At 40.0% G+C, this 72,089-nt stretch overlaps 6 protein-coding genes across 7 annotated transcripts in view; 5 read left to right on the forward strand and 1 right to left on the reverse strand.

Moving 5' to 3' along the window:
- Nucleotides 1-1,930: 1,930 nt before the first annotated feature.
- LOC119913013 (endonuclease domain-containing 1 protein-like) lies at nt 1,931-6,786 on the forward strand. Its single transcript, XM_038732323.1, has 3 exons — nt 1,931-2,037; nt 4,524-4,862; nt 5,761-6,786. The coding sequence occupies exons 2-3, from the start codon at nt 4,539-4,541 to the stop codon at nt 6,364-6,366; spliced, it is 930 nt and encodes a 309-aa protein (XP_038588251.1). The 5' UTR covers nt 1,931-2,037; nt 4,524-4,538; the 3' UTR covers nt 6,367-6,786.
- A 4,508-nt stretch (nt 6,787-11,294) lies between these two features.
- On the forward strand, nt 11,295-17,946 carry LOC119913014 (endonuclease domain-containing 1 protein-like). Its single transcript, XM_038732324.1, has 3 exons — nt 11,295-11,550; nt 14,306-14,646; nt 15,939-17,946. The coding sequence occupies exons 2-3, from the start codon at nt 14,332-14,334 to the stop codon at nt 16,548-16,550; spliced, it is 927 nt and encodes a 308-aa protein (XP_038588252.1). The 5' UTR covers nt 11,295-11,550; nt 14,306-14,331; the 3' UTR covers nt 16,551-17,946.
- Nucleotides 17,947-22,683: 4,737 nt separating this feature from the next.
- Nucleotides 22,684-28,257, forward strand: LOC119912990 (mucin-5AC-like). The gene is made up of 3 exons (XM_038732292.1): nt 22,684-22,930; nt 24,915-25,268; nt 25,587-28,257. Exons 2-3 carry the CDS (start codon nt 24,921-24,923, stop codon nt 27,609-27,611), a joined length of 2,373 nt encoding a protein of 790 aa, XP_038588220.1. The 5' UTR covers nt 22,684-22,930; nt 24,915-24,920; the 3' UTR covers nt 27,612-28,257.
- Nucleotides 28,258-48,238: 19,981 nt separating this feature from the next.
- On the reverse strand, nt 48,239-52,067 carry LOC119913019 (leukotriene B4 receptor 1-like). Its single transcript, XM_038732329.1, has 2 exons — nt 50,094-52,067; nt 48,239-49,551 (listed from the first exon to the last, which is right to left on the reverse strand). The coding sequence occupies exon 2, from the start codon at nt 49,540-49,542 to the stop codon at nt 48,646-48,648; it is 897 nt and encodes a 298-aa protein (XP_038588257.1). The 5' UTR covers nt 49,543-49,551; nt 50,094-52,067; the 3' UTR covers nt 48,239-48,645.
- Nucleotides 52,068-58,920: 6,853 nt separating this feature from the next.
- Nucleotides 58,921-64,386, forward strand: LOC119913010 (endonuclease domain-containing 1 protein-like). The gene is made up of 3 exons (XM_038732319.1): nt 58,921-59,181; nt 61,787-62,127; nt 63,275-64,386. The coding sequence occupies exons 2-3, from the start codon at nt 61,804-61,806 to the stop codon at nt 63,896-63,898; spliced, it is 948 nt and encodes a 315-aa protein (XP_038588247.1). The 5' UTR covers nt 58,921-59,181; nt 61,787-61,803; the 3' UTR covers nt 63,899-64,386.
- Nucleotides 64,387-70,330: 5,944 nt separating this feature from the next.
- The window catches only part of LOC119913017 (endonuclease domain-containing 1 protein-like), a 4,130-nt gene continuing 2,371 nt past the window's right edge, over nt 70,331-72,089 (forward strand). The window contains exons 1-2 of one of the 2 annotated variants that reach the window (XM_038732328.1): nt 70,331-70,614; nt 72,089. The exon at nt 72,089 is cut by the window's right edge and continues 338 nt beyond it. Coding sequence is in view for 1 of the 2 variants with exons in the window: in XM_038732327.1 (XP_038588255.1) it covers nt 72,059-72,089 (31 nt within the window). In the remaining variant the exon portion in view is untranslated. Of the gene's footprint in view, nt 70,615-71,726 lie in introns of those variants that run through there. The other variant, XM_038732327.1, reaches the window with a different exon arrangement.

Consider the following 72,089-nt stretch of genomic DNA (forward strand, 5'->3'; position numbering starts at 1 on the left):
CCAATACCTACTGTTCGATTCCCACCACCCACTGGAGCACAAGCTAGGGGCCTGGCATGTCCATTTCAGTCTGTGCAGGGGTCCTTACATAAACACCAAGGCGGTGTCCTTACTTTGCATGTCAAAGCCCAATTCTTAGGAATGAGGCCTCTTGTGGTAAATCTGATCTCACCTCCTCTTGAGGTGAAAGACTGTGTTCACTGGTTGATTCACTACACTTCAAAAAACTAGACTACAACACTGAACTACATTACATGGTGTACCTTGCCTGTAAAGATGGTACCGGTCAAGGTTGGCGGAGTGATGTGAGGAGGAAGCAATCTTTTACGGTTGTGGTGAGTGTTCTGCGGTCGTGGGCTTGTGATGGAACATTAAACAAGTGGACACAGTTATCTTGAAGAAGTTGTCCCCGTGCTCTTATTTTACCCACGTCTAACCAGCACTACAGATTTAGTTAACGCTTTGAGGAACCAGCGTTACACTAGTTAAAGAAACTAATTTGGAATATCACCATAATCCAATTATTTCTTATCTTTCCTGAGATTCAGACCAACAAACACGTCCAGTTCATTTTAGAATATCTTTATAGAATGAGAAATAATTCATCTCTTTTCACAGCTCCTTTGCTTTGTTCTATGACATATCAAAGTATACATGATGAAAATGCTTTTAATTTCATTTTTAATGCCAAGTTTGCACACTCTTTGCCTTTTTAAAAAAGATCTACCTGAGTTGACTGTTCATCTACCTTGGGTCTATACAGCAAACCAAAACATACCTTACTGGACATTTTTAATGCCAACGTTATTTTTGCATGACGGTAAGGAGGGTAGCCTACTACTATGAGCTGTGTTTACATCACGTTAACCTAAACACAGTAGCTTTCAGCGTATAGCCATTGACCAACATCATATGGAACATAGTTGGCTAAGTGACACAGCAATCTCAAACAAATGTAATTGTACCAGGTATTTCAGAAGAAAGATATGACAAGGATAATGCTTTGGATACATTGTTAATATAATGTGAATTGAAACTCACTCAATGTGTCTGAGGTGTTTCTCTAAGTAGAAAGTGTTTTTAGTCCTTTAGTCTAAAAAGTTGATGGCACGTTTGCATAATGTTTTTGGTGAATATATTATTCTTCCCTTTCTTTTTGACGAGATGAGGCGGAGCTGTTGCTGCAGCTGCACTTGTTTCCCTCTTTCACCTGTTTGATCCCCAGAACCTTCTGTACTTAACAAACTAGTACCATCATGTTTTCAGAACTTTGGTATTGATTTTCTACCAAACTGGTTCTCGTGACATCGCTTGTATGAACTTCCACAAGCAGCAATGCACCAATCACAGTAGAGTTTTCTCAGTTTTAAAAGCTGTTCGAATTAAAAAAGAAAATCTGTGCGAATATTTTGAAAAACTTTGACAACATTGTTATGAGCCTCACTTCTTCTTCTACCAAAGGAATTTATTACCAAATTAAAGACAGTAATCAAACATTGACAACAACAAAAACAGAATGAAAATTAAAAATGAACTTTGTTTGTGATTCTGTTTGAATGTCTGGAAAAATGACATGAACTCTGTGGTTGGCAAGGCTTTCTGACTGCTGTGCTGCTGCAGAGAAAAGCAACACTTGTAACCACAGCTGCTGACCAAACCGAGACCAAATTCTCCCACTTCTGAATTTCCCATGTAAATGTCACCACAATTAGCTGTTTACACCAGTCTTATTTATGTTTTAAAAATAACAAATGCTTATTTAGAAAAGCAGGTAGTTCTTGTAGCTGATCACATGTTGTAAGTTTGACGTAGAAGAATTGAGCTTTGACCAATGTCTGAATTGTATTTCATGTTTTACCATATTTAGAAGATAGCTTGAGTTCTTCCTGATCTCCACCTGTATAAGAGAGGTAAACGAAAAAGGTTCTCTGACATTTGCATTCTTAGCAGCTAAAACAGATTGTTAATTCTACAATAAAAGACAGTTCCTGTAAGACTCTTCTCTCAACGCCAACTGCCACAGCCTGTCATCTAAAGGTATGGGATAACGCTCTTTGGGATAGGTGGACAATCAGTTTTAGGTACTATCATAACTATATGATCTGTTGCTGATTTCTTTTAATTAAAATTGGTTGGTGGGGAATATTATTGAACTGTATTTGATGTGTACAGAAGCCCCAAGAGGCCATACATTTATTAATTTTATTTACTCTGTTTTCACGTGATAACGACTTAATTTTATTTGTTTTCTTGAGATCTCAATTTATTTATTATCTCAAAATAAAAAAAAAATTCTCCGAGATAACAGGATCATTTTCTCAAGGTCTCAAAACTTTGTTTTCCCAAGATAATGACATAATTAATTTGAGTTTAGGAGAAAACAAAAAGATAGTCTAGTACAGGGCACTAGTTGTCAGTGTCCCTGGTTAGGTCAGTTGGTTGAGCAAGGCACTCTCAATGTAAGGTATGTGTGTTTGATTCCCACAGTGGGTGAATATTTTATTTTTATCCTCTTCAACAAATTAATAATGAAGAAACTGTTTACATGCTCACAATAAAGCACGTGTTCGAGTGTGCATCTCGGCGATTGGTATGCATTCATCAGCCTCTTACATTTCCCGACGGCTATTTCAAAAGATGTATCATGCAAGCTACAGACTCTTTTGAATTTCCTTCAGAACCTTTCAGAAGATTCAAAAGAGTTTGTGGCTTTAATGAAACACCTCTGAAATAGCCATCGGGAAATGTGACATTAGCTTCCCCTGAATGAGAAGCACAGGAATTTACTGGGAAAATGAAAATAAGCAGGTTAATGCATGTGGAACGCCCAAATGCATACGCTCCAGCACATGCTTTATTGTTAGCAGGTGAAACAGTCTCTTCAGAATTAAGTTGTTGAAGAGTGAGAGAAAAGTTATTCACCTATTGTCAAACACACAACTCTTAGATTGAGAGTTGTTTTATACTGATTTACCTAACCCGGCACACTGACAACCTTTCTTAACTTGTCCTAAAAGATTGGTTCAATGCCAAATTTACTTGCTGACCCCTGTACTAGACTTTCATGTTCTGTATATCTATATGTAATTATTTCAGGAAAACAAAGTTTTGTTATGATGGGAAAATGGAGCAGGCTTTAAGTTAATGATTAACTGTGTTTAGATTGTAGAGACCAATCTGATACTTAGGTCATAGGGCATCAGTCAGTCGTCTTCAAGTAAGATATCCTTGCTTTGAGGGGCTACCAGCTAACTACATTATTTAAAGGCCCATGTCGAGTGTACAGGTTCTTCACTTTCAAAGTACTGCAATCGTCTTCAAATAATAATTGCACACAAAAAGAAGTCGAGCTTATACATGTAGTATATGTAGGCTATATAAGCAATTGTTTGTTTTAAAACTCTGTTACCTGAACATATTTCACTGTACTCTGAAATTTCTTTGTGTTCAAGATCATGTGCTCCTTGGGAAATCAGTTTAGCATACAGAGCCCTGTAAAGTACTATTTAGTTTGTCCCCTGGGATGGAGTTACAGCAGCAGAGGGAGAAGGAAATTGTTTTTTTTTGGGCTTACAAAGTGCGCCCTGCTTTATATCTGGTTATAAAACACCAACAGAACATATGTATGCAGTCAAATTTGGGTGGGGTGTATGGGGATCCTCCCCCCTAAACTTGTATGTTTTCCAAAAAAAACCATGCTATTTCACATTTTGGACCATTTTCTTTTATCTGTGTACATAAATTGGAAAAGCTAGAGCAGATTATAATTTAACAATACTCAAAAAGCAAAACTTGCTTAATCTAAGCAGGGAAAATCCTGTAAATATGAACTCATAATCATCATAGATAGAATTGTTCATGTTTACCTTTTGTGTCTTAATTTACTTTATTTATAGCTCTTAACATTTATTTATAGAAAATAACGTTAAAAAATAGACAGTATGAGAACCAGCTCCATTATGTTTCATTTGTACATTAATATCCAATAGAAATGTCTCCTCATTTGTTTAATAGACCAGTTTTAATCACTAATTTGCTTTACTATCATCAGCTCACCCATAGTCACCACCTAACAACCAGTTTTTCAGAATCATCTGAAAACACAAGTATAATTTAACTATACGGATATACACTTAAGTGTGAAGAACAGAGTTTAGTCTAAGCTTGTGTTTTCAACACTGAACAAGAATGTAGAATGTTAGTCCTAGTATTACAAGTATGACAGGGAAAACCAATTTATAACCCAGTTAGGCTGTTTTACATACTTATTTGCTACATTATATGTTATAAAAGAAAAGACTTTTAGGATGATAAGGTTCGTGTAAATTTTCTCAAACTTTAATAAGAGCAAAATAGAACTGCTAAAGTCACTCTACAGCTCCATGCAGAAATATACAGGTTGACAAGATAAATGTTCACCTCTACTACTTGTGATAATTTATTGTAAGTTTGTTGCTGTGGTTCAAACTGAAGAAAACAAACTGTAATATTTGATGATTGATTTTCTCTCCTCTGACCTAAAGACACACAGTTTGACGATGACGTCCATGAAGATGTGGTATCTCTTGCTCCTCGCTACCGTCCTGCCCATTGTTCCCACAGTGGCTGAAGTTGTTAAGTCAGTGTCCGACTGTGACCAGTTTCTCCTTGAAGCGAAGCCTCCAGCAATCCCAGGCATCTTGGAGGGCGGGAACAATCTGAACCAGAACCAATACAAATTCATATGTCAGACTTTTTACAATGAGAAAAGGTTTCTGACATTCTACGACACCAAGAACAAGATTCCAGTGTATTCTGCTTTGAAGTACAGAGGGGAAAAAGAGACGGGAAGACCCAAGACACATTGGAAGATAGAGCCACAGGTGTGTTTTTCTTATTGACTTATGAAAACTAAATAAACAGCAATGTACTGTTACTAAGATTTATAATCATTAAATACTGCAAACAATTGTACACCACAACTACTTTCACTTTCCTTTATTTAAGAGATTCATGTAGGATGTTGGTCTACCAAATGCTCATTTAACCTGGGTTAAGCTCTTTCATATTAAAATAACTGTCAACAGTAGGGGTGTGACGAGACACTTAACCCATGAGATGAGACAAGATTCGAGATTTGGTTCACGTGATCGAGATGAGATTAAAGCACTATTAAGAAATCTATGATGCTGAATTATATGCAAATTAAGACTGATTTTCTTTTTAAGACTTCAGGCTGAAGTGTAGCCCCATAAACTTCACTGCGATATTATAGAATTACACCGAATTACATTGTATGCTTATTAATAAAAATTAAAGGATAAGGCAGGTGATATATTATGATGATATATATATATATATATATATATATATATGATGATATATTTTTGTTATTGTGAGAAAAACACCGACTAGCTTCTCTACTCTGGTCTAGTCACTGCTACCACTAACTGCCACAGCTAACACAACTGTGGTAGTTTTTATTATATTTATGAATTAAGACTTATTTTAAACTGTGGCATATCTTTAAAATCAGACTTCCGCAGCTATATCATCACTGACATTATTATTATTATTATTATTATTATTATTTATTTTTCACACATCTTGGGTTAATTAAACTAGTTGGCATGATCACTTAATCATGACTAAAATAGTCACTTGACGCATGCAGCTGGAAGACAATGTTGATGGTGTAACTAAAGGACATTTTTACTGTTCACTTATTTAACTTTACTACTACCCTGCCTGCATCAGTAACTTAAAACTTAACTCTTACAGCTTGAGAAAGAGGACGAGAACAAGAACATGTTGGATGTATACGGAGACAGGACCTACAACAACCAGGCTGGGAACAATGATTACAAAGGCCAAACGAGGTATAACAGGGGCCATTTAATTCCAAGCGCTTATGGCTTCCAGAATTCTGACAAAAAGTCCACCTTTACCCTGACCAACATCGTTCCACAAGAACAAACATTCAATGAGGGAAGCTGGGACACAATGGAGAAGTTCATCAAATGTATTATGGACCGGCACTGCACCAACAAGACTGATACTGAAGCCTATGTGGTAACTGGAGCACAACCCAGTACCACAAACACTCTCATTAAGACGGTTAATGTTCCCTCCATGCTCTGGTCAGCATTCTGCTGCTACAACCCAAAACAGAAGAAATGGATCGCAAACGCACACTGGGGCGGCAATGTTCCAGAAAAGTTATCTGAAAAGAAAACTCTGCCCACTAAGACTCTGGGAGAACTCAAACAAGAACTGGGGATAACTGTGTTTCCTGAAACAAAGTGTCCTGATACTGTTTTCTTCACTGACTTCAATGACTGCCCATGCCCCCACTCTACTTCAACCATTTCTTCCCGTCCCACTTAACTGCCCCATTCACACCCACATCTGGCCATCCCACCATGACATCTGCCCCTCTATCTACAACATCAAGTCCATCTTATCTAGTCCCGCCACGTCTACATCTGCCTCTCTCTTTACCACATCTGAGTACAGATGTTTCTTTGAGGTTCTTCCTGTTTGAGGAACATATACAACATTTTACTTTTTGTTTGATTTCATTTGTTACGATGACAGGAATACTGGATAAGAGAAAGTGTCCTTTGCATGGCTTCAGATGGAAGACAAATACATGATTTGTAGGATGTGAATGAAATAAACCGCAGACGCCTCATACTGTGTGTGTGTAGTGATGATTTTATCTTTATTGTCAGCTCATCATACAGAAGATACATTATATTATCTTATTAAAATTCTTTTCTAAACATGTCCTTATTGGTCTTCAGATAGTTTTGTTGCTGAACCAGACACCGAATGCCAAACTGTGCAGTTCATCTATCCTTCATTGATCTCTTGTGAATAAAATATATTAAGATTCTGTCATAAGCCCTTCATTTCCTGTGGTCCCAGGGCACCACCCAGTGTCCTTTTTGTGTTTTTCTAATGTAAAGCAGTAAACTAAGTGATGACTGGAGCAGAGATTAGAACAAGAAGCCCACAAATCAGCACACTACTGATTTGGTGGTGTTTTGGTCATTTTTGCTTGGGAACAATGTCTTTTGTTCTAAACAGACTGTATCCAAGTTTAGTATAAACCAAAGTTGGTGTTGGACAACGTGCACTGAGAAGCTGGACATGGTTGTCAGGTTTGGTTAAGTGTGGAGCAGGTTGAGGACATAAATACAGGACACAGGAGTAGAGGTTCAGTTCTTAAAATGCATTAACACTTACTAGGAGGTGTACTACAGGAAGACGTGTTGGATTCTTGTTCAGCTGATGCTTATTTGCATGTCCGCTCTGTATTAATCTTTTCAGACACGCCAACTATAACTGCAGACAGGCGGCTGGCAGATATATTTAGAATACACCAGAACCTATAGTTTAATGGCTAATTACGGCGTTAGCGCTCCTCCACTGATAAACACGGCATTAGCTTTGTGCCAAATTTAGCAACAGGCAGCTGCTGTAACATTATGTGATTTTAGAGAATATTTAGAAGTGATGAACTAGGGACAAATGTGGACTGTTCGCTAGAACTGATTGCCAAGTAGTGTTTTGTTATATTAAGTAATTTGCTTTGGTGATAAGGTGCTACACACAGACAGACATACAACTGACATAAATAGATGTAGAAATATATAATTATGTAATACACAAAAGCGAGTTATATAAGAATAACAGAAGAATAGAGAAAAATAATACAACTGACAATATAAAAATATAAAAATAAAAATAACAATGGAACAACAATGATTTACAGTTACCAACAAATATGTGCCAGGTTCGTGGATGATATGACATGAAGTGATATTTACATGTGCAGAGAAGACTGTATTATTTGAAGGGGGGGGGGGCTGCAATCTTTCCTGCTTGTCTCAGAGTCCTGGAGGCGTGCAGGTCCTGAAGAGAAGGAAGATTGCAGCCAATCACCTTCTCTGCAGAGCGAATGATACGCTGCAGCCTGCCCTTGTCCCTGGCAGTGGCAGCAGCTTACCAGATGGTGATGGAGGAGGTGAGGATGGACTCAATTATGGCGGTGTAGAAGTGCGCCATCATTGTCTTTGGCTGAACTTCTTCAGCTGCCGCAAGTACATCCTCTGCTGGGCCTTCTTGGTGAGGGAGGTGATGTTCAGCTCCCACTTGTCCTGGGAGATGATGGTGCCCAGGAAGTGGAAGGAGTGGCGACGGGGTAGTCACAGGGATGATGGGGGAGGGTGGGGCTGGACTCCTCCTGAAGTCCACAACATTCTCCACTGTCTTCAGAGTGTTGAGCTCCAGACTGTTCTGGCCGCACCAGGACACCAGATGGTCGATCTCCCACCTGTAGACGGACTCATTCCTACCAGAGATGAGACAATGAGGGTGGTGTCAGATGGGAGAGCTTGTCCTGCAGCAGGGCCGGGATGACAGTGTTGAAAGCAGAGCTAAAATCTACAAACAAGATCCTGGTGTAGGTTCCTGGGGAGTCCAGGTGCTGGAGGATGACGTGAAGGGCCATGTTAACTGCATCATCTACAGACCTGTTGGCTCTGTAGGCGAACTGTAGGGGATCCAGGAGAGGGTTTATGATGGATTTAAGGTGGGAAAACACAAGGTGCTCAAAAGACGATGGGTCTCTAGTCCCGTGGTCCTTTTTTGGGGGACAGGGATGATGGTGGAGGCTTTGAAGCAGGCATGACTCTAGTGAGGTGTTAAAAATGTCTGTGAACCCCGGAGACAGTGCTTCAGGGTGGATGAGGAGACAGTGTCCGGCTCAGTAGCTTTGCGAGGTTTCTGCCTCCTGAACAGTCTGTTGACTTCCCAGGATGGTAAGAGAGGGGGAGGAGGTAGGGAATGAGATGGTTAACTGTAACCAGTCAGTGGTGTGACTGGGAATGGTGTCAGGTCTGTCCCATTGTCTTTTAAAGCGACAGTAAAACTGTTTCATCTCGTTGGCGAGGCGTGAGTCGTTCATGGAGTGGGGGGATTTAGGTTTGTAGCTGGTGATCTGACTGAATCCTCTCCAGACAGAAGCAGAGTCATTCCTTGAGAACTGGTGTTGTAGTCTCTCTGCATACAGCTGTTTAGCATCTTGCACCGCCTTGCTAAACCTGTACTTTGTCTCCTTAAACCTGGCCCGGTCGCCACTCCGAAATGCCTCTTTCTTTTCCCACCTCAGCGGTCTGAGCTTAGCTGTGAACAAGGGTTTGTCATTGTTATAACTCATCCTGGTGCGTGTTGGAATGCAGCTGTCTTCACAGAAGCTGATGTAGGAAGTCACAGCCTCTGTAAACTCATCCAGATTGTTGGTAGCAGTCCTGAAAACATCCCAGCCAGTGCAGTCCAAGCATGCCTGAAGATCCTCTACAGCTTCACTGGTCCATTTCTTTGATGTCCTCACTAAGCAGGAATCAGGTGGACCATGACATGATCAGAGTGTCCCAGTAGAGCAAGTGTAACGGCATGATAGACACTGCTAACTGTGGTGTAACAATGATCCAAAGTGTTCCCCTCTCTGGTTGGACACAAACTATCTATATTTGGGGAGTACTTGGCAGTCACCAAGAACAATAATAAAGGAGTGCGGGTTTGTGCTCCACACACAGTATTTGGTCGGCCAGCATGGCATGTGTCGCCTGCACATTGGCACGCCCTCTGGTCAACACCCATGACATGAGTGAAGGATCTGACTCTATGCCGATTAAATGCAATTAGTTCATATCGGCCGGCCAATAAATCGGTCGGGCTCTGTGTTCTCTGATTTTTCCAGTAACTAGTAGTGTAACTAATTACTTTTCTAAAACAGTAATATGCAAGTAACGCTGCAGGTTCAATCCCCCACTGTGACCCATCCACCATTGTGTCCCTGAGCAAGACACTTATCCCCTCATTGCTCCAGAGGCGTGCGACCTCTGACATGTATAGCAATTGTAAGTCACTTTGGATAAAAGCGTCAGCTAAATGAATAATCCATCATTTGGCTGATTACCATCTACAGCGTCTCACACCAGTGGCCCATCCAGTGATCAACTCACTCAGTGAACTTAACCAGCCCATTATCCACTCCTCGGTATATACAGCAAACCCTAACATAGCTTAGTGGAATTTTTTAACCCCAATGTTATGTTTTCGTAACGGTAAGGATGGTAGCCTACTACGAGCTATTTTTACATCATGTTAGCCTAAAAGCATTAGCCTTTAGCCATTGAAAACATCATACGGATCATAGCTGGCTAAGCGACACAGTAATGCCACCTGTCTGAAACAAAAATAATAGTACCAGATGTTTCAGAATAAGGATATGACAAGGATAATGCTTTGGGTACATTGCTAATATAACCTGATTTGAAATTCACTCAATCAAAATGTCAGATGCTTCGCTAATTAAAACGTATCTGAAAAGTTGATGGCACAATTTGCATACTTTTTTGGCCTAATTTATTATTATTATTATTATAATTTATGACTTTCTTTTCAACAAGTTGTGGAGGAGCTGTTGCTGTAGCCGCCCTTTTTGAGCTGTTGGATCCCCAGTACCTGTTGTATCTAAGAAACGAGTACAGTCGTGTTTTCAGAACTTTGGTATAGACTTGGTACCTAACTATTGGCTCTCGTGCCCATTCCCATCCACAAGCAGCAATGCACTAATCACATTAGTTTTCTGTGATGAGTGTTTTAAAAGCTGTTTTCAGTGTGTCAAATTTTCAAAAAATCTGTTTTATAAAATATTTTGAAAAGCTTTGACAATATTGTCAAGGAGTCCGGCTTTATGAGTTATGGCTGAGCCTCACTTCTTGGCATCCCCTCCCCACCCCAAAGTAATTTTTATACCATGTTAAGCACAGCAATTAAACATTGACAACAACACAAAAAGAATGAAAATTAAAAATGAACTTTGGTTGTGATTCAGTCTGTACAAATGACAAACTATGTGGTTGGCTATGCTTTCTGACTGCTCTGCAGCTGCAGAGAAAAGCAACACTTGTAACCACAGACATCCTGCTGACCAGACCGAGACAAAAGTCTCTCGCGTGTGAATTTCCTGTGTAAATGCAACCACAATTAGCTTTCTATTTATACCAGTCTTATGCATGTTTTTAAAATAACAATGGCTTGCTTACAAAAGCAGCTAGTTCGACATTGTTTGTAACTGATCACATGTTGTAAGTTTGACGTAGAAGAATTGAGCTTTGACCAATGTCTGAATTGTATTTCATGTTTTACCATATTTAGAAGATCTCTTGAGTTCTTCCTGATCTCCACCTGTATAAGAGAGGTAAACGAAAAAGGTTCTCTGACTCTTGGGTATGGCTCTTGTTGCTGTTCTGATGTCCATAGATTAAACTTTTTATATTTGATCTTTATTTCTTGATAGAAATTTTCTAAGAAGACCTAGAGAAGGAAGTTTTTGTTACCAGCATTCGTAGCAGCTAATGGCTGACTGTCAAATTTTGTTAATTCATTTTAGATTTGTTCTGCTTTAAATTGAAACCGATTGTTATTCTGCAATCAAAAGACAGTTCCTGTAAGACTCTTCTCCAAACGCCGGCTGCCACAGCCTCTCATCTAAAGGTATGGGATCTTCCGGATGAGCGGACAGTCAGTTATAAGTCAACTATATGATCTGTTGCTGATATGATTTATTTAAATTTGGTTGGTGGAAAATATTAATAAATGGTATATGATCTGTTCCGAAGATACATTTTATTTCCTCTGTCTTACCGTGATTACAAGTGAATTTAATTTGTGTTCTCGAGATCTCATGTTGTTTATTTCATTATCTCGAAATAACAAATGTTGGTTTCCCGAGATAACGGAACTTTGTTTTCCTGGGATAATGACATAATTAATTCGAGTTTGGGAGAAAACAAAAGAAGGGCAAGGAGTGTGTGTTTGATTCTGGACAGTGGGTGAATATCTTCTTTTTATCCTCTTCAACAAATTATAATGAAGAGACTGTTTTACATACGCACAATAAAGCATGTGCTCGAGTGTATGCATCTCGGCGATTGGTTCACATCCATCAGCCTCTTACATTTCCCAATGGCTATTTCAAAAAGTTTTTTCATGCAAGCCACTTACTCTTTTGAATTTCCTTCATAACTTTTCAGAACATTCAAAAGAGTTTGCGGCTTTAATGAAATAGCTGTCAGGAAATGTGACTTTGGCTTCCCCTGAATGAGAAGCACAGGACTTTCCTCTGCCTGAGGATACTGGGGAAATGAAAATAAGCATCCATAGGTTGATGGATGTGGAACGCCTGAACACATACCCTCCAGCAGATGCTTTATTGTGAGCATGTGAAGCAGTCTCTTCTTAATTAATTTGTTGAAGAGGGAGCGAAGATCCTATTGTAGGGATCAAACACACAACTCTTACATTGAGAATTGTTTTATACCAATTGACTGAACCCGGTACACTCACAACCTTTCTTTAATTATCCTAAAAAATTGGTCCAATGCCAGATTTTCAAATCTTGCCACCCCCTATACTACACTATCACTTTGTGCATATGTAATTATCTCAGGAAAACAAAGTTTCGTTATGATAGGAAAATGGAGTAAATACAATGTATAAATGTATGACCGCTTAGGGCTTCCGTTCATCTGCTAATTTTACAAAACAAAATTTGATTTGATCAATTGCTAATAGTATTAAAGCATTGGAAGATGTTATACATCCAAGCTGGTTATCGACAGTTCATTTAGTTCTCTTAAGAAGGCTTTAAGTTAATGTTTAACTGTGTTTAGACTGTAGAGACCAGTCAGATACTTAGGTCATAGGGCATCAGTCAGTCGTCTTCAAGTTAAATATCCTTTCTTTGAGGGGGTACCGGCTAAGAACTACTACATTATTTAAAGGAACAGATAGCATGCACTTCCAAATTACTTCAATGGTGTTCACATCACACACACAAGGAGTACACACATGTAGTGTAAATATGTATATAATAAATAGTTTGGTAATAAACTCTGTATTTCTTTTACATTTTTCACTGTGCTCCTAAATTTCTTTGTGTTCAAATCATTTGCTCCTTTGGAAAAAAAGTACTATTTAGTGTTCTACATAGTGTTTTTTTTTTTGGCGTTCGCAAACACATCTGGTAAAACACCAACAGAACATATGTATGGAAACAAATTTGGGTGAAGAAGAAATGCAATTTTGCAACATTTTGGACCATTTTTTTGTTATCTGTGTACAAATATTAGAAATGCAAGAGCAGATTATAATTAAACAATACTCAAAAAGCTAATCTTGCTAAAAAAAGTCCACTGGGGAACAGTCATTTAGTTAGTTTTGATGCTATCCACAATGATTTACATTCATGACACAGCACTCAAACTATTTGGGCATCACCACCTAAGCAGTGAAATCCTGTTAATATGAACTCATAATCATTATAGATAGAATTGTTCATGTTTGCCTTTTATGTCTTAATTTACTTCATTTACATCTTTTAACATTTATTTAGAAAATAACATTAAAAAAATGTAAAATACGAGGACCAACTCCGTTCTGTTTCATTATCAAGCATTCATGTGTACATAAATATCCTAAAGAAACATCTCTTTATTAGTTTAAAAGGATGTTCTCAACTTTGAACAAGTAGGTAGTCATGATACAGCTAATTAAGTTACTTCCTGGGAATAGAGAACTGGGGTCATTGAAATGCGTTTCTAGGAGTGTGGTCCTGAAAATGCAGCCTCTGGAACTGGTACATTTATTACACACTTTATTAACCTACCTTGTAATTACTGCTAATATTTCCCTCTGCTAACTTTCACCGTCACTTTCTGCCACTCGCTCTCATTTCGCTCACCCACACACAAACACATTATGCACTGCCCTATTGCTTAAAAAGACCTAACTTACTCTACTCATACAACAGCACCTGTCACATAGAAACATAGAGAAACGTAGAGGAAGCTAGCTAAGTGTTCTCATTTAATTGAAGTGCTCATTAATGATTGTATGAAATTTTACTAGCAATGCTCATTCATTCTTGAACAAAGACAGTTGCACACAAAGACTGTTACAGATACTTTTAGGATGAGGTCCAGCCACTGTGTTTGGCAAATGTAACAGTGTTTTTGGAAATATTAAAAAAAGAAAGAAAAAGAAAGAAAGAAAAGAAATAAAATACACCACCCTCCAAAGAGATGGTCTTACTATAACCCATGCAGAAATCTAAAGCTTGAACAAAGAGATGTTCAACTCTATTTCTCCTGTCCAACATTTAATTTACTGTGCCTTTGTTGCTGTGGTTCAAACTGTAGAAAACAAACTGTAATGTTTGATGGTTGTTTTTCTCTACTCTGACCTAAAGACACACAGTATTTGACGAGGACATCCATGAAGATGTGGTATCTCTTCTTCCTAGCTGCCTTCTTGCCCATTGTTCCCACAGTGGCTGAAGTTGTTGAGTCGGTGTCCGACTGTGACCAGTTTCTCCTTGAAGCAAAGCCACCACATGTCCCACGCATCTTGGAGAGCGGGAACATTCTGAACCAGAACCGATACAAATTCATTTGCCAGACTTTGGAAGATGAGAAAATGTTTTTGACGCTGTATGACACCAAGAACAGGATTCCAGTGTATTCTGCTTTAAAGTACAGGGGGTCAAAAGACACGGGACGACAAAAGACCCCTTGGAAGATAGAGCCACAGGTGTGTTTTTCTTATTGACTCATAAAAACAAAATAAACAGTAATGTACCGCTACTAAGATTAATAATCATCTAAATGCTGCATACAATTGCATACACACTTCCTTTTTTTAAGAGATGCATGTAGGAAGCTGGTCTACCGAAAGCTTATTCAACCTGGGTTGAGCTCTCTTATATTAAAGCAACTGTCACCAGTTCATTTCTGGTTCTCACTTTAACACCATTACTACTCTCCTACCGAGGCTGTGATACAGTCCCATACACCTCACTGCTATAGAATTACATTGTATGATTATTAACTGAAATTAAAGGATAAGGCAGGTAGCAAAGGTTGAGTATGGTCGGATGACATTACTGTGAATGATTTAAACTCAATAATCTAAGTTGCATTATACTAAAAAGGTAAATATTTGTCACTGCTGGCTGGTGACTGTGGCAGCTTTTATTAGATTTATAGATTAACGTTTTCTTCTCAACTTATTTTAAATTGTTGCACATCTTTAAATTCAGACTTATGCAAAGAGGAACTTATTAATGTATGACATGATCCCTGTCTGTCATACCAGCTAGCTCATTACTGAAATTGTCCTGGAGAAGTTCAGAAAAAAGGTCTTTAGAAAAAGCAAACGTTAAACAGAAGGAAATACTTTTTTTGGGGACTATATACAGGGACGGAGTAATCCAAATTTTGGAGCTCTAGTGAGTATTTGGGGCAGCAGGACAGTGTATCTGGGACTGAGGCAGAAAAAAATTACAGTGTGTATGTGATAAAGGAACATGTCACCCAGTCAACAAATGCTCCAACCTAACCACAACCTTGGTCGTTTATCCATGCCTCCCAAGCATGTTTCCTAAATTAGTGCCCCCTATTGGTGGAAGCCAGTAAAACTATTTAAGTTAAAACCCCAAATAACTCAACATTCAATTAATTTCACATGGGACTCAAACGCCAGTGAAAGTCTGGGGTTTGACCCATCTGACTACCCCATCCTGCCTCCTTCTGCAGACTTTCTGCCTATAATACGTATTCTGACTTCCTCCTTTGCTACCATTGTACGCCCACTACAATGTTAATATGGTTTGTAATAATGTGCTACATAAACAACATATATTTTTGTTCAATTGGTGAGGATAATGTCCAATGTCTAATAGCACAGATGAAGAAGAGCGATCAGGCTGAGCCTTTCTGTGCAGCTTTTTTTAAATGCTACTGTTTAAAGCTAAAGGACATTCTTACTGTGCATTTTACTACTACCCTGCCTGCATCAGTAACTTACATCTTTAACTCTTACAGCTTGAGAACAAAAATGACAAGAACAAGAACATGTTGGATGTAGACAGAGACAGGACCTACAACAACCAGGCTGGGTACAAGGATTACAAAGACCGAAGCTTTACCAGGGGCCATTTAATTGCAAACTCTTATGGGTTCAGCAAATCTGTCAAAATGTCCACCTTTACTCTAACCAACATCGTTCCACAGGAAGAAACATTCAACGGCGGAAGCTGGAACAGAATGGAGCAGTGCATCAAATGTGTTATGGACAAATACTGCACCAACAAGGAGGGTGTGACTGAAGCCTATGTGGTAACTGGAGCTCAACCCAGCACCACAAACATCCTTAATAACAGGGTTAATATTCCCTCCAAGCTCTGGTCAGCATTCTGCTGCTTCTCCAAAAAGAAGAAATGGATCGCAGGCGCGTACTGGGGTGACAATGTTCCTGATGAACCTAAACACAAATATCTGCACACTATCACTCTGGAAAAACTCCAGGAAGAACTGAAGATAGTAGCCTTTCCTGAAACGCAATGTCCTCTCCAAACAACCATTAGTAAGTTTTACAAAAACCAAGCAAAAGACTGCCAATGCCAAAGAACCACCACTTCTTCCCCTCCCACTTAAATTCTGCCCCTTTCTCACCCACATCTGTATGCACATCTACATCCAACGCATTCTCATCTCAGTGCATCATAACTGATGCTTTCAGACAGCATGACATTGCATGAGTATTATACGCTAAAGGTACCCTTCAGCGTCCTTATGAAACGCCACCGCTACATTGCAGCACCATAACCCTACCTGCTAGCTGTAGGGTTAGCCATTGTGGTAAGGGTAAGGTTGTGGTAAGGGTAGGGGGCTTCAGAGGACTGTAAACACCTTTAAAGCAAACGTAGCTAGCAAGCAAGTACTTCCGGTCTGTGCGGGTGACTGAAAGAGTACCTTTAGCGTCAAATGACCATGTTTTGTCACTTTTTCTGAAAGCTTTGGTATTGGACACCCTGAGAAGAGAATGGGCTGCTACATCCGTACTCACATTCTACCTGTTTGAGCAAACTGGTGAAAAATTGAGACACCCAAAGCCTTCAATGTGTGATTATTCAATTGTGTGTAATATTAGATAAAACTTTCAAAATTGATCAGCAGCTTTAAGATCAAAAGATGAGTATGAGACAAGAGTTCAGGATTTCAGCTTTTATTTCCTGATATTAACATCTAGATGTGTTAAACAACAACAAGACATATTACCCTTTGTTTGAACCCACCACGTATGTGCTAAACATTTAACCTTAGATGTTACATGAATCTGGTCCCTGGAGCACAGGTTTTTATCAGCTGGTAATTTTTAATGCACATATAAGAGTGCAAGTTGCAACTACTATTAACAATAATGGATACTACTACTACTACTAGGATTAACAACAAACATTTGTGCAGATCTCTCAACAACACACATTTAGCACAGAATATTATTAACTTAACAGTGAGCATACAAAAAATGGTCCACAACTTCTCAAGTACACTTATCTTCCAAAACCATTGTCAAACTTAGGTTATGCACTGTATCTGCTTAAATACGTGACAAAGCATCTCTCTCTCTCTCTCTCTCTCTCACATACACACACACACACACACACACATAGAGTGCCTAAGTTATCTCTTCTGCTGTATTCATTGATCCGTGATTGTGCTACTTTCACTTACCAGGCAACATTAAAATAGCCTTAGCATCATTTTCTGTAGTTTCTGTAACGTTAATGCTTGTGTCATCTGTTGCAGCTGCAGCCCAGAGCAACAGGAGTTTCAGAAACAACAAAAGAGTGTAGTTTCAGTTGGCTTACGTTACATTACTTACTACATTATATGATCTGAAAGACTTTTACATCCCTATTGGTCTCCAGATAATTGCTGAACCATCCACAGAATGCCAAACTGTGCAGTGTAAATCAGTGTAATATCCATCTAGCTTAAGGCCATCAATCATTAATTAATATCTTTTGAATAAAATATATTAAGATTCTGTCATGAGTCCTTCATTTACTATGGCCCCAGGTCACCATCTAGTGTCCTTTCTGTATTCTTCTATTGTAAAGTACTTTTGCTTGGGAACAATGCATTTTATTTCAAACAGACTGCAGAGAATTGATGACAGATGACTGATAACTCGATCTCTTTTAGACTCTGTGCATCTGATTTCAACATGGAAGAGCTTTATTAAAGTATAGAGAAACATTGTCAATTTTAGTATAAACCAAAGTTGGTGTTGGACAATGTGCACTGAGAAGCTGGACGGGATGCTGAGTAACTTAACACTAGAACCGCCAGGCTTTGTTGTTTACCTATAACCGGCATAGCGGGTAAATTTATAGAACTATGAAAATTCTGTGATTTTGTGAGTATTTCTGCTTCATGTTGCTCCAACACACTTTGGGAAACATTTAGCACATTGGCTGTGCATTTCCTATAAGCACCATCCCCATATTTCAGGCATATACAGAATGTTTATTCTATTCTATTCATTGTCTTCACCGTGCGGGTTTTTTCGGTTTTATCTTCTTTCCAACTTCGTTTGTTGACTCCATCTTATCAGCGCTACTGCGGGACCCGCAGTTGTTTTTTAACCGCCCGTTCCTGCCCGCAGCACAGTTAAAACCGCCCGCTCCCGCGCGATTTGTGTTGGGTCCTGTGGGATCCCAATCCCAATGCAGCTGTTTTGCACCCAGTTTAATAGTTGCCGCTGTTTACCCTAACTCACAAAAGTGTTTTATCGTCGAAACCCCACTGCCGCCACAGAAACCCGAGAGTGTTTTTACTGTCATGAGCAAGGACGTCTCATCGCTGCCTGCCCTTCTCTTAAAGGGAAGGAGCACAGTAAAAATGCCAAAACACCCTCATCAATAGGGCTCATCCACACTACACCCCGCAAAAACTTTAATCTGGTTAATGCTACAATAGACCACTTTGACGAGGCTTCTGGGCCTTTTATTTCACAGGGTTTTGTTTCCCTGATGGGTGAGGAAAAAGTCCCTATTAGGCTACTATTCTGCGGGATACTGGAGCCAAACAATCACTGATCCATGATGGTGTTTTACCCCTCTCAGCTGAGTCCTGTGGTGCAGATGAGTTGGCACAGGGAGTTAAAATGTGATGTGTACAGTGCAGGTGCCGGTTCACTTCATTCAGTTGTCCTCCAGATTTGTGTCGGGCAAATTTAGATTTGCTATGCTCCCTCAGTTTCCTATAGCAGGACTTGATCCTCGGGAATGATTTGGCTGTTGGTAAAGTTTTCCCTTCTCCCAAGGTGATCAAACATCCGATTGCGTATTCGTTACAGAAAAGGTTTAGAAAACGTTATGGCTAATGCTGTCTAGGTCTTGTTGAATCAAACTTTTTCCCTTAAGAGGAAAATGTTTGATCTTGGGTGGGGAGGTGTTATGACCCTGGGGTCATATTTTGTATGTATTTATCTCTCACCCTGCACTGGCAGCTGTCTCCTCCCTTAGAGTGTGTGTATACAGGTAATGGAGAACAGGTGGGCACACTGGATTGGTCCTGCAGAGCTGATTGCTTCCTCCTGATTGGTCAACTGGATGACAGCAGCCATCTTAAATCCCACTGACAGGAACTCCCTTCTCTCTCTCTGCCATTCCCAACCTGAGCCTGTGTACTGTGTGTATTGTCTGTTTGAGCACATAACCCTATAAAGAAGTCAGAAACATGCCGCCGTCAGCTTGTCGCAGAAGTACAAAATGTTGGCAACCTAGTTTTACTTTGATATGCACTTCTTTTTAGGACTGGGCAAGTATCGCATTAACACTGACAATTATTTTTTATCACGTTAATGCAGTTTTTATTTTTATTAACCTATTTTGAAAGTCTGTTGCTCACTGGCTCTAAATACACATAGGGTGCTTCTCAAGTCTCTTAATTCCATCCACGTTTCCCTCACTTGGGTCTTTTCCCTTTGTCTTAGTCCCACCCACCAGGGATTCATGGAGAGACGCAAGGAAACCATGTAGGGAGAGAAGGAACAAGGAATTATGTTTTTAGAGAAATGAGGGCCCAGTACCAATGTCCCCCCTAAGCCCTGGACCCTCACAGACTTTACTGACATCACTTGGAAAGTGATTGAGTGCAAGAGGCTGCAAGGGCTCAAAATGCTATACCCTTGCCACAATATCACATTACCTTGACGACACTGAAACACGATGCACACTTTTTATTTTATGTTTTTGCCTGTTTTTTGCAGGCTTTTGCCCTACAGAGTGAAGGAGAGGTAAATGTCAATCTCCATTTGTGAATAATCAATGCACTATTGTTGGTCAAAAAAGCATCATTAAGCAAAAACTAAAATAAATAGTTGAATCAATTCTGTGTGTAATAATAAGGTGATTGCATTCCTCTGACTTCATGTTCATCTTAAATCTATGTTGTGAAATTACCTGATTCAAGTTGACTATGGCGTGCTAAAATGTAGTTGAACTAGATTTACAACCCTTTTAAATGTAAAACCACTGTACACACCCAAATCAAGACTACTTAAATGTATAACAATACAGGTCATTATCATTTGCCCTGATAAGGTTGTGTGTAAAGCTCTTTTTTAAAAATAAAACCATGTATTAAGATAAAGACATAAAAAAGTAGCTTCTTATTGCATAATAAAAGTGGTGCATGGATGTAGAAGATTATTAAAAAAGATTAAAAAAAAACTAAACTGAAAACACCTAGCATTACATTACACAGGTTCTCCTTTCTTATATCAACTATACCATTAAAGTTTCCTCTGCAGTGGTTCAAAGAAATCCAAATAAAAGTCCAAATGAAAAGCAAAAATGGATAACCTGATTATTGAATTCTCTTGTGAAATAATAAAGGTCGTATACATAAACGACTGGGTATTATTAACAGTGCTTTACTACCTTTATTACCTGCCTGATATGGAATAACCCAGGGTTCACTGCAGGAGGCATAACATTGGCAAAGAGCACCTGGAAACAAAAAAATATCACTCAGATTGGACAGGTTGTAAGAGATGGATATATTGTTGTATTTGCTGAGTTGACAAATCAGTTTGGCCTGTAGGACTCTTCATTTTTACAATATGCACAATTAAGATCTGTTTTTAAGAAATATACATCTGTTGCCTATCCAGCAATCGACCCGCTCAGTGAAATACACCGATCCACTCCTCGCCAGTTCATCTTCAGTGGTAACCAGGTAGCCAGTGGTAGCCAGTGCAGCCACAATATAAACGCTGGCCGCCACAGACTGATTTTCGTGATTTTTTACTAAGCCTATTTAAAATCGTATTTGATCGCAGAGCGCCGTAGTGCATTCACGCAGCACTTCCTCCCGCTGGTCCCCTCTCTCTCTCTCTCTCACCAACACATTCTCATCTCAATGCGTCATAACTGACGCTTTCAGACAGCGTGCCAAAGCGTGCCAACACGCTCACCCCTACCTCTCTCGTTCTCTCTCCCTCTTGAACACCGCTGTCATTGTGTGTGAAACACTGCAGTGGGAGCTCAGGTCCCATAAGGAGGGTCTGAGCTCCCATGGAAGCAGTAAAACCATGCATCTGTGGGGGTCACTAATTAATTTATCAACAACAACTATATTGAATGTGAACATGTTTTCCTAATGAACTACGATGTGCACCTATTGACTGACAGAATGGCTGCACATCTCCACCAACAGCCACTATATTTATTAAAAAATACTGTTAAAATATCTTTTCATCTGGTTCTTGTGACCCAAGTGTGCCATCACACCCCTAATCTGAGCCCTATTTATGTATTTATTTATCTCCGCCAGTAATTTTAGTTAGTAGTCTATATTAGAAACCCCCATGAAGCTCAGATTATAACTTGAACCCCGGTGGTGACCAACGCTACGGCCAAGTCTTGAATTTAAATGAAAGTAGATTGCCTTTTGTCTAGTATTGTTTCAACATGCGTTAAATGATCTTGTGTCTCTGCCTTGCCCTAGTCTGCCACCTGTGTTTGAAAATGCTGCCTCCCTGTTCAGAATTGTATTCTCGAAATCACTGCCTGGCAGCCCTACGAAGCGTTCTTGGAGCCCTCTCACCTGTCTGCTACATTTACATTTATTCATTTAGCTGATGCTTTTATCCAAAGCAACTTACAATTACAAAGTATGTCAGAGGTTGCACGCCTACGGGCCACTAGGGGTTAAGAGTCTTGCTCAGGGACACATTGGTGGATGTGTCACAGTGAAGAGTTGAACACAGGTCTCTCACACCAAAGCCATGCGTCTTATCCACTGCCCCATCACCACCCCATGCTCACTTCTCAGTCCCACATTCCACAAGTAGCAATGCACCAATCAGAGTACAGTTTTCTGTGATAAGTGTTTTCTCTCAGCGTTTTAAAAGCTGTTTTCAATGTGTCAAATAAAAAAAAAATCTGAATATTTTAAAAAGCTTTGACAATATTGATGTGGCTCCGGCTAAATGAGTTTTGGCCCAGCCTCACTTCTTGACACCCCAAAGGAATTTTGATACCAAATTGAGGACAATAATTAAACACTGACAACAACTTAAAAAGACTGAACATTTTTTGACTCTGACCAAATGAAATGAACTGTGACAGTTAATTATACTTTCAGACAGCTGTGCTGCTGCACAGTCACCATAATTATCCAAAATTAACACCTTTTTTTCTCAGATCTTCCTGTCATCCATTTGCATAAGAGAGGGACATGAAAAGGTTTCTAACACTCTGAGGCGCTGCTCTTGTTGCTGTTATGATCTGAGTAGATTAGACTCTCGAAATTTTTGAGGAGAAGTAGAGAGGGAAGTCTTTGTTAACAGTTAGTATTCTTAGCAGCTATTGACTTTATGCATTGAGGTTTTAGATTTTGATAAATCATATTAGATTTGTTCAGCTTTAAATGAAAACAGATTGTTAATTCCACAATCGAAAGACAGTTCCTGTAAGACTCTTCTCTGAGTGCCGACTGCCACAGCCTCTCATCTAAAGGTATGGGTCCTCTTTGGGATAGGTGGACAATTTTAGTAATAATTTAATAAGAAATTATCAAATTGGTGTTGATGCTAAAATTTTACCCACTCAGTTGCAAAATCTGATGAATGATTGAGCACTTAACTATATGCTGATATGATTTAAATACATTTAGGAAAGGCGATCTGAAGGGAAGCCCTTAGCGGCCACACATTTTTTTAGAATAATTTAAGACTGGTGTGCCTTGTTAACTCAGTTGTTAGAGCATGGGACTCTCCATGTAAGGACTGTGTGTTTGATTCCCACAGTGTGTGAATATGTTTTTTTATCCTCTTCAACAAAGTCCCTGAATCTTTTTCAGGTTAATGAGTGTTTGTTTCTCTTAAAGACTTTCTTTGTTTTTATTAACAAAAAGGAAAGTTTTAGCGTCATTGTTATTAAAATTTAAATATTTCTCTGTGATACAAATATTACAAAAATATTCAGGGTCCCTTTATTGAGAAACCAGCTGCCTTTTGCTAATTAGTGTGCAACCCACATTATCCCGGTGAATAAGACTATTACGGAGGACATGAAATCCAGAATCCTTCCCTTGGGGATGAACTATTCAAATGCTAGTTAGCTACTTTGTTCAGTTAAACTTGTGTTATGTTGTACTGGAAGGGTGTACCTGTGTACTGAGCAAATGTGATAACTTAGCTGAAGTTCAGCTAAGGCAATAGGCTATGCCATGTCCATACAGGCTAAAAAAAGAAAATAACTAAAGCATAGCTTTAGTATGGTAACTTCATTGTTTTGATTGTAGGCTACTCATCTAATAACTATCCATTCTATTAGTTTGTTGTGTGCTGATAGATCTTTACATGATACAGACAGCTCTCCCTCAAATGTGAAACTAAGTCCATGTCACCATCAGTTATTGTGTGTGTATCTGTGTGTGTGTGTGTGTGTGTGTGTATGTAATAAGTGTAATTAAAATATTCCAATAACACTAAAATAAATGAAACGATTGATTTCCTTGTGAAAATAAACAAATTAAAAACCAAACCAAAACAAGCTACTCTGCATATTTACAAAGCACATATCAGAGGAAAATAGCCATTAAGTGGGGAAGTTCTGTGGTGACATGCTTTAGTTATTTTGTTTATCCCATTAACCTGCAGTGACTTGTCAAATGTGTGTTGGCAATTAGTTAATGCCTAATTTGCATATCAATGTGGCGATTGTGACACAATGTTATTAGACACAAATGTTACTGTGTTCACCTGTAGTGTCTCCATCAGTACATTAGGTTGTAAGGCCATGAGATATTGCCTTAGCTAAACTTCAGCTAACTTGTTACATTAGCTCAGCTCATGAGACATGCGTTAGCACGACATAGGCCTATATTGTCTTTTGTCTTTTGTTTAATTAGCCGTTGACATAAATAAATTTAGAAATATATAATATGGAATAAACAAATGCAAGTTGTATAAGAATAATAAAAGAATAGAGAAAAATAATACAACTATTTGCAGAGAAAGAACAACGTGGCAGATATTTACATGTGTGGCAGATATTTACATGTGCCAGTAGACTTGTCGATGTTTGCGACTGATCATCTGCTGCAAACACCGCCTCTTTTATGTGTGCGTGTTCATGGCTGGATTGGGAAACCATTGGTTGACTTACGGAGTTAATAACCAGTCTTGTGTGTCTGCTTAGCCTGATCGCCGTTGTTGGGATAGTGAAGGCAGATAACGAGAAGATATCCTGGCTATGTTGAACTTCCTTCAAACTACAGGAAACTGGTTTAATGTTTATCTGAGCTATTTATTACATTTACATTACATGAAACATTTATTAATTTAGCTGACTATTGAAATACATTTAGTCATTTAGCTGACTACTGCTATTCTATGGGTTAAGCAAAAGAAAACTAACTGTTGGTGCGGTTGTGGAGAAGTAAACTGTCATGTTTAACAATTCTTTGTTATTTCCTCTGACTACAAAAAATACACAGTGTGTGATGATGACATCCCTAAAGAGACGGTGTCTCCTGCTCCTTGCTGCCTTCCTCCTTCTGTCCTTCGTTCCCACAGTAACTGAAGTGGTGGATTCAATGGCAGACTGTGCTGAGTTTCTTCTTGAGCAAACTCCACCACAGGTCCCAGAAGTCTTGGAGGGTGGCAACATCCTGTACCAGAACCGATACAAACCCATTTGCCAGACTTTTAAGAACAAGAAAAGGTTTGTGACGCTCTACGACACAGAGAACAAGATTCCTGTGTTTTCTGCTTACAAGTATAGAGGGGAAAAACAGATTGACAGAAACGAAAAACAGAAGAAAAGACCCCCTTGGAAAATAGAGCCACAGGTGTGTTTTTCTTTTGTTCATTCATGAAAATATTAACTTTCATCTCCTCACACTCTGGCAGCAATCCACCACTGTTCCCGCTGGTGGATTGCTGCCTGATGGATTTTTACTTCCACAAGTGAGAGACAGCAGTGCTACGTTTTCCAAAACTGATCTTATTAAAAAAACTCCCTTGACCTTGAGAATGTGTTGCTCCTTATACTTTTTTGTTTTTATCAGTAAGTTGACCTTTGATTGGTGTTTTAATCAGTGTCAGCAGGTAATATGAGAATTGCTTATTTACTGTCCACCACTGACTGAGTCTTCCAACTTTTGCAGCTGGAAGAAAAAAACACCAACAACATGAGGGATGACAGATTAACCTGCCAGGCCAGCAACGATGATTATAAGAATAACATTGATTATAATAGAGGCCACTTATTTCCAAATAGTCACGCATTTGATAAAGATGACAAAATCTCAACGTTCACCCTGACAAACATCGTTCCACAAGCAGTGTCTTTCAATGGTGGCAGCTGGGAAAAAATGGAGACCTGTGTCAAATGCGTCCTGGAAAAGTATTGCATCAACAATAATGGTGTCATTGAAGGCTTTGTAGTGACAGGAGCAATGCCCGGCAACAACAAACTGAAGAAGAAAATTAATATACCATCCATTCTCTGGTCAGCATTCTGCTGTTACAGTCACAACTTGCAGAAGTGGATAGCAAGTGCTCACTGGGGGGAAAACATTGCAGAACCTAATTCTAAATATCTGCAGACAAAGACTTTGAAAGAACTCCACCAAAAAGTGAGCACAAGGGAAAAAAGATTTGAGGTGTTTCCCAGAACACAGTGCCCTCTCGACACAACTGTTGCTGAGTTCTTCCCAGAAATGATAACAACCTGCAAGTGCCCACCCCAAGCTTCCACAACATCTGACCCGCCCACTACCACAACTACCGTTTCATCAACTACTGCTACTCCTACCTTGATACTTACAACTCCAGAAACAACAACTACTATTTTACCAACAACCACTCCGCCTCCAACCACAACTTCTGTCTCATCAACTACCACTGCTACTGACCCACCATCGACTTTTCCTACAACACCTAAACCCCAAACTACTACATTTCCACCAACAACCATACTCTCTACAACTACCACTAAAGCTACAACTACTACTTCTACTACAACTACAACCACCACAAGAAATACAGAGAAGGAAAAGAATAATTCAGTAAGTAACAGGGGTAGTGGGCAAGGTGGTGGTGATGCAGGACAAGTTGGTGGTGCAGTGGCAGGTGTTGTTGCAGTAGTTGGTGGTGCAGTGGCAGATGGTAGTATACTGGGAGGTGGTGCTGCAACAGGAGTTGGTGGTGCAGTGGCAGGTGGTAGTATACTGGGAGGTGGTGCTGCAAAAGGAGTTGGTGGTGCAGTGGCAGGTGGTATTGTGCAGGGAGGTGGTACTGGAGTAGGAGTTGGTGGTGCAGTGGCAGGTGGTAGTATCCTGGGAGGTGGTGCTGCTGTAGGAGGTGGTGCTGCAGTGGCAGGTGGTAGTATCCTGGGAGGTGGTGCTGCTGTAGGAGGTGGTGCTGCAGTGGCAGGTGGTAGTATCCTGGGAGGTGGTGCTGCTGTAGGAGGTGGTGCTGCATTGGCAGCTGGTAGTATCCTGGGAGGTGGTGCTGCTGTAGGAGGTGGTGCTGCATTGGCAGCTGGTAGTATCCTGGGAGGTGGTGCTGCTGTAGGAATTGGTGGTGCACTGGAAGAGGGTGTTCCCACAGTGCCTGCTATGTCTCAAAGTTCCCTTAGCATATCTGCCTCTCTTACCTCTGGCCATGATACTACCACAACTAGCATTCCCTCAACTACTGCATCTTCTAGTACCACTATACCTGTAACTATAGAAACACCAACAATCAGCATTACATTAACAGCCACTGCTCCATCAATCACAGCATCTATCCCATCAACAATAACTGCAACTTATATAACTATTGAACCCCAAACTAACACAGCCAACCTGATATCAACGACAAACATTCCTGGAACTACTGAACTCCAAACTAACACAACCAATCAGACATTAGCGACTATCATTCCTACAACTATTGAACCCCAAACTAACACAACCAACCAGACACCAACAACCTTCATTCCTACAACTTCTGAACTCCAAACTAACACAACAAACCAGTGTGATGGCAATTCAAGTTTTCAAATAAACAGGTCAGGCAAACACTTCTGTGAATTTTATTACAGTCTTTTGCAGAAGGACTCACAGCAACACACATACGCTGTATACATGTATGCTCAAATGAGTGCAGAGAGCTCAGTGATCCTAGTATTTATCCAGCTTTAAGATATTTCGACTGTTACATTTACACAGATTAAGTGCCACATCATACAAGTCTCCTTGAGTCCAGGGTTACATACAATTTGTTTGGAATTCCAATTACACCAGACATCAGCAACTATCACTCCTTCAGCATAAAACACAAACAAACACAACCACTTCAACAACCTTCATTCCTACAACTTCTGAACCCCAAACTAAAACAAACACCAGTAACTATTGTTCTTATAACTTATGAACCCCCAAGTAAAACCAGACATCAGCGACTATACTTCTTACTACTTGTGAACCCCAAACTAATCCAACCAACTAGACTTCAACAACCTTTATTTCTACAACTTCTGAACCCCAAACTAAAACAACCAACCAGACATCAGCAACTATCATTCTTACAACTTGTAAACCCCAAACTAACACGACCAACTAGACTTCAAAGACAGCAATTATTACAACTACCAAACCCAGAAGTAACACAACAGCTCAGCACCTCAACATCTCCGAATGTTGAAATGTGAAAACATTTATTTTAAAATCTTGACTGTTAACCTTTAAAACCATTGTGAATGGATGTAATGTTTTGAAGAATTGTCATCCTTTCTTGACTGTTCAATGTTAATTTTTTTTCATCTATAATAAAATCAACCAAATGCCATTATCTTTGTAATTTTATTTTAGTAGCCACAAAATCAGAATTTTAACTTTAAAAGTTGAAGATACACAATGAAGCACAATCTGGATTCAATTCAAATCTGAATTGTTGTTTGGTGACTAGTGCAGTTTGTGTGAAAAGCTTGCTGACGTCAGCATAGCTGACTTTGTTGGATCTCTGTGAAGCACTTTGGTAATCTTGTTTCTTAAATTGTGCTATATAAATAAAATGGATTGGATCTTGAAGCAAAGCTTTGGCTGATAAGGTGATGAGGCACACCCATCTGCAAAGCCTTCTTCACCACCAGGCTGTTCATCATCAGCGCCTCCTTCAGCTGGTTTGTTTTGGAAACCTCCTGGTTCTCCATGGGGCAGGACCTGTCATATAGTGGAAACAGGTCTGAGACCGGCTTCTACATAATTAACGCCGTGGGCTGGAACTCTGCGCTAGACATTCCTGAGGACCAGGGGTCTCATTTATAAAATTGTGGGTAGACACCTCACTAAAAGTGTACGTGCGCCTAAAAGTCTAAAAATGCCTTAAAAATATTCAGACTTATAAAACCGTTCTTACGCACACTTGCAAGCAAGTTCCCAATCAACACACACATCACAATCAACTTGAAATATGGTGCATGTGAGGGAGCTCAATGTCCGACCCTTCAAACGCCCATAGTTGCCTATAAATGGTCCGTGAAACACCCCTTATTAATATTAATACATACTGACAGGAAGAAAAGGAGGCTAATTCTGACAGAGAAGCAACAAAACGAGATTTAACTCAGTGTGACACTGACATTCCTTTTGGTGAAGCTGAAGCATGTTGTTTGGTTGGTAAAAAACACACTTTCGTGCGACGCTTGTACACTGGAGGAAAGAGGGCACTGGAGCTCCACCCCTTTATAACCGATCTGCAGGAAGGCGCTTCCCTCTTGAGTAGTGACATCACTGACCGGAGGGGGACACACACGCAGGACGGGATGACCCAGGTACTTATTTGGATTCCCCTGTTCGAAAAGAGTGTAAACCAAATGATTTCCACTTGTGTTTAAACTTTTATTTGGGCTACACAAACAGTCCACTCACTTAACGAGGCTGCCGATGAGTTAAAATTAATGAAGTAGTGTTATTTTTTCATAACGTGTTTTTAGATCCATACGCTGCCACACAGCGTTTGACTCGATAAGGAAATGAACATGTGATAAAAATACATGAAACTATGCACTCGTATTTGCTCAACTGATGCACTGAAAATGGCAAAAATTTAAATGAAATTTGTCCTCCTGTTCACTTTATTTTGGAGAATAAATTTCAATGCATGCAAGTATTAATTAATATGATTCCTGATTAAACTGTCCAACATATTCGAGGTGATTTTCAGAGATGCTCACAAGTCTTTGAGCTAGAGTCCAAGTCAAGTCTCAAGTCTCTCGTGGTTATTATGAATGTTGTATCACCTGCTGCGTTCAATCCAGGTTGCTAATAAAACTATATAGCTATAAGGAATTCTTTAACTGTAACCTACTTTTAATTTACAGAGCACAATCATGTAATGTGCAATGCAATTATTGATGGTTTATTAAATACTGTAAGTCAAAACACTCCCCAGACTGTTAAACCCAGTGTAACATTAACTAAATAAAAGTGTGACATTGCATAATCAACAATAAACCTGTCTTGTTTTTAACTTACAGAGCACAACCATCTAGCCTAATTAATGACAGCTTTTAAACTACTGTAAGTCAGTAAAATTAATTTTTTAAATCACAGATTTTAAAATTTGATTATCTAAATGTTATTTTATTAGGTAGGCTAATGTTGACATTCACTTTACAGACACATGGTTATATATATATTCAGCACATCGCTGCTGCTAACTTATGAGCACTGCTACTAAAATTTCACTCAATTATTGATGTCAAACGATTTTCACCCGCACGCTGTGAGCACGGCTTTGCTAGCTTCCTCTCCTCATTCATCAAAGGACGTCTACATTACGTGACAGCTGCTGTTATAAGAGCAGCAGAGTTGGGTCTTTTAAGGAATGCAGTATGTGTGCGTGAAACGAGAGTCAATCAGTCTGTCTGGCAGAAAATGTACAGTCTAGGTCACAGCGTGTCTGTTGATGAAACGGACGCGTTTCCCTAACTGCTGGAAAGTTATTCTGGGACCATGCCTGGCCACTTCAGAGAATCATGAGGCGTTTGGCAAAATCCAGTCTGGGTTCCATAAAAAACATTCTACAGGAACTGCATTAGTTAAAGTTTCTAGTGACATTATGATGTCAGCTGACTCTAAGGAATACACAGTTTTGGTCCTACTGGACCTTTCATCTGCTTTTGATACTATTGATCACAGTACTATGATAAATAGACTTCATGATCTGGCTGGGTTGTCTGGATCAGTTTTAAAATGGTTTTCATCCTACCTTTCTGGTAGAAGTTTTGGTGTTTATGTGAATCAGATCATGTCTGAAACTGCAGGGTTATCATGTGGGGTACCTCAGGGTTCTGTCTTGGGACCTATTCTGTTCCTTTTGTATGTATTTCCTCTAGGAGAGATAATTAGTCAATTTAACAACATATGTTACCATCTGTATGCGGATGATATTCAACTGTACTGCTAGTTTAAGTATAAATTGTCTTTTCTAATCAACTGCGTGACTAGTATCAAACAGTGGTAATGTGACAGAAACACTAATTATCGCCCCTTAGGCTCATCTTGGAGTACCACTCTAAACAGATGCTAGGAAAACTAGCTATTGTAATGTCTGCCCAATCTAAGCAGCTTGAACAGCAGCTTGAAAGCACCAACAGTCACTGAGTGAAGCGGAAAAACGCATCACTGAGCTACAAGCTCCTCGCCACCTCCCAGAGGAGGGTGGAGTCGATGAGGAGAAAATTGAGGAAAAGAACGTTTAGCTTGAACACTCACTCTTTCAGCAAGAACAGGAGTTAGAGTGGACTAAAAATAAACTTAAAGATACAACTAAAACCCTTGACCAATCAGAAATCCTCCTTAAACAAGCAGTGGGGGAAATCAAAGAGCTAAAAATACAAGTCAAGGTTCATAGTAAACTTAGAGAAGTTGAACAAAACCGTGTACAAGATATGCGAAGACAGCTAGAGGATAGGGACAGAGTAACCCAATCCCTGCTACAGCGGGAAAGCAAGGAGGGGGGAGTTGGCTGATGCCAGAAGAGAGTTCCAGCTCTCACGTGAGATAGGCCAACATACTCACTCCTACGAACAACTCCCAACAGTGAGAGACAAGGCTCGGGGAGCGAGCCAGCCTCAGGAGGATGGTCTCCATGAGCACTCCCACGACTGATCCCACAGCATTATATGACAGAGCGCCATGTAAATAGCCCTCCACTTTCTCAGGTGAAGACGGCTTATTCCCCTCGGCTGCATCCGCCGCCAACTGCTGACCATGACTTAAGCCATTCTGACAGGGACTTAGACAAAATAGCTCGCCACATAACACGCTTTGAGCCTAAGGCTACAGGCTCACATGAGACCAGTATCTATCTAAAAGATCTTGAATACTACTTGAGGCAATTCCCTGCTGCCACCATTGACGACAAGATTTACCTGATCAAGGTGACACGCCAGCCTAGATATGTCACTCTGCCAGGCACTGGTAGAGGAATATTCTGACTTGACATCAAAATCATGTCTAACAGCTGCACTGGCTGTTAAGCAAGGGAGGCCTCAGACAAGCGTACTTCAGTACCAAAAATGAGCCAGAGATGGAGGAAGAGATAAATTTCAAATGCCTCTTTATCCAAAACCTCCATCCCACTACATCATCTGGGTGCGGCGGCCTACCCATGCACCCAAACCAGTCGACAGCTACGCGAGTTAGCTACAAAAGGATTTGAAAAGCAGACACTCACCATGACGAGGCAATCTGAGCCCCATGGTGTCCTCACTTTCAGCATCAATTCTCTACAGGTGGAGCCAAAATGAGCTCCTGGCCTTGAACCTCCTGCGTCCAACACGCACTGCGCACCTCCCAGACTTGCAGACCAAGCCAGAAGCAGAGGTGCAACCTGCCTCAGCAAACTGAGCACGGTCAATGTTATTCAGAGCCATGTTGGTCTGACAAGAGCCAAAATTATCTGAGGCCTGAAACCCATCGGCCCAGGTACACGCCCAACCGCTGTGAAACCAGCCTCTTTCAACAAAGGGGGGGACACAAAAATCACAAATCCCTTAACAATTGGGACAGGCAATCTCAGAGAGCTACACTCCAGAGATCCCACTATAGAGACGCAAATAGCGATGACACTGAAGGTGAGTCTGACACACCCACTTTTAGTAAGGAGGAAATTAAAGTGCTCAAGTGCCTGCTCCAAACCCTGTCCAAAAAGGAAGACAAGAAGGCAGAGCACCTGACTGCAGCTGCTGCAAAGCCAAAGTCCCCTTTTCCCGACACTTTGTCAAAACGGCCGACACGATCACACAGATGGACTGAGAGAACAACTCCCTCCAGCACTCTCCTGGTGGTAAAGTTCGACTCAGGGCAGTCCGCCCTCCCAACAGTTCTTGTGTCACCTGACTGAAAGGGGAATTTCACGAAAATTCTACCTGCCTGTAACACTTGAAAACACTCTTGAGGTCCAGCCCTACGGCCCTGAAAACTTCAATTTGACAGCCATGACATTAATACACTTTTTATTAGTCCCACGGACCTCATCCACCCAGTGCATGTCTCACCATTTAACGCCATACCTCTGCTAATCGGCAAAGACCTCCTTAACCGCTTTGAGCCACTGCTTGACTTTCAGAACTTGATGATCGGGGCACAGGTGAGACAACCCCTCCCTATCTCACTGTGAAGACAGAACAAGAAACCTGCTTCTGTGCTTTAATTACCACCTCAAATGAAACACAGATCCCCAAAACCACTGGATTGGCCGATCAGCACCGATATTCATGAATGTGAGCTCAGCACTAGGCAAACGGAGGGCTGTTAAAGACACACCCCAGCACTTCCAGGCGGATTTGCTCCCCACCCATCCCGTCCATATGACTTGCAATGTCACCAGAGCCCAGGTAGCAGGCATGTCTCTGACAGCCGCCCCTGTGCCACAAATCTCAGTCCCTGACTCTCTCTGTGACTCTGACTTAATTCGGCTTCAAACTCTTGATCCTGCCATTCACACAATGCTCCTCTGCCTTTCTAACGCAAAGCCTGTCTCCAACAATGAGCTTGATTCCATACCTGGCTTAAAACATCTTTACCTGGTGCGCTCCTCTTTGCGTGTCATCAAGGTCATTCTCTCGTATGTCTCAGACGCCCGCCCTTCACCTGCGTTTGTGGTGCCTCAGAGCCACAGGGGGGTGATGCTCATGCATGCCCATGACTCACCTTACAAAAGCCACAAAGGAATCAAAGCAACACACAATGCACTTAAACAAGTAGCATATTGGCCAAACATGCGAAAAGATGTAGCAGACTACATCAAAACCTGTAAGGTTTGCTGCCAGTCCCAACCAGCAAAACCATCTCACAGAGCCTCCTTACAATGGAGAGGCATTTCTTTTCCCTTGTTAAACCCACAATTTGACTTGAGGGAACCTCAAACTGAATCAGCCAGAGGAAATAAACATTTCCTCACAGGCCAAAACAATTTGGACAAAAGCACACAAGGATGCAAAGTCTATTATGATCAAAACATGTCCCACAACAAGCTCTGAGTGGGGGACAAAGTTTGTAACCACATCTTTGCCCCACTAAGGAAACGGTCAGGACGATCAGAGAACAGGAAGACTTTCACACAAGTTCTCTCCCCACTGGGCTGATCGTTCTGTAGTCACAGACACATATTCACCTGTTCTGGACCAAATCAAGCTTCACAAAAATGCCATGGGACTTGTCGGGAACGATAACGTCCTAATAAATTAATAATTAACAGAAATCCTCGACAACTAGGGACAATAGCTGCTAGTGGGTAAAGGAAGGTCATATTAGAGTTTACGTGTGTGCCTTGTAAAACATAACTTGGAAGCCAGGTATCTTTTACTTCGGTCCGCCACCCACAGCTCTAGCCACTATTCTGTGTCTCCCTGTTGCAATTTAACCTACCACTAAGTTAACCAATTAAATTTGAAAAGAATTTTCACCCACCAGGTGGATCTGCTTTCAACCTGACCACTTAGTCACAAGTGGGGGTTACTGTGTCCAAATTTATTGCTCCTTTAATCAATTAAGAATATCTGCTCCAGAACAGACATCTTGTTACAGCAACTGCAGAAATAGAATATCACTCAACAGTTCCTCTCAGGACTAAAAGCCGCTTCTTCTATCAAATTGTTTTTATTAGCCAAGGGCTACAACCACAGTCAAGACTGTTATCCTAAACCCGCTAAACAACCCTCAAGCTCACTGCAGGTTATGGTTCTGAATATCAAAGAATTTTTTTATTTTAGTTTTAGGTGATTAAGTAACACAGCAGGCACCTGCTACTAAGAAAAAGAGGGGGGGTTGAGATATCAACCCTCAACAGACGTCTAAATAGACCCCAAAGGAGGAGGTGAAAGGTTTGCTTTCCCTAAGTGCTGTTTCTGGGCAGTTCGATCGTAAAACTGGCCACCTTTGGCTGCAGCCAAGACAAGGCTCGGTGCCTGACTGTTAAAATGACCAGAAATTAGCTTTCTCCTGAACAGCCTATCAGAACTCTTTTTAAGAGAGGGCAGGAAACCCTAAACTGCCCCCCCCCCCCACACGTAACCAACTGTATCCTCAAAACTCAAAGCATTACCTTGTTTAACTAAATAATCTTTAAGTTACTTAACAGGTCTCTCCACTCCATTTGAGTAGTTATGATACCATGTTGTTGTTGTTGAAAAGAAGAAGAAGTAAATTTTTCAGCGCTTTAATTTTCAGCAAGGATCCCTGACATTTCTTCAATATATGTTGTAACCAATGCTTTGTTTCCAACACTTTCTGACACTTCCGTTAGAAATTATATGATAAAGAAACGTTATCCTATGCTACTTGATTAATTTTCCAGCTCGAATTTAATGTTAATAACTAATTTTCCCAGCTCCTGAGCAAATGATTGTTTAAAGAAATAATCATTTGCTATCTTCAGTCTCCTAATGGAGCCAGAGTTCCCCCAAGAGGACAAAATAAGTATTAAACCGCGAACTCGGTTTTTCCCTCGTTTCCAGCAACTTACTTGCTTGAGTTAACTTACACTGCTCCCACACAATCAAACCTTTAACCCGAGCCAGGTTTAAAAGCCTCACACTGCAAGTTTTCTTCAATAAGCTGACCAAGACGGACCTCCAGAGCAATTCCCTGGCAGAGAAAGCGCCCGGCCGACGGCTTTAAGCTGTCCTAACCGAGAACGCATGGAACTCAGCCAGCGTGAGGCTGCCGACCAGCAACCCGGCTGGGAGAAATGACAAACAGTAAGACTAAAACCCTACATTCTGTGTGATAAGTGATGTCCAATAGTTTGTTAATCGATTATCTTTGACCCTTAAAACTCATAGCCAAATTAGTTATTATCATAGCTTGCGTTTATTAGTTGCCCTTATGAGTCAAATTCTCCCCACCAGAGAACCCAGTTTACAATAGAACTCCACATTCTCATTGTTTGCCCCATGTTTGTTTACACACACACACAGGAATTGTGTGTGTGTATCCAAGTCCCTGTCACGGAGAATTTACTCCTTCGATATGAGATTGACTGATTGATTTAAGATAATTGAGCGATTAACTAACTGATCACTAGTGAATAATTGTATAATTATTAAAACGTTACCCAGAGGTCCGGAGACTCTGGGACTCTGAATCTCCGGTGGTGCCCTTTTTATTAATTTCATCAGTTTATTAAAAATCATACGTAGACCTGCTACAATTGATTAAGCATTGATTGATTGTAGTGGACTGGGTAACAACAACAATGTTGAAAAGTTCTCTTTTTGTAGTTCACTAGAAATTACTTGATAGTGAAAAACCATTGAATTATAGTTGACCGGGAAATATGATTGAAGAGTCATTGCAGTAACTTAGTTGACTGGGAGATCATCGCTTGGTGGATCAACATTCCTGAACCCCACACATCTCATGAGTCCACGTCAGGTAAGTTAAGCATATATTTATTTATCTAATGTTGAACTGTACCAAATCCATAGACATTTATTCTTCATTGACTTTGTCTAACATTATGTGCAGTCATAGACTATACAAGTGTTTCAATAATGTCTCTGAGGAGATTCAGGTTCAAGATGCTCATCATCCCTGCCATCGTGACGCACATCCAATCCGAGGATTGGTTCGTCACGATAGATCTAAAGGACGCCTATTTCCACGTCTCCATCCATCCTTCTCACAGGAAGTTCCTGAGGTTCGCCTTCGGGGGTGTGGCTTACCAGTATCGGGTTCTTCCATTCGGCCTGGCACTTCCCCTCGCACATTCACCAAGTGTATGGATGCAGCACTGGCCCCGCTGAGGCTCCAGGGCATCCGGATTTCAACTACATCGACGACTGGCTCATCCTAGCCCAGTCTCGAGAGTTGGCGGTTCGGCATCGAGATGTCATTCTGGCTCATCTGCGGCGTTTAGGGCTAAGGCTCAACGCAAAGAAGAGTGTGCTGGCGCCCACCCAACGGACTACGTTCCTAGGGGTAGTATGGGATTCGACAACGATGCGGGCACAATTGTCTCCGGCACGTGTCGACACCATATTGGCTGCCGTGAAAGGGGTGAAGTTAGGCCACGCCATCACTATAAAACACTTTCAACAAGTGTTGGGTCTCCTGGCGGCTGCGTCCAGCGTAATAACATCTGGACTGCTGCACAAGAGACCCCTGCAGTGGTGGCTAAGGACCAAGGGTTTTTCCCCGAGGGGAAATCCTCTCCGTCTGATTTGGGTCTTCGTTCCCTATCAGTTTGGAAGGAAACTTGGTTCCTGTCCCAGGGGCCCGTGCTGGGAGGGTCTTGTCGCCGGCTGGTCATTTCGACAGACGCCTCCCTCACGGGCTGGGGCGCGGTCATGGACGGCCGCTTTGCCAGGGGATCCTGGCAGGTGCATCAATCCGAGTGGCATATCAACTGTCTCGAGATGTTGGCGGTGTTCCAGGCTCTAAGGACTTCCCTGCCCGATCTCCAAGGCCACCACGTCCTGGTTCGTTCCGACAACACAGCGGTGGTGGCCTATCTGAATCACCAGGGTGGTCTGCGCTCGTGCCCTCTGTACAGACTGGCGCGTCAGATCCTCCTGTGGTCCCAGCAGAGGTTACTATCCCTCAGGGCGATGTATCTCCCGGGGACGCAGAATCAGGGAGCAGACCTGCTGTTGAGGCAGGGGCTGAGGCCCGGGGAATGGAGACTTCACCCCAAAGTGGTGGAGCTCTTGTGCGAAGAGTTCGGCCCCATAGACGTGGATCTGTTTGCGTCTCAAGAGACTACGCACTGCCCGCTATGGTTTTCTCTCGTTCCTCCAGCCTCGTTGGGTCTGGACGCCATGGTACATTCAAGGCCGAGACTACGTCTGTACGCTTTTCCCCCAGTCGCTCTGCTCCCGGGGGTTCTGGAGTGGGTCCACCAGGACAATGTCGGCCTACTGCTCGTAGCCCCTTTTTGGCCAACCCGGGTGTGGTTCTCGGACATCATGTCGCTCCTGGACGGCCCGCCGTGGCGGGTCCCTCTGAGGAGAGACCTGCTGTCCCAGGCGCAGGGTCAGGTTCTTCACCCTTGCCCCGCCATATGGCGACTGTGGGTCTGGCCCCTGAGGGGGCACAGTACCTAGAGGTCTAACAGCCGGAGCAGTCGAGACCCTCCTCAGCTCCAGGGCCCAATCCACACGGAGGATGTACGGCCTGAAGTGGAGTGTTTTCTCCACTTGGTGTAGGGAGCGGTCGGTGGACCCTGTTACCTGCCCGGTGGCTCAGGTACTTGAGTTCCTCCAGGACCGGTTTTCTGCTGGTCTTTCCCCTTCCACCCTCAAGGTGTACGTGGCAGCTATTTCATCTTTCCACACCCCTCTGAGGGAGGGGTATTTGGGGAAACTTCCCTTGGTTGTACGTTTCCTCCGTGATGCATAGTAAACAACCTGAGAATAGTTCTGTCAAAAGTGAATCTATTTTTGTTTATTTTCAGTAAATGTACATGATTTGTATAATGTGAAAGAAATGAACTGCAGACGCCTGATACTGTGTGAATTACATTTTTACAGAAAATTAAACTGAGCTTTAATCAACGTCTCATCAAACTTTAAATCATTGTAACATCCAACTAGCTAGAGGTCCTCGATCATTAATTGATGCCTTTTGAATATATATATATATAGATAGATATATTCTGTCATGATCCTTAATTTACTGTGGTCCCAGGGCACCATCTAGTGTCCTTTTTGTATTTTTCCAATGTAAAGTAGTAAACTGGAGCATAGATAAGAACAAGAAGTTCACTAATCAGCACACTACTGATGATACAAAAATAAAACTGCTTTGGCCGTGGTGTTTTGGTTATTCTTTCTTGAGAACAATGCGTTTTATTTCAAATAGGCTGCACAAAATTGATGTCAGATGACTGATAACTGTCTTCTGGGCTTTATTAGAGTACAGTATCAAATTTAGTATAAATCAAAATTGGTGTTGTACAATGTACACTGAGAAGATAGATGGGATGCTGAGTAATGCTTCGGTTAGTAACACCCAGTTTACTGTTTTCAGTGGTGTATAAAGACCTTACATAATGAACCGTTATGTTTATATTACCTTAGAATGAGCCATTTATATCTACATACAGACAAAGTCAGGACAGATACAGACAGATGACAGCAGAAATAAAGGATATAACCGTGGATTTTCCCAGATGGAAGGAGCTGATAGTTAACTGAAATAAAATGAGCAACTAATGGAAAAAACATTAATAACTCTGGCTGTTGGGGTGAATAAAACATTTGTAAGATTGGTGACCTCTACTTTCAGATTACGATAAGGGAACAAGTGTGAAATGTATTTTATAGAAATTATTTTGAAAAATATTAAAACTATTACTATTGAATTATCTACTAAAGGTGGGTGTTTATTTTATTATTATTAATCTGTTTAAATAGCTTCTTCCAACATTTATACCCACCTGTGTATTTCATGTTGAAATCCAGCTCTCCCCACTTCATTAAGCTTCACAGCTGGAAACATGTTTGGCAAGTTCTGGAGATGAAGAAGAATGTGATGTCTTCCTCGTGCATCTGGGTCTAAGCATGACTGGGTCCTCAGGGTTAGACTGTCAAGAAGTGGTTTTGCTTGAAGATCACCTGCACAGCTGGTGTAGGTTTGGATTACCTTTTATAAATAAAGTTTATTAAGAAACTAGTTGAGACATACTGTATATGTGGAGCCTGCTGTTTTTAGTCGCTTAGAAACTGTTTTTCTTTTAAATTAAGAATTGCATACATTATAGTGTTTTTTCTCTTTAATGAATTCACTGTGTATTGTTATGATGTTTTGTCATTTTGTCTAATATTAGGGACCGTGCTGGAAATAAGTGTTTAATTACACTTTCACATGCTATCCTCTGGGAGGACAATATCTTGTGTTGACATGTTTTAATTGTTTACCTAAACAAAGCCATACCAAACGTTAGATTTGTAAATCTTCACCACAGGCTCCTTCCCTAGTTGGTCCAGGATGGATGAGGCCTCAGAGCCAACAAAAGGTGCTGCAAGATGGGCCTCTGTCAATTTCATGTTGAGCAACTTCAACTTGGCCCAGACAGATTCCTCCCTTTGCTGTTGATCAGGTCTTCTGGCTTGATAAAAACTCCCTGACAAGTTTCTCCTGCTCATCGTGCAATTAATGAAACTTTGGGTTCTTGGATTGAAAAAGTAGGATGTAATACTTCAGCATGGGAAAGACAGCTGAATAGAAGTGGAGCTAAAGGAGGGTTTCCTTGTCCTCAAACAGCCCCTGCGAAAAATGTAAATTTTAAAGGGTTATATGTTGTTTTCAGCGACCACCAACAGTGCAGTTTTTACATTGCAACCAGGTGTCTGCTCGTCCACGTTCTAAACTCATGTGCGAGCAAAATCTGACAGCTTCACACAACATGCTGGAAACTCAGGTAAACTCCCACTGCAACGTTACAGTAATATTTTTATCAGCTTGAAGTTGCCTCAACCCAAAGCTCAAAAGGACCGCAGTTTCTTGCTGACCATGTTGAAGGTGGTGACATGAGTCCTCATCAATGTCAAGGAGTTGAGTCTCTCATAACAGCACATGAGAATTGACACCGGACCTGTCCGTGGGAGAGTCTTCCTTTCAAAAATCCCATCCAGTGCACTTAAGAGAGATTCTGCTGTTACAGATATGAGCTCCAGAGCTACAAGGTGTTGGACAACCATCTTCTCGTGTTTCTTGGACCAGTGGCTAATAAACACGTTAAATAATACAATACATTACACTGGCAAATTAATGTCTTAAAATTGAAAAGGAAAAGCTAAAACATAACTCCAACCTGTCCACCCCACCTGAGTCACCCACCTTTAGTATAAACACCTGCACCCTCTTTAAAGACACTGTCTCACACTTCGGAGTACTATCCACCCACCCTTCCACATGTCAGGGACTCAAAAGCCTTGAACTGTACTACTGGAGGCTTTCAGCTTTAAAAAAAAGAATTGCTGTTAAAGTATCCTATTCGACAAACACCCCCACCGACTGTAGATCTAACTCACCCAAATACAAAACGCACATCTTTAACAGTTAAAACTTGTGTAAGTTAAATATTGAGATATACAAATGATTGTCCGAAAGACCAATAGAATTCATTTTATCGAATTAATTTACAAATAAAGACCAAACTCTTTATTATCAGTTTCTTTCCGGTGACAGGGCCATTACATTGGTGAGTAACGCATTGAAAAGCTTTCTGTTCCCCATAACATAGAAACCTAGATTGTGTATATGATCATGCATCCCTTTGCTCGGGGCCAGACGTTAGTGACTGTCCTAGGAGACAGAACCTCTGGTACAGCTGATTAACGCTGTACTTCTCTGTTTCTCTTTTATTAATAAATTCTTCAAAGACAGTTTACTCAATTATTTGCTCAATCCCTTACCAGGAATATAAATTTCCAAGACAGCATACAGTGTAAGAGCTGAAATAGTCTCTCTAGATTTTAGTAGTTCTAGACAAAAGATGAATGAATGAGTTTGAACATCTCAAGGTACAAGGTACAAAGTTGTTTATTAGTCATTATACAGCACAAGGCTGCATAACGAAACGAAATTTGTAGTTCCTTCGTGCTACACACACAACATATAATTAAGTGTAGGCCTATATTAAAATATGGCAACATATACAGTACAATAAAATAAAACAGTTATTTATATACATACACTTACACACCTTGAGCATTCCACAGTGCATTTTTTGAATGTGCATCTGGGGTGAATGTAAACAGCAGCAACCAGATGATAACATGAAAGTTTCATCTTCACAATAAACAGTGTGACATTTGGGAAACAGAGTCCATCCTGTGTGACTGCGTTTGTGCACCAAGCACCATCGATGTAAAACACAGAGTCCACCTCCTCTCATCTTGCCGGAGTCTTGCGCTGACAGCTCGGAACACGGACCACCTGCCGAGTACTTCATGCGGTTGTTGATGCGGCAGGTCTCTGTAACGATGTGGGCAAAACAGTCTCTGAATTCTGTTGCTTGGTCAACATGAGTCCCATATTGTCCATACCGGATCTTTAGGAGCAGAATTAAGTCCAAGCTGGAGCAGCATGGCTCCTCTCCTGGCTCTCTTTCCTCTCCTCTGAGCGATCACCGCACCCGCTGTGCCGCCTAGCTGTTCCGGTTGTTTGGGCCGGGTGGATCGTGGTCTGCTGTTCTTTAATCCAAATTTTTTTTTCCAATGACTTATGTCAGAGGTAACGCATGTTTTTGGCAATAAAGCCAGAAAAAAAAACAGATAAAAAACAAAAGTGTAGCAAAGTTTGAAGGAGCTACCGACTGCTGCTTCTACAAACGCTGCCGGTTGCCATAGCAACCTGCTTATATTACGAATGCAGCACAATCTCCCTCTCTATCCTCCCTCTTGTCCATCTTTATGTCTTTCTGTTGCTAAACATTGGAGACAAATTATCATTCCTCTCACTGGATGCACTCCAACACAAGCATATATTTAGTCTTTTCATTAACTGTTGTTTCCTCTGACTGGATCTCTCCTAAAGCTAATATGCTTATGCAGTAGATATCATTATCAATGGAAAGAAGTGGCATAATTTCACAGGACAGGATAATGTTTTTGCTTACCACACACACACACACACACACACACACACACACACACACACAAATATATTTATTTATATATGTATACAAGTTCACTATAATAGTATGTGGTCAATTTTCAATGCAAAGCAGGAAATCTGTTTTTTTTTTAATGTAAATTCAATAAAATCTAATTTCCATGTTGATCTTTTGACTCTTTACCTGATTCAACATATTCTCTATTTTTACATCTCTGCTGAGGACCAGTTTTAAACAACACATAGCTGATTTAAGGTTTAACCTCAAAATTCATCATTATCCCACAAATCAACCACACCCTTGAACTGTGTGTCCACAAGGAAGATGGGACGTTCTGACTAAAAACATATTTTTTTTCATTTCCACAAGACCAAACATTTTATTTAAAGATTTTCTTTAACTGAGTCACCCACCTTTAGTAGCAAACACCTGCACCCTCTTTAAAGACACTGTCTCACACTTCAGAGTACTATCCACCCACCCTTCCACATGTCAGGGACTCAAAAGCCTTGACCTGTACTACTGGAGGCTTTCAGCTTTAAAAAAAAGAATTGCTGTTAAAGTATCCTATTTCGACAAACACCCCCACCGACTGTAGATCTAACTCACCCAAATACAAAACGCACATCTTTAACAGTTAAAACTTGTGTAAGTTAAATATTGAGATATACAAATGATTGTCCGAAAGACCAATAGAATTCATTTTATTGAATTAATTTACAAATAAAGACCAAACTCTTTATTATCAGTTTCTTTCCGGTGACAGGGCCATTACATTGGTGAGTAACGCATACACTTGAAAAGCTTTCTGTTCCCCATAACAAAGAAACCTAGATTGTGTAAATGATTATGCATCCCTTTGCTCGGGGCCAGACGTTAGTGACTGTCCTAGGAGACAGAACCTCTGGTACAGCTGATTAACGCTGTACTTCTCTGTTTCTCTTTTATTAATAAATTCTTCAAAGACAGTTTACTCAATTATTTGCTCAATCCCTTACCAGGAATATAAATTTCCAAGACAGCATACAGTGTAAGAGCTGAAATAGTCTCTCTAGATTTTAGTAGTTCTAGACAAAAGATGAATGAATGAGTTTGAACATCTCAAGGTACAAGGTACAAAGTTGTTTATTAGTCATTATACAGCACAAGGCTGCATAACGAAACGAAATTTGTAGTTCCTTCGTGCTACACACACAACATATAATTAAGTGTAGGCCTATATTAAAATATGGCAACATATACAGTACAATAAAATAAAACAGTTATTTATATACATACACTTACACACCTTGAGCATTCCACAGTGCATTTTTTGAATGTGCATCTGGGGTGAATGTAAACAGCAGCAACCAGATGATAACATGAAAGTTTCATCTTCACAATAAACAGTGTGACATTTGGGAAACAGAGTCCATCCTGTGTGACTGCGTTTGTGCACCAAGCACCATCGATGTAAAACACAGAGTCCACCTCCTCTCATCTTGCCGGAGTCTTGCGCTGACAGCTCGGAACACGGACCACCTGCCGAGTACTTCATGCGGTTGTTGATGCGGCAGGTCTCTGTAACGATGTGGGCAAAACAGTCTCTGAATTCTGTTGCTTGGTCAACATGAGTCCCATATTGTCCATACCGGATCTTTAGGAGCAGAATTAAGTCCAAGCTGGAGCAGCATGGCTCCTCTCCTGGCTCTCTTTCCTCTCCTCTGAGCGATCACCGCACCCGCTGTGCCGCCTAGCTGTTCCGGTTGTTTGGGCCGGGTGGATCGTGGTCTGCTGTTCTTTAATCCAAAATTTTTTTTCCAATGACTTATGTCAGAGGTAACGCATGTTTTTGGCAATAAAGCCAGAAAAAAAAACAGATAAAAAACAAAAGTGTAGCAAAGTTTGAAGGAGCTACCGACTGCTGCTTCTACAAACGCTGCCGGTTGCCATAGCAACCTGCTTATATTACGAATGCAGCACAATCTCCCTCTCTATCCTCCCTCTTGTCCATCTTTATGTCTTTCTGTTGCTAAACATTGGAGACAAATTATCATTCCTCTCACTGGATGCACTCCAACACAAGCATATATTTAGTCTTTTCATTAACTGTTGTTTCCTCTGACTGGATCTCTCCTAAAGCTAATATGCTTATGCAGTAGATATCATTATCAATGGAAAGAAGTGGCATAATTTCACAGGACAGGATAATGTTTTTGCTTACCACACACACACACACACACACACACACACACACACACAAATATATTTATTTATATATGTATACAAGTTCACTATAATAGTATGTGGTCAATTTTCAATGCAAAGCAGGAAATCTGTTTTTTTTTAATGTAAATTCAATAAAATCTAATTTCCATGTTGATCTTTTGACTCTTTACCTGATTCAACATATTCTCTATTTTTACATCTCTGCTGAGGACCAGTTTTAAACAACACATAGCTGATTTAAGGTTTAACCTCAAAATTCATCATTATCCCACAAATCAACCACACCCTTGAACTGTGTGTCCACAAGGAAGATGGGACGTTCTGACTAAAAACATATTTTTTTTCATTTCCACAAGACCAAACATTTTATTTAAAGATTTTCTTTAACTGAGTCACCCACCTTTAGTAGCAAACACCTGCACCCTCTTTAAAGACACTGTCTCACACTTCAGAGTACTATCCACCCACCCTTCCACATGTCAGGGACTCAAAAGCCTTGACCTGTACTACTGGAGGCTTTCAGCTTTAAAAAAAAGAATTGCTGTTAAAGTATCCTATTTCGACAAACACCCCCACCGACTGTAGATCTAACTCACCCAAATACAAAACGCACATCTTTAACAGTTAAAACTTGTGTAAGTTAAATATTGAGATATACAAATGATTGTCCGAAAGACCAATAGAATTCATTTTATTGAATTAATTTACAAATAAAGACCAAACTCTTTATTATCAGTTTCTTTCCGGTGACAGGGCCATTACATTGGTGAGTAACGCATACACTTGAAAAGCTTTCTGTTCCCCATAACAAAGAAACCTAGATTGTGTAAATGATTATGCATCCCTTTGCTCGGGGCCAGACGTTAGTGACTGTCCTAGGAGACAGAACCTCTGGTACAGCTGATTAACGCTGTACTTCTCTGTTTCTCTTTTATTAATAAATTCTTCAAAGACAGTTTACTCAATTATTTGCTCAATCCCTTACCAGGAATATAAATTTCCAAGACAGCATACAGTGTAAGAGCTGAAATAGTCTCTCTAGATTTTAGTAGTTCTAGACAAAAGATGAATGAATGAGTTTGAACATCTCAAGGTACAAGGTACAAAGTTGTTTATTAGTCATTATACAGCACAAGGCTGCATAACGAAACGAAATTTGTAGTTCCTTCGTGCTACACACACAACATATAATTAAGTGTAGGCCTATATTAAAATATGGCAACATATACAGTACAATAAAATAAAACAGTTATTTATATACATACACTTACACACCTTGAGCATTCCACAGTGCATTTTTTGAATGTGCATCTGGGGTGAATGTAAACAGCAGCAACCAGATGATAACATGAAAGTTTCATCTTCACAATAAACAGTGTGACATTTGGGAAACAGAGTCCATCCTGTGTGACTGCGTTTGTGCACCAAGCACCATCGATGTAAAATACAGAGTCCACCTCCTCTCATCTTGCCGGAGTCTTGCGCTGACAGCTCGGAACACGGACCACCTGCCGAGTACTTCATGCGGTTGTTGATGCGGCAGGTCTCTGTAACGATGTGGGCAAAACAGTCTCTGAATTCTGTTGCTTGGTCAACATGAGTCCCATATTGTCCATACCGGATCTTTAGGAGCAGAATTAAGTCCAAGCTGGAGCAGCATGGCTCCTCTCCTGGCTCTCTTTCCTCTCCTCTGAGCGATCACCGCACCCGCTGTGCCGCCTAGCTGTTCCGGTTGTTTGGGCCGGGTGGATCGTGGTCTGCTGTTCTTTAATCCAAAATTTTTTTTCCAATGACTTATGTCAGAGGTAACGCATGTTTTTGGCAATAAAGCCAGAAAAAAAAACAGATAAAAAACAAAAGTGTAGCAAAGTTTGAAGGAGCTACCGACTGCTGCTTCTACAAACGCTGCCGGTTGCCATAGCAACCTGCTTATATTACGAATGCAGCACAATCTCCCTCTCTATCCTCCCTCTTGTCCATCTTTATGTCTTTCTGTTGCTAAACATTGGAGACAAATTATCATTCCTCTCACTGGATGCACTCCAACACAAGCATATATTTAGTCTTTTCATTAACTGTTGTTTCCTCTGACTGGATCTCTCCTAAAGCTAATATGCTTATGCAGTAGATATCATTATCAATGGAAAGAAGTGGCATAATTTCACAGGACAGGATAATGTTTTTGCTTACCACACACACACACACACACACACACACACACACACACACACACACAATATTTTATTTATATGTATACAAGTTCACTATAATAGTATGTGGTCAATTTTCAATGCAAAGCAGGAAATCTGTTTTTTTTTAATGTAAATTCAATAAAATCTAATTTCCATGTTGATCTTTTGACTCTTTACCTGATTCAACATATTCTCTATTTTTACATCTCTGCTGAGGACCAGTTTTAAACAACACATAGCTGATTTAAGGTTTAACCTCAAAATTCATCATTATCCCACAAATCAACCACACCCTTGAACTGTGTGTCCACAAGGAAGATGGGACGTTCTGACTAAAAACATATTTTTTTTCATTTCCACAAGACCAAACATTTTATTTAAAGATTTTCTTTAACTGAGTCACCCACCTTTAGTAGCAAACACCTGCACCCTCTTTAAAGACACTGTCTCACACTTCAGAGTACTATCCACCCACCCTTCCACATGTCAGGGACTCAAAAGCCTTGACCTGTACTACTGGAGGCTTTCAGCTTTAAAAAAAAGAATTGCTGTTAAAGTATCCTATTTCGACAAACACCCCCACCGACTGTAGATCTAACTCACCCAAATACAAAACGCACATCTTTAACAGTTAAAACTTGTGTAAGTTAAATATTGAGATATACAAATGATTGTCCGAAAGACCAATAGAATTCATTTTATTGAATTAATTTACAAATAAAGACCAAACTCTTTATTGTTAGTTTCTTTCCGGTGACAGGGCCATTACATTGGTGAGTAACGCATACACTTGAAAAGCTTTCTGTTCCCCATAACAAAGAAACCTAGATTGTGTAAATGATCATGCATCCCTTTGCTCGGGGCCAGACGTTAGTGACTGTCCTAGGAGACAGAACCTCTGGTACAGCTGATTAACGCTGTACTTCTCTGTTTCTCTTTTATTAATAAATTCTTCAAAGACAGTTTACTCAATTATTTGCTCAATCCCTTACCAGGAATATAAATTTCCAAGACAGCATACAGTGTAAGAGCTGAAATAGTCTCTCTAGATTTTAGTAGTTCTAGACAAAAGATGAATGAATGAGTTTGAACATCTCAAGGTACAAGGTACAAAGTTGTTTATTAGTCATTATACAGCACAAGGCTGCATAACGAAACGAAATTTGTAGTTCCTTCGTGCTACACACACAACATATAATTAAGTGTAGGCCTATATTAAAATATGGCAACATATACAGTACAATAAAATAAAACAGTTATTTATATACATACACTTACACACCTTGAGCATTCCACAGTGCATTTTTTGAATGTGCATCTGGGGTGAATGTAAACAGCAGCAACCAGATGATAACATGAAAGTTTCATCTTCACAATAAACAGTGTGACATTTGGGAAACAGAGTCCATCCTGTGTGACTGCGTTTGTGCACCAAGCACCATCGATGTAAAACACAGAGTCCACCTCCTCTCATCTTGCCGGAGTCTTGCGCTGACAGCTCGGAACACGGACCACCTGCCGAGTGCTTCATGCGGTTGTTGATGCGGCAGGTCTCTGTATTGCATTTTACTTAAAGATTTTCTTTAAGTGCTATCATCGTCATAGTTCTACACGCTCTGCTGTTATCTTGTGGCTTATCATCATCATCATCATCATGCTATTTCAGTGGTTAGACTTCCTGGAACGGTGAGCTTCTGCATTAACATTATGGTTGTTCAGTGTTTTGGTTTCTAGAAGCAAAAGCATAAAGGAGTGGATTCAGGCAGCTGTTCACAAATACCAGTGCTCCAGTGATGTTCCAGCTGTTTATACAAAACTTCAACAGGCCCTTGTTGTTGAGCAAAAAAGCTGCCACACCAAGCACATTTATGATATGATGTGGCATCCATAGGACAAAGGAGGTCACGATGATTCTTGCAACCAGCCGGGTCATCTGTGGGTTGTTGAAGAAAGCTGCCTGGTTCACTTTTCTGTGGAGGTGGATATATGAAAATGCAATGACAGAAAATGAAACTAATCCCACCAGGGACTCTATCAGCAGCATGGCTACATCCTGGTTGTGGGAATAGTAGTGAGATTGGCATTCTGTCCAGTCCTGATCCGTGGTCACTAGCGAAACCACTAAAGTAGGGATGGACAGGATCATCACAACCAGCCAGAGCAGAACCAGCAGCCTCTTCTTTCTGACCTGATGTAAGTACGTCTGCAGGTACACCACCTGTAGGTAGCGCTGGACACTCAGCACCGTCACAGTCAGCAGGCTACCATAAAGGCTGCAGTACACTAGATACGCTAGGAGCTTACAGGCCACCAGGCCGAGGGTCCAGCTGAACAGAAAAGTGTATATCCACACTGGCAGGGTGAGCAGGCAGAGCAAGTCTGATATGGCCAAATTCAGCATCAAACTCTGGCTCACACTGGACAGGTGGTGCCAGTTTGGTTTGAGGATGATCACAGCAATGTTTCCAGGAACTCCTAGCGTGAAGCAGAGGGACAGCATTACCGCAGGGACCAGACCTCGGGAGTTCCACAATTCGGGAGGTGGATGTGCAGGAAAGGAGGAGGTGTTAGAAGTGACCACAGTGGAGTTGAGTTGTTCCATGCTGCAAACCTGAAAGTGATGATGGCAACAGTGCACTCAGTCAAAGGAAGATGTTTGAGGCATTCAAAGAGGAACAACAAAAAAACAAATGATGTCATATTCCATCGTGGCTGCAGTAGCAAGACTATATTATCGGATGTATTTTCTTATATTTAGTCTTTTCATTAACTGTTGTTTCCTCTGACTGGATCTCTCCTAAAGCTAAGATGCTTATACAGTAGATATCATTATCAATGGAAAGAAATGGCATAGGAAACAGTTTTTCACAACAACACCTCCACAGAAGTAAAAATAAAAAATACAGCAATAGAAAATAGGCCCTAAGGATAAGTTAGTGTCTTTGGCTAGAGCAACCGATAAGAACCTTAAAAATGTTAAACACAGTTTACCTATTGAATTACTACCTTAGTGAAGAAATAAGTTCATTGTCTACTACTTGTACTTTAAATGTAGTGATTGTTTATTTTATTTCAAAATTAATCAAGGGCAAGCACACAACTTATACTGATTAGAACTGTCTAAAAAATGATAAAATGTTTAAAATACAAAACCTGGTTAGCTGAGCTGGAGTGATTTAGATGTCTTCTTTTGGAGAGAAAGGGACAGGAAGGAGTTCTCCTGGCCAGTGAAATCCTTCCTTCGCTGCGGAGCCGTAGACTCTTGTCGATGACGCTTTGTCCAAAGCCCTCAAAATGTCTCTAAAAATCTTCAGTCAATGTTACAGTTGAAAGAGCGAAACTTTAGAGTCCAATAATTCTTCGGATGGTTGGTTGTGGTTATCCTCTGTGGCTCAATCTCCTGAAGTCCACTGAAGAAAACTATTGCTGTTCAAATCCCCAACTCTTGTTGTAAGCTTTAGTCCTGTGCGGTGATGTTTCTGCTCTGAATCAGATGCATTTGAGATCTGCCGAGATATGTCTGACTATTCTTTATATAGAGGGGGGTGGGGTATTATCAGATGTTTTTCACAACAACACCTACACAGAAGTAAAAATAAAAAATGCAGCAGGGGGTGGGGGTTTCAGGATATCTTCATCTTTTGTCCTTCCACTTCTCCTTTTCCATCCCTGTCTCTGCTGCTGACTCATAGTCATGTCTTCACCCAAACTCAGTGACCTTTCGCACAGTGGTTTAACCTTAACTCCATACTTTGACCATATTATTTCTTTTACAATCAAAAGATTTATTTATCTTCAATTTACCTTATTTTCAGTCATCATCACATCATGTTTTAATACCAAATCATCTTTGTTTTAATCATTATTCAGTATAGTGCTTATAGCATTGCTAAGATCTGTGTTTTACAGAAGGAAATATGTTGCACTTCCCTTTTCTCACTCACTGTTGTTACTAAAGGGAGAAAGGCTCCAGCTTTATTCTTTGTGACCTGATAGCAAGAGCAGTGGGATCTCAACTTATTTGGCACTCCCTCCTTAAGATCACTGGCTGTCTTTGACACTCCGATGCTAATCTTCGGTGAGCATGAAGTCACCCACTTCCTTTTCTGAATGCTTCTTTCCCACATTTCAGCTTCCTCAGACCTCTGCCTGCCTAGAGTCCTGAGGTTGTTCTTAAGGCTACCACACCATAGACCTCTGACGTAGGGTGGTAAGTTGTGTGTGTTGTCCTGGTTCTCTTCAAGCTTGGAATTGGCTTGAGCTGCTCAACCCCTTGGATTTCCTTCTTCTTTCTAGCACCGTTATGGTGCTCTTTGTGGTGAAGACATCCTTCTTCTTTCCCTTACAACCTGCAATGTATTGAACACATACTTCACAGTCATGGGACACGATGAGCCTGGCCTCGAGGATCCCAAAGTTGTTGCTTCTCCAATTCCTTCCGTGCAGGCACGGTGCCTGCAAGGCCCAGTGCTTCATGTGCGGCCTGCACCAGTTCCATCTCGAACTCTTCTGGGACAAACCTTCTTCTGGTTGTCTTTTTCAATCCCGACAAAGACGATCCTCTTCAGCTGCACACAGCGCTCCACTTCATCACTTCCTTGCCAGTGATTTATTCCAATGGGCCTTCTGATGTAACACATATGGTGGCACTTGGAATTCTGGATCCTCACTGTTGCTTCCATTTGTCTCTTCCCTCCGGCTCAGCATCTGTGGCTCCTCAGCCGACGCCCCTGCATTTGAGTCATCTGCTTTTCAAAGCCTCCCTTAGCGCTTCGGGTCAGAGATGAGTTGCAGACTGGTTGTCTATTCAGCGCCGCTATCTGGATATAGCTTGACTGCTCCTTTCAGTCGCTCTCTCCCCCGCTTCTCCCTCAGGACGTGTGTGGGTAGGTGACGTCTGCTTTTCTCTAGCTCAGTGGTTCTCAACCTTTTTTGGGCCAGCGCCCCCCTATCCATTATCCAGGTCCTTTACCACCCCCCATCCAAAAAGATGTTGGCTATTTTCCCTGAATATTGTTGATTATTATTATTATTATTATTATTATTATTATTATTATTATTATTATTATTATTATTATTATTGTTACTTTTGTTATTGAAAAACATGAAAAAACACATAAGCTAATTGAATGGCAAACTTCAGATTTATTACTTTCCCATGGAAGAAGAAAGTTATTTCACCTGTAGATCAACTTATTTAATATCATCCCTGCTGAGTCAGCACACATGATTTAGTCTTTCCTCCTCTCTTGTGTCTTATGTTTGGGGAAGTAACCTCTTTAAATGTGATTGTGGCACCTTTTCACCAAAACGAAACTAACTGACAACATGTGATCAGGCACACAAATCCATACACGTTAACTACTGCTTTTCTCTAGCTCAGTGGTTCTCAACCTTTTTTATCCATTATCCAGGTCCTTTACCGTCCCCCATCCAAAAAGATGTTGGCTATTTTCCCTGAATATTGTTGATTATTATTATTATTATTAATATTTTTGTTGTTGTTGTTACTTTTGTTATTGAAAAACATGAAAAAACACATAGGCTAATTGAATGGCAAACTTTCCCATGGAAGAAGAAAGATATGTAAATAGTAATTTTATTTAATTAAAAGGTTTCCTCCCAGAAACTGTGTGTGAACCCAGGGACTCTTTTCTTGGCGGTGGCACTTAATAAGTGGGTGGTATGGGGGTCCTCCCCTAGAAGATTTTGAGCATTAAAAACCTAATTTCCTGCATTCTGGTGAAAATGTTTGCTCCAATTTCCTATTGCTTTCAAATATGTTTCACCTGTAGATCAACATATTTAATATCATCCCTGCTGAGTCAGCAGTAGAAATGCTATTACTGGCACCTCTTCAGCTACCAATTCACACTCTGTATCTGTGGTCCAAGCTGGACTCAAACCGGCGTCTCCTTATGGACTGACCTACTGCCGCCCCTATAATAAGAGTACTACTAAACCAATAAAGTGCCACTACTAGGAATAACAATCATCATCATGCTGCATACAATTGCATACCACAACTACTTTTACTGTCCTTTTTACAAGAGATGCATGTCAGAAGCTCACAAATATATATATTTATTTTTAAAAAGGCTATGTAATTTCCTGAAACAGCTTTGTACAGCAATTTTTTATTTGATTGTGGGGAAAGGCTGGGTGCCAGTGGCGGAGGTTCTAGCTGTAAGTTGCTGGACTGGTAAAGATGAGATGCTGGAGATCCTGACATCCCAGTGCCAGAATCCCGGACTAGAGCGACTTGCAGAGGTTGATGGATGTGGGCTGAAAGAGGTTTTTGGCACCCCGGTGCCCAGTGACCCGACTAAAGCTCCCCCGAAACGGTTTCCAACAACTAATTTTTGGATGGTTCTATGTCTATGTGACGAACTGATTGACGCAGTCAGGTTAGTGATGACTGGGAGCGAGCGACAGAGAACACAGGCATCCCGGTGCCAAAGCCCCTTTACTCTGAAACAATCATTTGCTCCAATTTGAAATAACATTGGTTTGGAATGGCTTGGTTTGAAATGACTGTTCGCTCAAAACGACTGTTCAATCGAAATGACTGTCCCTTGAGACAACTTTAGCTTGAAACAACTTTGGTTTAAAATGATTGCTTGAAACAACTGTTAGCTGGATGTTAGCTTGAAATGATTGTTCGCTTGAAACGCTGTTCGCTTAAAATAACTATTAGCTTGAGGTTAGCTCAAAACGAAGCTTGCTGGGGAGAGTCCCCAGCTACAGGAGCACCAGGGCCGATGCTCAGCGCAAATCGCATTCCTACCTGAAAGGGCCATCGCCTAGGTCACCAAATGTAAGGGGGCTACATTGTGCCGCAAGAGAAGGACGATCACTGACTGTCCGCAGCAAGAGGGAGTGGACAGAGCCAGGGAGAGGAGGTCATGGAGCGGCCTGACGCTGTGAACAGTCGGTGATCATTCCATCTGGCTGGATGAAGCCTGACAAGCCACATTTTACGCATGATCCATGATTATAGGGAAGATTTATAAACTTGGAATGGCAAAAATAGCATGTCACGGGTTTCACCTGTTGGATCCCCTGTACTTTTTTTTTTCATGTTTTCAGTAATTTGGTATCGACTTGGTATCAGATTTTCTTGACACCCCTGTTTGAAAAACCTGTTTCATTATTTTAAAGGCTTTGACAATATTGTCACGGGTCAGACTAAATCAGTTATGGCCGAGCCTCACTTTTGATACCAAATTAAGGACAATAATTAAACACTGACAACAACACAAAAAGAATGAAAATTGTAAAAGGAATTTGGTTGTGGCATGAAATGTGACGTTGGTTCTGCTTTCTGACAGCTGTGTTGCTGCAGAGGAAAAACACAGACATCCTGCTGAAATGGTCTGTCCATACTTGTGACTTACACTAATGAAGAAGTCCTCACCTTCAGTTGAGGCTGAGCATCCTGTTGGACTGAGACAGAAGTCTCTCACGGCTGAATTTCCTGTGAAAAGGTCACCAGAATTATGTAACAAAGGCTTACTTAGAAAAGCAGCTTGTTAGACATTCTTTGTATCTGATCATGTGTTGTAGGTTTGACATGCCGGAGTTAGCTTATTAGCTAACACACATTTACATTGAAGTTTGATTAAAGTGCATTGTCCCTGTTAAATAAATAAATAAATAAAATAAAAAAATAAAATAGATTAATGAAGATTTGACCAATTGTTTTAAATATTTTACCATATTTGGAAGATCTCTTGAGTTCTTCCTGATCTCCACCTGTATAAGAATGGGACAAGAAAATGTTTCTCTCACTCTGGGGCTCTTGTTGCTGTTCTCTGTAGATTAGACTCTTTTATATTTGATCTTTCTTTATGTTTTGAATGTTTGAGAAGAAGTAGAGAGGAACGTTTTTGTTATCAGTTAGCATTCTTAGCACCTATTGGCTTAATGCACAGAAGATTAATATATCAATATTTGATTTTTTCAGCTTTAAACAAAAACAGATTGTTAATTCTACAATCAAAAGACAGTTCCTGTAAGACTCTTCTCAGTCACTCATCTGAAAGTATGGGCCCTCTTTGGGATATGTGGACACTTTTAGTAATAATTAATATAGTAAATATAATTCAATAAAATATTATTGAACCGTGTTTGACAAGACATTTTATTTTCTCCGTTTCCCGTCACAATGAGTAAATTTAATTTGTTTCCTCAAGATCTCAAGTTGTTAGTGTTATTATCTCGAAATTTCAAATGGTGTTTTCTCGAGATCTCAAGATAATGAAACTTTGTTTTCCCGAGATAATAACATAATTAAGTCGAGAGCTTGAGAAAACAAATGATAGTCTAGTACAGGGGTCGGAAAGGAAGTTTGGCATCGGGCCAATTTTTTGAGGATAATTTAAGACTGGTCATCAGTGTGCCTTGTTGGCTTAGTTGGTAGAGCATGAGACTATCAATGTAAGGATTGTGTTTTTGATTCCTACAGTGGGCAAATATCTTTTTTATTTTATCCTATAAGATTATCAAGAGACTGTTTTACACGCTCACGATAAAGCATTTGCTCGAGTGTGTGTGTCTGTTGGTCAACATCCATCAACCTCTCACATTTTCATTTCATCCATTTCAGAGGTGTGTCAGACACCTCTGAAGGACATTCAAAAGAGTCTGGGGCTTGATTGACATACCTTAGCTGTCACAGAAATAGCTGTTGCGAAATGTGAGATTGAATTTTCCTGAATGAGAAGTGCAGGTATTTCCTCTGCCTGGGGATAATGGGGTTGATGGATGTGGACCAGTTGCCAGGACGCACATGCTCCATACTTTATTGTGAGCATGAGAAAACATTTTCCTCATAATTAATTTGTTGAAGAGGGAGAGGAAAGTTTTTCATCCAATGTAGGGATCAAACACACAACCCTTACATTGTCCTGAGTCCCGTGCACTACCAATTGACCTAACCCGGCATACTGACGTGTCATAAATTATCCCAAAAAATTGGATTGCTGTAATTGATGGTTGAATAGTCACTTAATCAGCTCATTTAATCACATTCAGTTATATTTAATTTCTTGCTAAAAGAATAGATTCGAATTTGATTAATTCCATAAGGCACTGCATCCTTTTTTTAAATGTGGTGTTTTTTTAAGAGGCTAAATTTTGCATACTTAGCACTGTTCTTCTTCATCACCGACACTGCCTCATAACAAAAAAGACATGAAATTGCCTTCCTTCTGCATCAATCCTGAATCCTTTCAGCTTTCGCTGGCCACATAAAATTAAGTGGCCCACCACATCATTTCGGCCTTGAAAGGACTAGTTTGTTTTACTATTGATACAAACTCATATGCCAGACGTTGGGAGACGAGAAAAAGTTTCTGACGCTCTACGACACTGAGAACAAGATTCCAGTGTTTTCTGCCTTAAAGTACATTGGGGATGGAGGAGCACCAAAACCCCCAAACGACTGGATGATAGAGCCACAGGTTTGATTCATAAAATATACTACTAAAGGCCTAAATAATAAAGAAAGAACCTACATAAAGAGTAATATTGTATTTTGGGTACACGTAATTGCTGCTAGTGCATCCACACTCAAAGAAGATGCTACTACTATTGCCTACTAAACAGTATTAAATACAACTATTTAGAAGAATAATAATCATCAGGCTGCACACAATTGCATACCCCACTTAATTTTACTGTCCTTTTTATAAGAGATGCATTTAGGACGCTCGTCTACCGAATGTTTGTTCAACCCAGGTTTACCTCCTTTAAATTAAAACAGCTGTCACCGGTTAATTCCTGGTTTTCTCATTAAGAATCCAGGCTGCAGTGTAGTCCCATACACTGATAAACTGTAGAATTACCCAGAATTACATTGTATCATTACTAATAAAAATTTAAGTGAGGTGATATTCTGTAGTTTTCTTATTGTCAGAGAAATACCAACACTACGCTAAAGACTTCTTTACTCTGTGGTTCCTAAATCTCACAAAATATATACTTTAATTTTTTAAAAAGGTTTAGTAATTTCCTTAAATGGCTGGAGTTTTTAAGCAAATGTGAAGCAGCAGGAAATAATGCAATTAATTGAGGACTATTTATCATATACTATTTATTTAGCGGTGGATTAATCCACATTTATATTTATTCATTTAGCATAATCGACATGCTTTGTGGGAGATGTAGTTTATGGTTCATGTACGTTTTAAAGCAGCATATACTTTTATTTTAGGACAATCATGAATCTTTTCAGCTTTCGCTGGCCACATAAAATTAAGCGGCCCACCACGTCATTTCGGCCTTGAAAGGACTAGTTTGTTTTACTAACCTCAGCTCCTCCATGGTCGCCACCATCCTTTCTTTACCAGTTTTTCAGACTCATCTGAAAACTCAAATATAAAACAGAGACTGATCGAAGACTGTACCTGGTTTTCTCAACAGTGAACAACTAGGTACTAATGACATGCGGCTAATTAAGTTACTTACTATAAATGTAGCTCACGTTAACTTACATAGTAGCCAAAAAAGCTTTCCTGCCCAGCAATAGTATAAAAGCCCAAGGAAGATGTTTGCTTGAGCGACTGTGCTCGACACACTGTGACCTACACTGTACCTTTTCTGCCGTACAATTTACTGCTAATCTTTTCCTTTGCTAACTTTCACTTTCACTTTCTGCCACTCACTCGCTCTCAATTGTTCACCTACACACTCGCCAGTGTGTAGGTAGTCAGGTAGAAGCTAGACAAATGTAGAGCAAACCAGACAAGCGTTGAGAGTTACTGTGCTCTTAATGATCATGACGCTTTTATCAAAAGCGACTTACAATTGATATATATTTCAGAGGCCACACACCTCTGGAGCAACCAGGGGTTAAGTGTCTTGCTCAGGGACACATTGGTGTCTCTCAGTGGATTCAAACCCAGGTCTCTCACACCAAAGGCATGTGTCTTATCCACTGCTCCATTACCATCTACATTTGGCGCACTAGTGAGTATTTGGGGCAGCAGGACGGTTTATGTTAAAATAAATGACAGTGTGTGTTCATGGTGATGAAGGAACATGTTGCACAGTGTAACAGTGAACCTCACTGAGTCTTACAGTGTTTCCTCCTTCAGTCTGAAAAGTTTGATGGCATCGTTTGCATATTGTTTTTGTGAATTTATTTTTACTCCCTTTCATTTCAACGACATGAGGTGGAGCTGTTGCTGCAGGTGCACTTGTCGCCCTCTTTCACTTGCTGGATAAAAAAGCGATGACCGTCATTCAGAATTTGGTATCAACTATCAGCCTATCAAAGTAGAGTTTTGTGTGATGAGTATTTGCTCACATGATGAGCAGTCAGTGTTTTAAAAGCTGGCTTTCAATGTGTCAAATTGTCAGCAAAAATCTGTTTAAATATTTTGAAAAAGTTTTGAAAATACTGTCACAGGTCCGGCTAAATGGATTTTGGCTGTGCCAGATGTCATGGCATCACCTCCCCACCCCAAAGGAATTTTGATCCCAAACTAAGGGCAATAATTAAACATTTACAACAACACAAAAATAATGAAAATAGTAAAGGGACTTTGGTTGTGACTCTGCACAAATGACATGAAATGTGATGTTTCTGCTTTCTGTGCTGCTGCAGAGAAAAACCACAGACATTCTACTGAAATGTACTGTCCATACTTGTGACCAACACTAATGAAGAAGTCCTTGTTTTCAATTGATTTCTGTGTAAATGTCACCAGAATTATGCAACATTAACACCTTTTTTTTCTACACCAGTCTTATTCATGTTTTAAAAATAACAAAAGCTTACTTAGAAAAGCAGCTTGTTGGACATTCTTTGTAACTGATCACGTGTTGTAAGTTTGACATAGAAGAATTGAGCTTTGACCAATGTCTGAATTGTATTTCATGTTTTGCCATATTTAGAAGATCTCTTGAGTTCTTCCTGATCTCCACATATATAAGAGAGGGACATGAAAACGTTTCTTTCACTCTGGGACGCTCGTTGCTGTTCTGATCTCTGTAGATTAGACTCTTTTATATTCGATCTTTCTTTATTTCTTGATAGACATGTTTGAGAAGAAGTAGAAAGGGAGGTTTTTGTTACCAGTTGGCATTCTTAGCATTTTAATGCATAGAGAATTTTGATAAATCATATTAGATTTGTTCAGCTTTAAATTGAAACAGATTGTTAATTCCACAATCGAAAGACAGTTCCTGTAAGACTCTTCTCTGAACGCTGACTGCCACAGCATTTCATCTAAAGGTATGGTGGACAATTTTAGTAATAATTTGATATTAAATTATCAAATCGGTGTTGAACATCTAAACGCTAAAATTGAACCCTCTCAGATCTGATATCTGATGAATGATTCAGCAGTTTTAAGTCAACTATATGATCTGCTGCTGGTATGAATAAATTATATTTAGTTGATGCAAAATAATATTGAAAGGTGTTTGATCGGTACAGAAGCCCTAAGAGGACATACATTCATACGTTTTATTTTCTCCGTTTTCCAGTCACAACGAGTAAATTTAATTTGTTCCCTCAAGATCTCAAGTTGTTTATGTTATAATTTCGAAATATCAAATGGTGTTTTCTCGAGATTTTAACTCTTTGTTTTTCCGAGATAATAACATAATTAATTTAAAAGCTCGAGAAAACAAATGATAGTCTAGTACAGTGGTCGGAAAGTAAGTTTGGCATCGGGCCAATTTTTTGAGGAAGCATAGATGGGTTGATGGATGTGGACCAGTTGCCAGGATGCACACGCTCCATACTTTATTGTGAGCATGAGAAAACATTTTCCTCATAATTAATTTGTTGAAGAGGGAGAGGAAAGTTTTTCATCCAAAGTAGGGATCAAACACACAACCCTTACACTGTCCTGAGTCCCGTGCACTACCAATTGACCTAACCCGGCAAAAAATTGGTCCGATGCCAAATTTACTTGCTGACCCTGGTATTAGACTACTGTTTTCTTTTCTCAAGATCTCGAATCAGTTATGTCATTATATCGGGAAAACAAAGCTTCGTTATCTTGTTATCTCGTGAAAATGGAGTTAATAAAATGTATGAATGTATGGCCACTTAGGGCTTCTGTAGGTCAGATAATTTTACTAAACAATATTTGATTTGACCATTGTCGTAATTGATGGTTGAATAGTCACTTAATCAGCTCATTTAATCACATTCAGTTATATTTAATTTCTTGCTAAAAGTATAGATTTGAATTTGATTAATTCCATAAGGCACTGCATCCTTTTTTTAAATGTGGTGTTTTTTTAAGAGGCTAAATTTTGCATACTTAGCTCCATGTTTGGTGTCAAAATGCCGACGTATACTGTTCTTCTTCAACACTGACACTGCCTCAAAAATCAAAAGACATACTGTTTATTCTCCTTGAAGCACAAACATGTATTCACCTTTCCATCTTTCACGAATTTGCCTTCCTTCTGCATCAATTTTTCTCTTCTTAGACATTTTTGGATTGTTTTTATAAATTTTCCACTTGTTGGAAAACCACCGTAGTTAAACACGGATGTGGAAACATCGCAATCTAGTGGTGTGATGCCGTCACTTTGCGGGTCACATAATCGACATGCTTTGTGGGAGATGTAGTTTATGGTTCATGTACGTTTTAAAGCAGCATATACTTTTATTTTAGGACAATCATGAATCTTTTCAGCTTTCGCTGGCCACATAAAATTAAGCGGCCCACCACGTCATTTCGGCCTTGAAAGGACTAGTTTGTTTTACTAACCTCAGCTCCTCCATGGTCGCCACCATCCTTTCTTTACCAGTTTTTCAGACTCATCTGAAAACTCAAATATAAAACAGAGACTGATCGAAGACTGTACCTGGTTTTCTCAACAGTGAACAACTAGGTACTAATGACATGCGGCTAATTAAGTTACTTACTATAAATGTAGCTCACGTTAACTTACATAGTAGCCAAAAAAGCTTTCCTGCCCAGCAATAGTATAAAAGCCCAAGGAAGATGTTTGCTTGAGCGACTGTGCTCGACACACTGTGACCTACACTGTACCTTTTCTGCCGTACAATTTACTGCTAATCTTTTCCTTTGCTAACTTTCACTTTCACTTTCTGCCACTCACTCGCTCTCAATTGTTCACCTACACACTCGCCAGTGTGTAGGTAGTCAGGTAGAAGCTAGACAAATGTAGAGCAAACCAGACAAGCGTTGAGAGTTACTGTGCTCTTAATGATCATGATGAATTTCGCTGATAAGCAACTACCTTGCCAATAATTTCTCAGTAAGTACTAACTGAGGAATTATTTATACAATGGTATCATTTGAATCAAGAAGGTGTCAGAAAAAGTCCTGCTCTGATGTGTTAGTCCTTAAGTACTTAATCTCTATGCCCTAACTTAGCGCCTAACCCCCTCAGTTACGATGCCTAGTACCTAGTTTCTTAACAATGGGTTCTTGATTTCAAACAGACAAAAGCAGGCTTCTCATTTTTAGTACATGACAATTTGGCTGGCTGAAATGACAACAGCATTTTTCTTGTGTTGCGATGTTGGGATAGTCCTAGAATTACAAGTTCGACAGGGAAAACAGTTCAATATATCTGTTGGCTGTTTTACATACTTATTTTCATCTTTTAATGTTACAAATGAAAAGCCTTCTAGGATGAGAACTAGCCAGTTGTTTTGGAAATAAATAACTAAATAAAAGTGCCAAGAATTGCTCTTACTACAGCCCCATGCAGAAATCTAAAGCTCACATGTTCAACTCTACGTCTTCAGTCTAATAGATAATTTATTTAAAGTTTGTTGCTGTGGTTCAAACTAAAGAAAACAACTGTAATGTTTGATGGTTGTTTTTCTCTCCTCTGACCTAAAGACACACAGAGTTTGACAATGACGTCCATGAAGATGTGGTATCTCTTGCTTCTCGCTGCCTTCCTGCCCATTGTTCCCACAGTGGCTGAAGTGGTTAAGTTGGTGTCCGACTGTGCAGAGTTTCTCCTTGATGCAAAGCCACCACATGTCCCAGGCATCTTGGAGGACGGGCTCATTCAGGACCAGAATCGCTACAAACTCATATGCCAGACGTTGGAAGACAAGAGAAAGTTTCTGACGCTTTACGACACTGAGAACAAGATTCCAGTGTTTTCTGCCTTAAAGTACATTGGGGATGGAGGAGCACCAAAACCCCCAAACGAATGGATGATAGAGCCACAGGTTTGATTTATAAAATATACTACTAAAGGCCTAAATAATAAAGAAAGAACCTACATAAAGAGTAATATTGTATTTTGGGTACACGTAATTGCTGCTAGTGCATCCACACTCAAAGAAGATGCTACTACTATTGCCTACTAAACAGTATTAAATACAACTATTTAGAAGAATTATAATCATCAGGCTGCGCACAATTGCATACCCCACTTAATTTTACTGTCCTTTTTATAAGAGATGCATGTAGGACGCTCGTCTACCGAATGTTTGTTCAACCCAGGTTTACCTCCTTTAAATTAAAACAGCTGTCACCGGTTAATTCCTGGTTTCCTCATTAAGACTCCAGGCTGCAGTGTAGTCCCATACACTGATAAACTGTAGAAATACCCAGAATTACATTGTATCATTACTAATAAAAATTTTAAGTGAGGTGATATTCTGTAGTTTTCTTATTGTCAGAGAAATACCAACACTACGCTAAAGACTTCTTTACTCTGTGGTTCCTAAATCTCACAAAATATATACTTTAATTTTTTAAAAAGGTTTAGTAATTTCCTTAAATGGCTGGAGTTTTTAAGCAAATGTGAAGCAGCAGGAAATAATGCAATTAATTGAGGACTATTTATCATATACTATTTATTTAGCGGTGGATTAATCCACATTTATATTTATTCATTTAGCTGATGCTTTTATCAAAAGCGACTTACAATTGATATATATTTCAGAGGTCACACGTCTCTGGAGCAACCAGGGGTTAAGTGTCTTACTCAGGGACACATTGGTGTCTCTCAGTGGATTCGAACCCAGGTCTCTCACACCAAAGGCATGTGTCTTATCCACTGCTCCATCAACATCTACATTTCATGCTCTAGTGAGTATTTGGGGCAGCAGGACGGTTTATATGGGACCGTGTTAAAATAAATGACTGTGTGTGTTCATGGTGATGAAGTGAACCTCACTAATGTGTTTTCAGTAGTGGACAACAACAACAACAATGGAGCTCTACAGCTCATAGGAAGAAGAGAAATCAGGCTGAGCTTTTCTGTGCTGCTAAATGCTATTGCTTACCTGAAAGACATTTTTACTGTACATTTAATTTACTTTACTACTACCCTGCCTGCATCAGTAACTTAGCCTTTAACTCTTACAGCTTGAGAACAAAAATGACAAGAACAAGAACATGTGTGATGAAGACAGAGACAGGACCTACACCAAGCAGGCTGTGGACAATGATTACAACGACAACAATTTAAAACTTACCAGGGGACATTTAATTGCAAGCACTTATGGGTTCCAGACATCTGGCAAAAAGTCCACCTATACCCTGACCAACATCGTTCCACAAGAAAAAACATTCAACCAGGGAAGCTGGGACAACATCGAGAAGGGCATCAAATATGTTATGGACGAATATTGCAAAGACAACAGTGGTTCTATTAAAGCCTATGTAGTAACTGGAGCAATACCCAGCAACAACAACAAACAACTCAATAACAGGGTTAATATTCCCTCCAAGCTCTGGTCAGCATTCTGCTGCTGCAGCCCCAAAGAGAACAAATGGATCACAGGCGCACACTGGGGCGACAATGTTCCAGAAATTTTATCTAAAAAGCCTAAAAAAACTCTGCCCACTAAGACTCTGGCAGAACTCAAACAACAACTGGGGATAGATGTGTTTCCTGATACAATGTGTCCTGTTTCTTTGGTTTTCACAAACAGTAATAAACGCCAACGCCCCCGCTCTACTTCAACCCCTTTTTCCTGTCCCACTTAACATCTTCCCCGTTCACACCCACATTTGGCCGTGCCACCAAGACATATCCTCCCCTCTCACTAAAACATCTGGTCCACTATATCTAGTCCCGCCACATCTACATCTGCCTCTCTCTTTACTACATCTGTGAGTACAGATGTGTCTGTGGGGTTCTAGACTTCAATTTGTGATTATTCATTATGTTTAATATTTACTGAAGTTTTAAAAATTAAACAGCAACATGTACGCATATATAAAATGAACTAATCAAGATAATACATCGGCTTAATGGTTCAATGCAGAATTAACAACCTGAAAATTGTTCTATCACAAATGTTTGAATCTTCAGGCTAAGCTGTTTTTTACATTTTACTTTACTTTTTGTTTAATTTCATTTGTTATAATGACGGTGCTGTGAATAAGAGAAAATGTCTTTTGCATGGCTTCAGATGGAAGACACAGTAAATGTACACGAGGATGTGAATGAAATAAACTGCAGACGTCTGATACTGTGTGTGAAGTGGTGATTTTATATTTAGGGTGAATTAAACTGAGCTTTTATCATCTCATTGAATTTCTTGTATAAAGAGAATATACAATATACTGCTTTTCTAAACAAGTACCTGTTGGTCTTCAGATAATTGCTCGACCATAGACAGCAAGCCAAGCGGTGCAGTGTAAATCAGTGTAATATCCAACTGGCTAGAGTCCATCTATCCCTCATTGATCTATCTCTTTTGAATATTAAATGTTAAGATGTTGACTGTCCTGAGCCCTTCATTTACTATGGTCCTAGGACAACATCTAGTGTCCTTTTTGTATTTTTCCAATGTGAAGCTGTAAACTAGGTGATTAGAACAAGAAGCTAATAAATCAGCAAACAGACTCCAGAAAATTGTTGAGAGATGACTGATAACTGTCGGCCGGCTTTATTACAGTATAGAAAAACATTTACTATTTAAATTTAGTAATTTACTATGAACCAAAGTTTGTGTCGTACAGGAGTAATGATTCATTTTATCAACGAGGATCAGAAGTTTACCAGAAATTATTAATTAAATGATTTGATTCTCATTGGAAGTTTTCCAGAGTTTAATTTGTGGGTTAATATAAATCTAGTTAGATTAATGCTCCACACAAGGAGGTTAACAGCAGTCCTATGACTTTTGAATTAAAAGTTCAGCGTAGCTGTTTCACAACCGAAAAATCCCTTTCTGCGAGACATATTGACCAATTTGAAGAGTAGTTCTAAGTAGAGCGGTCAAATAACTTTGACAGACTGAGCCGGTGAATGGGTACTTCATGGGCGTGTTGAGCATCTGACCATATAAAGAAGTCTGAAACATGCTGCTCGCAAGAGTAGAAAACATTGGAACCTAGTTTTACTGTGACATGTTCTTATTTAATGTCATTTTCAGGATTTTCCCCGTCACATTTGACAGTGAAACTTCAGCAACTTCTTAATTGCAGAAGAACTGCAGATATTTTTTTTTATATTTACATAAAGTTAATGTTTATCAGTTTGATTTTATATGACGGTTTTTACATTTTTGATTATTACTTAAAACTGGATGTAACACAAAAATGCATTACGTTCCTGTCAATACATAGATGCTACAGGTATTGACTTAATTCATTGACTCTAGGCATATTTGAAAATGTCTCCATAAATAATATTTTTTATATATTTCTAATTTTAGAAAGAAAAAGCAAAACTTTGATCAGTATAAATATCATGACACCGAACATTAATTGGGACCTAATTAAAGTGAACTGATACCAAACTATGAATACTAAACAGGGAAGCTGCTACATGTTCCAGATATTTCACTTATTTATTTCTGTAGACTGTCTAATTTAAGTATTTTATTGAGGAGTCAAATATTAAAATAGTCAGAATTACAAATTGTCCTCACTTTGGACTTCGAGAAAAATGCAAAACTAACAAAATAAGACGTGTGCAGTATAAAACACAAAACCAAACCAAATCTTGCTAAATTGGGTAATTCGTATCTACATTGTTTCCCCTATAACTGAGAAGGAGATGCCATATTTGTAAAATTTTGTCTCCAGATGAGAGAGTTTGATGATTTATTCTAGCCACAGTGATGAGATGTCTTGTCCTTGAACATGTGTTTCTTTTCTACAATAAGTAAATAATTATGGTAAACTTTCTAAAGGTTTTGAAATCTTTTTCTTGCCCATTTATGAAGCATTGAGTTTTTATGTTTTCCCTGCGTTAGATTAACTGAATCAGCCTGTTAGTCATGTGTTGAAACCACACTGTCATTCATACATGCAAACTCAGAAGGGATGAAAAAGGTCACAAATTTTTTTAACCAAACTCCTGTAGGGGTCCCCAGAATAAAAAAAATGTGATTTTAACATTCTGGTGTTATATGAGAAGAAAATAAAGTTATTTTTGGACTGTTTCTCATTGTTATTGTGTCAGGTTTCAGCTTTGAAGACATGACCGCTGCAACATTGAGTTTAGTTACATCAGGGCTCTCCAGAGCGACCGTTTCAGTTGCGTATCCCCCTAAAAATAGATACCTGAAAATCAGCTGTTGCTGCAGCTGCACTTGTCGCCCTCTTTCACCTGTTGGCTCCCCAGTACCCTCTGTAACAACAACAAACGAGTAGTCATGTTTTCAGAACTTTGGTATCGACTTGGTACGGTGTGTGTCGGCTCTCCTGACATCCCTAGTCCCACATTCCACAAGCAGAAATGCACAAATCACAGTAAACGTTTTCTGAGATGAGTGTTTTCGCTCATCACCGTGATGTTTGGTCAGTGTTTTCACTGCTTCACTTCACTTCTTGGCATCCTCTCCCCACCCCAAAGGATAATAATAACAAAAATTAATGAAAAATATAAATGAAATTTGGTTGTGACTCTGTTTGAATGTCTGCACACATGAGATAAACTGTTAACATTAGTTCAGCTTGCTGACTGCGGCTGCTGCAGAGAAAAGCAAAACTTGTAACCACAGACATCCTGCTGAAATGGTCTGTCCATGCATGTGAAGAAGAAGTTCTCACTAGAATTATCTGACATCAACACCTTTGTTAAAATACCAGTCTTATTCATGTTTTGAAAGTACCAAAGGCTTACTTAGAAAAGCAATTTGTTACACATTATCATGTGTGGTTTGACATAGAAGAATTGAGCTTTGACCAATGTCTGAATTGTATTAAATGTTTTTACCATATTTAGAAGAGCTCTTGAGTTCTTCCTGATCTCCACCTGTATAAGAGAGGGACATGAAAAGGTTTCTCTCACTCTGAGGCGCCGCTCCTGTTGCTTTTCTGATCATTGTAGATTAGACTTTTTATATTTTTACTTCCTTTATTTCTTGAAATACATTTTCTAAGGAGAACTAGAGAAGGAAGTTTTTGTTACTAGTCTTTGGGATAGGTGAACAATTTTATTAATAATTTAGTAATAAATGATGAAATTGGTGTTGAACATCTAAACACTAAAATTTATGTCAACTATATGATCTGTTGTTGATACGATTCAATTAGATTTTGGTAGTGAAAAATATTACTGAAAGGTACTTGATCTGTAAGGAAGCCCTAATCGCCACACATTCATACATTTTTTTAGGATAATTTAAAGAGGTGGTATTATGCTTTTTGGCATTTCCCTCTCCTTTATTGAATTATATATCTTTTTTGTGCATGTAACAGGTTTGCAAAGTGAAAAAGCCCAAAGCGAGTTCCCATCTCCCACAGAAAGCTGGGTCAGGCATGCCCTCACACCAAGCTAGTCTGAGCGGAGGCCCTTTGGCTCGACTCACCTTTGTTTGGTTTTCCATTGTAGAAATGTTGTACCCAGGGGCGGCTTGTTCATTAGGGCGACCGGCTTGGCGATGCACTGCCAAGCCATGAAAGGCAGGGGATTTTTTTCACACTTTCTACCACACTGTTAGTTCAATTCAATTAAATTTTATTTATATAGCGCCAAATCACAACAACAGTTATCTCACAGCGCTTTTCATAAAAGAGCAGGTGTAGACCGTACTCTTTGGTGTTATTTACAGAGGCCCAACAATTCCCACCAAGAGCAAGCATTAGGCGACAGAGGCAAGAAACGTCTCGGGTTACGTATGTAACCCTTGTTCCCCGAGACACTGCGTCGGTGACGACACTATGGGAACGCCTCTGGGAGTGGCAGGGCTGAACTATGAATGAAACTACTCCAATCCTATTGGTTTTACTAGAATGGTAGTAATGACGGTGTAACCGGAGGGGGTATATAAGCACGCCGGCACATAGGACAAGACATAGGGGCAAGTCGTGTAGTCTGCACGAGCCTTTAGAGACAAATGCTGGCTGATTAACATCTGCTGCGTCTCACACCTTTGGCCTTTCAAGCAATCAACTCACCAGTTTGCCAGTTCTTCAGTGCTAACCAACGCTATGTCCAAGTCTTACACTTAAATGAAAGTAGATTTCTTTTGTCTAGTATTTTTTTCAACCTGTGATAAATGGTCTTGTGTCTGCCAACCGTGTTTGTTCAGAGCTGTATTCTGGAAACCACTGCCTCCCAGCCCTACGAATTGCTCTTGGAGCCCTCTCACCTGTCTGCTCACGTCTCTCTCTTCATTTTATCTGTTTGTTTGTTTGCTCCTGGGTCTATACAGCAAGCCCTAACACACCGTACGTAATTTTTTATTGAAGTTTTGATGACTGATGACATAGTTCGCCCTGTAGTTCCCCACTAAGTGGACTGCACAGGGTATTCAGCCATTTTAAGTGCGATTCCAAACTGCAGGAAGCGCAGCGTGTCAAAGGGCACTGTGAACTGTGTAGGGAAGAAGTGAACAATGGTTCATCACTTTGCAGGAAGTTGACAAGAAAGATTACCCATAAGCCTTTGTGCCTCATAGGAGCGGCAAAAACTAACAATAGAGCAGACCACAGAGTTTGTATTTCTGTCATTGTTGTCGTTGTAACTAATTTTTATTTCAGAGGTTAGGTTACCTAAATACAACAATGCTCATATGATTATTATAATTAATCCAATCACATTTATTCACGAGTAACATACATTTTAACAGAATATAAATAGAAGCAGTAATGGAAATTTAAGTTTTGTTATTGTATGAGTTTTTTTTAATATGTATTCAATATTTAATTTCAGTACATGTCCACATTAGCAGCAGGTATCCAAGGTGTTTACGTTACCAGGGTAACACGCGGTGAAACTGACGTGTGCTTTGATGATGTTGCAGAGTGTTCCGAAAAGAAGGATTTGGAAGTTCCCTTAATGGACATTCCTTGAGCAGGGAGCAGGGAGCAGGGAGCAGGGAGCAGGGAGCAGGGAGCAGGGAGCAGGGAGCAGGGAGCAGGGAGCAGGGAGCAGGGAGCAGGGAGCAGGGAGCAGGGAGTGCTGCTTATGAACACTGTGGATCAGAACGCAGCCATAGACTGAATGGTAAGGTTGGTAGCCTACTACTAAGAGCTATGTTTGAGCCTTTAGCGTTTAGCCACTGCAAACATTGTGTGGAACATAAGTGGCTAAGCGACACAGCAATGCCACCTGCCTCAAACAAAAATAATAGTAGCCTAATGTTTATTTCAGGATAAGGATATAAGAAGTATAATGTTTTGGATACATTGTTAATATAACGTTAATTGACTCACTCGATCAGAATGTCTGTCTTAGGTGCTTCGCTAAGCTGAAAGTGTTTCCTCTGTTAGTCTGAAAAGTTCATGGCACCGTTTGCATACTGTTTTTCTGTGAATTTATTATTACTCCTTTTCTTTTTGAAGACTCAAGGCGGAGCTGTTGCTGTAGCTGCACTCGTCCCCCTCTTTCACTTGTTTGATCCTCTGTACCTTTGGTCCTTAAAAAACGAGTAAGGTCATGTTTTCAGATATTTGGTATCGACTTGGTACTGAAGTATCGGTTTTCAGTGAATAAAAATCTGTTTCAATATTTTAAAAAGCTTTGATAATACTGTCATGGGTCCGGCTAAATGAGTTATGAGCCTCACTTCTTCGCATCCCCTCCCAAAGGGATTTTGATACCAAACTGAATACAATAATAAAACATTAACAACGGTTGGTTCTGCTTTCTGACAGCTGTGCTGCTGCAGAGAAAAGCAACACTTGTAACCACAGACATCCTGCTGAAATGGTCTGTCCATACTTGTGACATGCTAATGAAGAAGTCTTCATCTTCAGTTGAGGCTGAGCTTCCTGTTGGACTAAGAAAGAGGTCTCTCACTTCTGAATTTCCTGTGTAAATGTCACCAGAATTGAATTAACATTCACACCTTTTTTAAATAAGTCTCATGCACCTGACTGTATCTGGTCACGTGTTGTAAGGTTGACAAAGAGGAATTGAGCTTTGACCAATGTCTGAATTGTATTTCATGTTTTACCATATTTGGAAGATCTCTTGAGTTCTTCCTGATCTCCACTTGTATAAGAGAGGGACATGAAAAGGTTTCTCTCACTCTGGGGCACTGCTCTTGTTGCTGTTCTGATCTGCATAGATTAGACTCATTTTATTTAATCTTTATTTATCTCTTAATAGACATTTTGGAGAAGTAGAGAGGGAAGTTTTTTGTTACCAGTTAGCGTAGTATTCTTAGCAGATTTATGCGTTGAGGATTTTGATAAATCATATTTGAATTGTTGTTTAAATAAAAACAGATTGTTCATTCTACAATCAAAAGTTCCTGTAAGACTCTTCTCTGAAGGCCACAACCTCTCATCTAAAGGTATGGGTCCTCTTTGGGATAGTTGGACAATTTCAGTAATAAATTGATAATAAAAGATCAAATTTGTGTTGCTGAACAGCTGAACCCTAAAATTGAACCCTCTCAGTTCTGAAATATGATGAATGATTGAGCAGTTAGAATACAAACATATGATCTGTTGCTGAGATGATTTAATTACATTTAGTTAGTGTAAAATATTATTGATTGGTATTTGATCTGTACGGAAGCCCAAAAGGCCATACATTTACACATTTCACATGTCACCGTTTCGAAAGAGCAAATGTTGTTTTCCCGAGATAATGGGATAATTTTCTCGAGATTTTGAAATAACAAAACTTTATTTTCCTGATATAATAACATAATTAATTGCAAGAAAACAAAAAGATAGTGTAGTGCAGCGGTTGGCAAGTAAGTTTGGCATTAGGCCAATGTTTTTAGGATAATTTAAGACCAGTAATCAGTGTGCCTGGTTAGCTAAATCAGTAGATCATGGGACTCTCAATATAAGGAATGTGTGTTTCATTCCCACAGTGGGTGAATATCTTTTTTGTCCTTATGTTTCAACAAATTATGTATGAAGAATTTTTTAATAAACTTTGTGTTACTTGAACATTTGCCACTGTGCTTCTGTATGTCTCTTTGTTTGAGGTCATGTGCTCCTTGGGAAAAAATTTAGCATATAAGCCGCTGTAAATTACTATTTAGGGTTTCCCCTGCACCCTACTTTATATCAAGATTCATATAACATATGAATACAATAAACAATAAAGTTAATTTTGCACACTGTATAGACATTGTATTGGTATATATATACACATATAAATCAAGGTGTGTTGCATTGAAAATTAAAATAAAATTTAACTATATGGATGTACACTTACGTCTACAGGACAGAGTTTAGTCTATGCTTGTACCTGGTGTTCTCAACATTGAGGAAGTAGGTAGTAATGACAGGCCGCTAATTAACATTACTTCCTACAAATGTAGCTTACATAGTAGCCAAAAAAACATACAGGGTTTTCCTGCTCAGTTTCCAGAGTCCAACATAGTACATAGCTGCAGTACCAGAGGCTGCATTTACAGGACCCTGTTTTTTGTGACAGCTTCACCCAGTGAATTGGAGGGGGTCATGCGCAGCAACACAAAGGACAATAGGCTTCATGGCCGATGTGACCAGCTGTAGGGTTTACTGGTCAACATGCATACAATCACCGACATACAGTCGCAGGAAAAAGTATGTGAACGCTTTGGAATTACCTGGATTTCTGCATAAATTGGCCACAAAATGGAAACAAACACAGACCTGGTTTCAAAAAATGTGGACCTCACTAATTTCCAAACCCTGGTTGCGACCCTGTGTTTAACTCTACGTCTTCAGTCCAATGGATCATTTATTGCAACTTTGTTACTGGTTCAAACTGAAGAAAACAAACTGTAATGTTTGATGGTTGTTTTTCTCTCCTCTGACCTAAAGA

This window comes from Micropterus salmoides, unplaced genomic scaffold (assembly GCF_014851395.1).
Source record: "Micropterus salmoides isolate LMB-PRFRI ecotype aquatic unplaced genomic scaffold, ASM1485139v1 Ms_hic_scaffold_2, whole genome shotgun sequence".
NCBI lineage: Eukaryota > Metazoa > Chordata > Actinopteri > Centrarchiformes > Centrarchidae > Micropterus > Micropterus salmoides.

Bases quoted from the DNA above. Each gene is read 5' to 3' on its own strand.
- LOC119913010 (XM_038732319.1), top strand. From the start codon at position 61,804: ATGACGTCCATGAAGATGTGGTATCTCTTGCTTCTCGCTGCCTTCCTG. The intron at 62,128-63,274 runs GTTTGATTTATA...TAACTCTTACAG, and splicing joins AATGGATGATAGAGCCACAG to CTTGAGAACAAAAATGACAA.
- LOC119913019 (XM_038732329.1), bottom strand. From the start codon at position 49,542: ATGGAACAACTCAACTCCACTGTGGTCACTTCTAACACCTCCTCCTTT.
- LOC119913013 (XM_038732323.1), top strand. From the start codon at position 4,539: ATGACGTCCATGAAGATGTGGTATCTCTTGCTCCTCGCTACCGTCCTG. The intron at 4,863-5,760 runs GTGTGTTTTTCT...TAACTCTTACAG, and splicing joins ATTGGAAGATAGAGCCACAG to CTTGAGAAAGAGGACGAGAA.
- LOC119913014 (XM_038732324.1), top strand. From the start codon at position 14,332: ATGAAGATGTGGTATCTCTTCTTCCTAGCTGCCTTCTTGCCCATTGTT. The intron at 14,647-15,938 runs GTGTGTTTTTCT...TAACTCTTACAG, and splicing joins CTTGGAAGATAGAGCCACAG to CTTGAGAACAAAAATGACAA.
- LOC119912990 (XM_038732292.1), top strand. From the start codon at position 24,921: ATGATGACATCCCTAAAGAGACGGTGTCTCCTGCTCCTTGCTGCCTTC. The intron at 25,269-25,586 runs GTGTGTTTTTCT...CAACTTTTGCAG, and splicing joins CTTGGAAAATAGAGCCACAG to CTGGAAGAAAAAAACACCAA.